Here is a 72,089-nt window from a genome sequence, read left to right on the forward strand (position 1 = left end):
TTGCTCCTCCGTTATAACTGTTCTCTCTTCTCAACACATGATGACACAAAGGAATCAGCAGTGACAAAGATGATGCTGAAGAGAAGCACACACTTCACACATATAACAGACCAGTGCAGTTACACACACCTCTGCTCGACATCAGGCCTCAAACAAAGACACAAAACACTAACTTGACTCTAAACAGAAGAAACGAGCAGCTGTTTCTGTTCTGTGCTTATTTATATTTGACACACATGCTTCTCTTTGTGCAAACACACATCGCACTATAAGGGTAACCTCGCACACAATGATTGGACAGCACAGTGATGATGCTGGGAGATCCTATACGCAGCAACACAGAAACACTGAGAACTTTAAACAATGATGGAAAGTGTTATAAATGACTTGTTGGCCTCTGATCTGTCACAAACAGCTGAAACGTGTCTCTCATGAGTCACATGAAGGTTTTTGACAGAAAGGACAAAAAGTAGCTGCAGTCAGTTTGTGTCATTTTTATATTTATTCATCTGGGAGAAAAATCTGAGGGACATTAAAATGTGTTTTCAACAGAGACAAGAACATGAATATAACAGAACAGGTAAATGAACATGTTTCAAGTAAACAGCTGGACTGATCAGGTCCAAACACAGAGTGATAAACTTGTCAAACAGCTGTCATATCTTTATATAGAAGCTCTTTATAAATGCTGCTCACTGCAGTCTGTTTACTAATAATGTCAAAGTGTTAGAAACACAGAAACATCAGAATGGTCTTTGTTCACAGAAACCTGTCTGGGATCCTTTGTTGTTCTTTTGATGCAGAGTTACATTATAAATATAAAGAGTTATTTCAGAGTCTCATCAGTTTTCCTGCATGTCTTTATTTAACACATCAGCAGGGCTGAAGCTCTCATGTTAAACACACACTGATCTATGGACACGTTCATGTGTTTCTAACAGAACCAGGCTGTTATCAGCCTGCACTAACATTATGTCACACACACTGAATGTAACAGTGACAGTTTACATCATCACACAATCAGCTGTGATTGTTTCACTGTCATCAAACGAGTCAACAGGAAGTAGAATCAATAGAAACCAATCATTTACTGACAGCATGTCTGATGGAAATAAGTGCAGATTATGTATGAAGTCTAACTGCACACAGTAACTGTGTTACAATAAGGACTTAACAGCGCCCTCTGCTGGAGTGTTTCAGTACTGCGTTAACTAGAATACACCACCTCCTCTTCACACCACCTGCTACAGCTCTACTCTTCTATGACTACAGTCATCCACAGCACTGATGTGAGGTCACATGGTTCATATGTAAGGAGCACAGCTGACCTCAGGTCAGTTTAATGACTGTGAGCAGCAGCTGTGTTATTGTCACTGTGACAGGGAGACACTCTCAGACACAGCGCTCATGTCAGCTTGTTCTCATGCAGGAGGATCAGGAGCTCCATGTTTGTCTTTCTGTTTGAATCATGATGTGTTTGTGCCATCAGAGTCTGTCATGAGTACTCAGGGTTTCACAGCAGCTCTTCTGGATGCTGACGAGGACTCCAACCTCATGTTTCACCTCTCTGAGCTTCTGATGTCTGTGAACACTCGTGTTTCTTCTCTGGGCTCATCTGGACAAAAACACCTTTCTGTGTTTGGCTGCAGCCTCATTCTGACTGACAGGAAGTGTGTTATCCATGAGCTGCACTTCTGTGAGGAAGTTTCCTGCTGTGTTTCCTGTCTGTGGACAAACACGAGTGTTCCAGCTGAGGACTTGGTTCCTTCCACCTGTCCATACAGGACATCACGCTGTCTGCAGCTCTGTAAATGCAGCTCCAGGTCCTTCCACGTGCTGCTCTGTATTTGTGCAGTTTGTAGTGTGTCCTGGGAAACGTAGCACACATGGTGTTCTTCTGCTGTTTCCTCCTTTCACTGAGTGTGAAACACTGACGCTGTGCTGTTGTTCACAGAGGGGAGCTGATTCTAGCTGCAGCTGGACTCTGTCATCTAACTGAATGTGTTGGTGCTGATCACGGGGCTCTGAGGGGGGAGCAGCAGGAGGACTCTGGATGCTGACGTCAGTGTATCTGTGGAAGCTCCCACAGCGTGTCTGTCATTCAATATTGTGCTGTATATTGTATCTATGCAAAGATGAACAGACTGTGTGTTCACTGGTCTCTGTGCTGCAGCTCTGATGTCATCATCACTCCCTCCTCCACCCTCAGCAGTCCCAGCATGCTGCTGTGGTGCACCCCACCCTCACTCTACACCTGAGCCACAGACCACACCCTCCACCTCAATATACACCACAGTTTTCTCTGCTGTGGAAATGAGATCAGGAGGAAATCATCATTATTATTATTTAATAAACGCTCACATTAATGTGGGCTTATTTGTTTCATATTAGAAACATTAGTTGAGTGTTTTTAGTATAAAATGGTCAAAGTTCCTCTTTTTGCTCCTCCCCTCACCTGTGGATGGGCGGTGCTGTTACCGTGGTGACAGCTTGGATGTGTTTCAGTCCTGCCTGGTTATCACTGCAGGAATCTTTCACATTTATTACAGGTAATAACTCTGATTTTTCTGTGTATTATGAACCAAATGTATCCTGATACTCACAGAGATGGATGAGCAGAGGTTTTTTTTGCAGTTTATGTAGTTACTATGGACTTAATGCACACATATTATTAAAATTAGGGCTATAACAGTTGTATTGATGTATAGCAACTTGAAATGCTCCCACAAATGGCTCCACAGCATGTAAAAATATAACAAAAGCTCTGGCGGACTTGGTTCTGTGGTCAGTCTTAAAGGGTGAAGTTAAACTCTGTAATCTTCACTGTGTCACAGAGTTCAGTGAGTCCCGTTATTCACAGTATCAATCAGATCATCAGAGAACAGCTGATCAGCAATCAGTGGTGCCAACAGCGCCTCCTGTGGTGAGAGGATGCAATAATGCAATGTAGCATTTTTCCACTCAACACTTGCAGTCATGGAAACTGTCTGTTGGATCTGTGTGACGTTGCTTTCTTGGTTAGAGTTCCTCACAAATGTCCAGATGATTCTTCTAATGAGGCGTCGACCATGTTTGCAGCTCTTTGGAAGAAAACGTCGCCCTTTGCCATCCTTACTTTTCTTTGACTTCTTCAAATGCAGCTGAACTCCAGCTGGTATTTTCTTGGACTTTGCAGCTGTTTCTGGTCATCAGTTCATTCCTGCAAACCTCTGAAGCTGAACAACAATGATGCTGCATTGCTGGCTGATCCCAAAAGGTTGATTCTGTTCATCTGGACGTTTTCAGAAACGTTTGCTCACTGATCAGGTGACTTCTTCAGTCTCAGCTGACTGCAGCTTTACAAGCTTACAAACAGCACATTTGCACAATGACTGAAAGCAGCAGCACCTGATATATATGATACTAATATAATACATATACATATATAATCCATACTAATGATGAAGGAACTGAGCTCACAGTCCATTGTTCATTCAGTGAACTACTCAGTTTATTTTGGGCCTCAGAAATGCTCACTCTGTTTGTACATCACTGTCAGCAATAGACTCATTCTGCTGTGTGGACAGGAACACATGTGACATCACTTCCTGTTTGTTTGTGACTGAAGAGGAAGAAGTTTACAAGGAATCATTTAGAAGAGTTTCAAACATCAACTGATTGAATCCATGAATCTGAAAACGTGTTTGTGAGTGAAAGAGACAGACATGTACAGACTGAACTATCTGTTCAACAGTCAGAGTGTTTCTGTAACAGGAGACACTCTTTACACTCCACTCAGCACAGGGACACTGAGGAACCAGACCAGACACTAAACCCAGGATAAAGAGTTTGAGTGAATGTGGTGTTGAAGGTGTGGAGGTGGATCAGAGTGTCAGAGGAGACTCTGTAGAAGGACAGAGTGCCAGCAGGACAGTCCACATACACTGCTGCTCTGTTAGAGACAGAGGAGGAGGAGGAGGAGGAGGAGGAGATGGATGTGCCTCTGTAATTGTGCCTGACAGACTGAGGACCATCATCAGAGCAGCACAGACTCCAGGACTGATCATTGTATCCAAACCAACAGTCATCACTGTATCCTTTCCTTCTGATGCTTCTGTAACTCACTGATATATCAACCAGTCCTCTCCACTCGACCTCCCAGTAACAGCGACCAGTCAGACCATTTCTACACAGCAGCTGATAAAAACCATCAAATCTGTCTGGATGATCAGGATATGACTGAACCTCCTCCACATGTGTCACCTTCCTGTTGTTGTCAGACAGTTGGAGCTTTGTGTTCACTGTGTTTGTGTCGATTGTGAGTTGACAGGAATCTGATGGAGAGAACAAACACAATCCAGCTGCAGTTATTGATCCATCATCTGTTCATTGATTGACACTTTGATGATGACTCCTGACATGATGAAGATGGTTGAATGTGTGCTGCTTTGTTTTCATGAATCCCATTAAAAACACACTTACACTTCCTCAGACCTGGTCTCAACCATCGGACTCCAGCAGGCTCCACCCTGAAAGGAGGAGGGGGGTCAGAGCAGCACAGTCAGCATGCACACATGGACATTACATGGCTCTCACACACACACTGTTACACACTGAGCTCAAAGCTCGGCTCCACTGTTTTATTCAAAGAAATCTACATTTATTTATCAGCACATTTAAAAACAGCTTGAGCCAAAGTGCTGCACAGAGTAGAGAGAAAATAGGAAACATACACAGTAATGACTATAAAGACTGGTCAGGATTGAAAGTGTGGAGCAGGGAAATTATTTTACTGCTATTGTTAAATAATTATCATCATTACCATTGCATTAAGAATAATATAATCTGCAGCATGGATATTGCATTCAGAGGTTTAAACAGTGTGTCTGTCAGAAAAGGCTAAAAGTCACAGGCTGACAGGAAATAGGCTTGCAGAGAGTTTGCAGAAGTGAAAGCAGTCTTAGGTTATTCTGAGCAGCGGGTTGGACGAGGCTATTTGAATTACTAGGTTATTCAAGTTGATCATTGCTCTAACAATGTAACAGATAGCTTTAAGAAGGCCTTAAGATGCTTATGCACACAGTTATTATGTTTAGTAGAGGTTCTTGATTAAAACATTTATTTAGTAGATGATATATCCATAGTTTCGGTTCGATTATTACATATACGAGAGTGGCTTCTGTCTCTCTGTCTGGTGAAAGGTCAGAAGTGCGAGAGGTGACATAGAGGCTGAGTGAGGTCAACACACACACACACACACACTTTTAGTTAGATTTATTTAGAGGAGAGAGGTTAGTCATGTCTGGCTGTAACTGCAAAATTGTCTCGGCAAGAAAGAGGAACTGAAAGGTAGAAAGGAAGTGCCGGCCATGAAAATAGAAGATGATGTTCTTTCGAACTGTGTTAAAAGTCATTGTGGTGTTGATCTGATCTATGTATAAAATGTATCTGTGACGCATGAAGGGGCGTCATTAATCAAACCCTGATGTTATAAAATAATTGTTTGTGCTTTTAGTAAGTCGAAGATCAATTGCTGTCTGCGTACAGAGTTGGCTTCCCACACGTGTGTATTCATTAAAATCATTGTTTGACCAAGATCTTCTGGACCATGGTTGTTTGTACTCTCCTTCCTCAATTTTTGAACCTTAACAAAAGCTACAGAGTACAAATGTGTTTCCAACCGGCTTTTAAAAATGTCCAGTGTTGGTGACGACCTGATGTGAAGGGCGACTGTTCCAGAGTTTGGCTGCAGCCATCGATAAAGCTCACCTCTGTTTTTACGTCTAGTTCTGGTCAGAAGCTGCTTATCTGCAGACCTGAGGGCTCCACTTGGATTCTTTTGTTAAAGAGAGATAAGATGGAGCCAATCCATTCACAGATTTAAAGACAACCAGATCTGGAAGTGGATTCTACCACGTACTGGTAACCAGTGGAAAAAGCTGGTGATGGGTCGTCTAGCACAGACCCACCGCTGGAACCAGACAATTGATGAAGGAGAGAACTGTGACAGCGCCGTTCCTTCACTTGACCTCAGTCGCTCTCGTCTGCTCCCTCGTAACACTGCTCTTTATTGAGCTTACATGAATATGCACAAGTTCATTATGACGTCTTACACAGGTATGAACAAAGAGTACCAGTCTGTGCATAGTGTGTGTGTGTGTGTGTGTGTGTGTGTGTGTGTGTGTGTGTGTCTGTGTGTGTGTCTGTGTGTGTGTCTGTGTGTGTGTGTCTGTGTCTGTGTGTGTGTGTGTGTGTTCCAGATGTGACCCTGTGACCCCAAAGCTGGTGCTAAGAGTCCAGCGGTCCCCCTAACAAAGGGCTCTTATACTTAACCAGACACAGAGCAGGTGTCCTCCTACACCAGGGGTCTCAAACTCGTGGCCCGCGGGCCAATTGCGGCCCGCAGGACGATAGTTTTTGGCCCCACCTTAATATGAAAATGTAATGTTAGTTTGATAATGTATGACACTTTACAGTGTTGTGGGCGGAGCTGAATTAACCCACCAATCAGGGTGGGATATGGATCTCAGGGGACACCAGCCGGGCTTGATGCAAGCAGGGAAACATTTCTCAATGAGTCAAAGTTCCAGCAGCGTTGCCCTGGAGTGTTTCTTTCTTTCTGTGCCTGGCTGGCTTCCTCCTTTCTATTGGGCAAACGCCGACATTCGCCCCAGCGCGCTGCGTTCACAACACTTCAAAAAAAGTTGTTTTTTTAAGTTGCTGCCCAGCGGGACATTATACGTATATAGATTTATACACACGTCAGTGGGATTTAAAGTTATTTTTCCACAGAGAGAGATCTCATATTAACTCTCACAGTGATGCGTAGGCGGCGGGATAAAAGAAAAGTCATGAACTCAATGCAGCCCAATTTAGTCTGCAGTCACATAGCGACACCTGTTCATCGGCAACAACAGTCCCCGGTAACCCGGACTAATTATAGGGTCGCACCGTAATTTGTGGCTCGATGTTTTTATTTGCATCACTGCGTTTGCATTGCAGCAAACATGAACATTACATATATTTCAATATAATGTAAAAGCAGTCAAAACAACTAACATCAGAAACAGCTGATGTTATTTGTTATATGTCACGGTGTCATTTCCGCTTCTTTCTCCTGTAACAACAGCCCGGCGCCGTGAGCAGTCGCCTTTTTTGCGCTCGCTATCCCTGCACTTTCTACCATCTGCAAACGCCACGGTGTTCGTGTCGTCATGAAAGACATGAACATCGAGCGTAAAAACAAAGGAGACTGCTACCGGCTTTTTATCTGCCGATCGCCGTGCTACGGTTGCAAGAAAAAGAAGCAGAAATGACGTTCTCTACGCGTTGAGACTCTCAGTAATTCCAATGCATGGCCAGACCACCGCTCAGCAGATATTTACAAGCTGTGTGATGCCATTGAGAATGTTGGTTTGCCATGGAAGAGGTTTGTTGGAATAACAACAGATGGAGCGCCATCAATGACAGGGAGGAAAAATGGACTGGTGGCACAAAACAAACTGGAAGAGGAAGGCGTGGAGGAGGCCATTGCTCTGCACTGCATCATCCATCAGCAGGTCCTTTTCAGCAAATGCCTGAAGTTTGACGATGTGATGTCTATTGTTGTGAAATGCATCAACCAAATCAGATCCAGGGGCTTAAAGCACCGAAGGTTCTGTGCTTTTTTAGAGGAAATGGAGTCAGAATATGGGGATGTGCTCGACTTCACTGAGGTACGTTGGCTCAGCAGGGGAAATGTATTAAAGAGACTTTTTGAGTTGAGAGCAGAAGTGAAGCCTTCATGTTCTTGTTGATATGACACATGAGCTTAATGTACTGAACAAGACGTTACAAGGCCAGGGGCAACTTGTCAGTGCTGCCTATGACAACGTGAGAGCATTCTCCACAAAACTGGCGCTCTGGAAAGCTCAGCTCTCTCAGACAAACCTTTGCCATTTCCCAGCATGCAAGGCACTCGTGGATGCAGGCACACCATTCAGTGCTGACGAGTATGTTGATGTCATTTTGAGGCTACAGGAGGAATTTGATCACAGATTTGCTGACTTCAAGACACACAGAGCCACCTTTCACATTTTTGCGGACCCCTTCTCCTTTGATGTGCAAGATGCCCCTTCTGTGCTTCAAATGGAGCTCATTGAGCTGCAGTGCAACTCTGAACTCAAAGCAAAGTTCAGGGAGGTGAGTGGAAAAGCAGACACGCTTGGACAATTTTTGAGAGAATTGAGCCCTAGTTTCCCTCGGCTTTCCCGAATGTTCAAGCGGACCATGTGCCTTTTTGGTAGCACATACTTGTGCCAAAAGCTCTTCTCCACTTTGAACTTCAATAAGTCCAAGTACAGGTCCAGACTTACGGATGATCATCTTCAAGACATACTGAGGGTCGCAACTGCTTCCTCCCTCCGGCCAAATCTGGCTCGGCTATGCGAGAGGAAACGCTGCCAGGTCTCTAGCAGCAAGGAGTAGGCAAGAGAAGCCATGTTCAGAAGAACAGTTCATTTTCTACAGTGTTCCATTCATGTTCAGAAGAAGGTTATAGAACTGTTAATACAGACATTTCAATCTAAATACAGCAGATATAGAAGCCTGAAAGATACACACAAGTTCACTGACTAAAAATATCTTATTATTATTTTATTTATGTTTTACAGATTGATTTATTTTCTTATTAATTCTTAATTTGTTTATTTATTTTTCATATTTTGTGTTAAAAAATAAAAATAAAGAGATTTGAGAAGATTGGAATTTTTTAACCATGCCTTTCTTGTGGAAAACCTAATGCGGCCCAGCCTCACCCAGACTCTGCCTGCAGCGGCCCCCAGCTAAATTGAGTTTGAGACCCCTGTCCTACACCATAAATCAGTAAGAGAGGGTACGACCTCTCTCATGGCCCCAAGTGGTGTGTGCATGCCAGAGCACTCTGGAAGTCACACAGAGTCTTTACAGACTACTCAGGATCAAACCTCTATCATTATGCAATCGATTATACAACTCTAAGCATATATGAGTAAATATTTCTAAGCATAAATGACAATCAACAATATAAACCTTACAGCTGGTTTTAATAACAGAATTCATTTGTTTCTCAAACGAGAAAGAGCTATCGAGAAACACTCCTAAATCTTTAGTTCTTAACTTTTCCAGTGGGCCAAGGTCAACATTATCTGCTAATGCTAATTCTTTTCCCTTACATTATAACAATGTGAGGAGTTAATGCTAAGTATACTGCCATTAGCGGCTAATTATTAACTAATGCTACTTTGACGTGAATTAGCATTATGTGCTAATACTAATACTGTTTTCCCTTACTTTTTAACAATGTGAGCGGCTAATTCTAAGTACGCTCTTGTAAATAGCTAATTCTAATTTAGTGTGAATTAGCATTATTCAATAATGCTAACACTGTTTTCTCTTACTTATTAAAAATGATAGTAGCTAATACTAATACTCTTTTCCATTGGGTAACAACGATGTGAGGAGTTAATGCTAAGTTGGCTGCTTTTAGAGGCTTATTCTAATTAGGGCTGAATAATTATTAGTAGCTAATGCTAATACCGTTTTCTCTTTCCTTATAACAATATGAGCAGCTAATGGTAATTTGATGTGAATTAGCATTATATTAGTGAGGAGTTAATGCTAAGTAGGCTACCATTAGCAGCTAAAGCTAATTTGAGGTGAATAAGCATTAGTAGCTTATGCTAATACCCTTTTCTCTTCTTTTATAATGATGTGAGACGTTAATGCTAAATAGGCTTCCATGAGTGACTCCTTTCCCTTGCATTATAAAAATGTGAAGAGTTTATGCTAAGTAAGCTGCCATTAGCAGCTAATGCTAATACTGTTTTCCCTTTCTTTATACAACTTGAGCAGCTATTGCTAAGTAGGCCACTTTTCTCTGCTAAGGATTTGTGTGACCATGATGGAAACTCTGATAAGCTAATGCTGCTAAGCTAATGCTGTTTATGGGCCTTGTTAGAATCAATATTTAATTCTCATTCTGTTGTTTGAGAACAATAACAAAAAATGTGCACTTGAGAACAAATTTATTGTGAATTCAGCTGTGAATGTAGAGTTTGTCATTATTTAAGCTTCCATTTCCAAATGTTAGCTGACACTTTATTAGGTACACTGGCATCTATCTCAGGTACACCTGTGACCTAGATGTTCCTGCAAACAGACTCCTTGGAGACCCCTACATAAATATCCATGAACTATCCAGCTAGACTAGTGTGTCTGTCCCTGAAAATATTCCTGCATGTGTGATTGTTCATGTCTCATCTGCAGGAAACAAACACGAAGTGAGTGAAAGACACAGGAAATGTTTCCAGCTCTTCCTCCTCTATCAGATTTTCTCTCCATACCTGAGAGTGTCCAGCCTCCAGCCTGGATCCTTCAGTCCAGCCGACAGCAGCTTCATTCCTGAGAGACCTGGATGATTGTAGCTCAGGTCCAGCTCTCTCACATGGGAGGGGTTGGAGCTCAGAGCTGAGGCCAGAGAAGTACAGCCTTCCTCTGTGATCAGACAGCCTGACAGACTGCAGACACACAAAACAACAATCTGTCAACAGTTGTTTTCTCTTTGTCACAATAACATCTATCCATCCATTGTAACTTTATTTATAAGTGACAATACCCAACAGACAACAACAGTCATCTGAAGCTGTTTAACAGTGTAAGGTGACCGCCTCCACTGTGAGCAGCACTTGGTGATGGTGGGAAGAAGAACTCCCTTTGACACAAAGATCCTCCCAGTGAAAACAGGCTCCAGGAGGAGCATCTACCATGACTGGTTGCAGGGTGAGGGGAAAGAGAAGAGATGAGCTCAGAGAGACAAGAACAAAACAGAGAGACAAAAGTTAAGGACACGCAGTAGTGACATATAAAAGCATCAGGAGTGAAAAGAGGGGAGAAGAAAGCAGAGCATCATGGGAAGTCCACCAACAGCCTGAGCCTATAGCAGCATAACTAAGGGATGGTTCAGGGTCACCTGATCAAACTCGAACTATAAGCTTTATCAAAAAGGAAAGTTTGAAGCTGATCTTCAAAGTAGAGAGGGCGTCTGTCTCCTGAACTCAAACTGGGATCTGCTGCCACACCCAGTCCAACATAGCCAGGCTTTCTTTGCTGCTTTGACAAAACCTCAAATCCCAGTCAGAGATGATGAGCATCATCACAGTGATGATCATTTCTCTGTAACCCAGGCTTTCTGCTTCAGGATCTGTGCACGCTCACAGAACAAGGAGACCTTTAAACATCATTTCACTAAATGGATGGACTGAGCTCAGCCTACAGATGAACTGGTGCCAGAGATCATAAAGAACATCAAACAGTCAAATTCAACACTTTTAATGGAAATATGAGATTAATGCTGCAGACAATCATGAAGCTGCTGAATTCATGAACATCAAGAATGCAGCGAGTGGTAAAATAAAGATTTGACCTCAGTGTGCTCAGTGTTCCTGTCTATTCCTAACATATTCCTAACATGATAGCTGCACTTTAGAGCTCTAAAACTGGAACTGACACATGTTTAAACTCTACATGTTACTCAGTACATTCAGTTCTGACACTCGCCCACAGTCCAACAAAGGAAACATGGAGATCACATCAGTTTGTCACCAAAGTCTAATTATTAGGGCAACTTAACCTGTTATAATCTCGTTAACTCATTAACTGATTAACGTCAGCAATTATTTTAATCACAGTTTTAAAAATCATGATTATTGTGAAAGTGCTCACTGGCTCTGAATATAAAAGCCATGGGTCACAGGAGGGATGTTGATCAGTGCTGGCTTGAAATGGGCATCATTATGCGTCTCAGCCAATGGGAGCATTGAGGGTGGGCCTAATACTACTGCAGCGCTCACATGACCCAGGACAGAAAGAAAGGGGCGGGGACAGAAACATGGAGACAGGTACAGATCTTTGACATGTTCATTTTAAACTGTTCCAGGAGGCAGTGTTGATACAACTAAAGTTATCTGTTGTTGAAGAAGTCGGTCTGAGGAACGTTCTTAGGATCAACAAATGACGGCATGTATGAGCCTCAAGACGCAGCATCACAAGAAGAACACATGAGCTGTAGAAAAAGGAGAGACTACGAAAGCCACGGCGTTACAACGTGAACCAGCTGTTGGTCTCTCTGGAGACTACTGGGCGTGGCTGGGTAACCATGGTTACCTGGGAGTTACAGAAACGTGCAGAACATGTGATTCATGTTGCACAGCAGTGGGACATTTGAAATACAGTCAGCACACTCAGTACAGATAGTGCATCAAATATGATGCTGCTGCCAGACGTCTGCCTTTGAACACGTCCCTGCATCGCGCACAACACCAAGGTTGCCATGGCAATCACAGCTGACAGGGACAAAGTGCACAGCTGGAAGTCTGCAGGTATATTTAACATGATGTATTTCTCAGTGTCCTGTCGGTGTGTGAGAGACAAACAGCCTCTGTATGTGTGTGTAAATACAGCATGAATATGTAGAGGACATGTTTGTGGATATACAGTGGGGCAAAAAAGTATTTAGTCAGCCACCGATTGTGCAAGTTCCCCCACTTAAAATGATGACAGAGGTCAGTAATTTGCACCAGAGGTACACTTCAACTGTGAGAGACAGAATGTGAAAAAAAAAATCCATGAATCCACATGGTAGGATTTGTAAAGAATTTATTCGTAAATCAGGGTGGAAAATAAGTATTTGGTCACCTCAAACATGGAAAATCTCTGGCTCTCACAGACCTGTAACGTCTTCTGTAAGAAGCTTTTCTGTCCCCCACTCGTTACCTGTATGAATGGCACCTGTTTGAACTCATCATCTGTATAAAAGACACCTGTCCACAGCCTCAAACAGTCAGACTCCAAACTCCGCCATGGCCAAGACGAAAGAGCTTTCGAAGGACACCAGGAAAAGTATTGTAGACCTGCACCAGACTGGGAAGAGTGAATCTACAATAGGCAAGCAGCTTGGTGTGAAAAAATCAACTGTGGGAGCAATCATCAGAAAATGGAAGACATACAAGACCACTGATAATCTCCCACGATCTGGGGCTCCACGCAAGATCTCATCCCGTGGGGTCAAAATGATCATGAGAACGGTGAGCAAAGATCCCAGAACCACACGGGGGGACCTGGTGAATGACCTGCAGAGAGCTGGGACCAAAGTAACAAAGGTCACCATCAGTAACACACTACAACGGCAGGGAATCAAATCCCGCAGTGCCAGACGTGTTCCGCTGCTGAAGCCAGTGCATGTCCAGGCCCGTCTGAAGTTTGCCAGAGAGCACATGGATGATACAGCAGAGGATCGGGAGAATGTCATGTGGTCAGATGAAACCAAAGTAGAACTTTTTGGTATAAACTCAACTCGTCGTGTTTGGAGGACGAAGAATACTGAGTTGCATCCCAAGAACACCATACCTACTGTGAAGCATGGGGGTGGAAACATCATGCTATGGGGCTGTTTTTCTGCCAAGGGGACAGGACGACTGATCCGTGTTAAGGACAGAATGAATGGGGCCATGTATCGTGAGATTTTGAGCCAAAACCTCCTTCCATCAGTGAGAACTTTGAAGATGAAACGAGGCTGGGTCTTCCAACATGACAATGATCCAAAACACACCGCCCGGGCAACAAAGGAGTGGCTCCGTAAGAAGCATTTGAAAGTCCTGGAGTGGCCTAGCCAGTCTCCAGACCTCAACCCCATAGAAAATCTGTGGCGGGAGTTGAAAGTCCGTGTTGCTCGGCGACAGCCCCAAAACATCACTGCTCTCGAGAAGATCTGCATGGAGGAATGGGCCAAAATACCAGCTACTGTGTGTGCAAACCTGGTAAAGACCTATAGTAAACGTTTGACCTCTGTTATTGCCAACAAAGGTTATGTTACAAAGTATTGAGTTGTATTTTTGTTATTGACCAAATACTTATTTTCCACCCTGATTTACGAATAAATTCTTTACAAATCCTACCATGTGGATTCATGGATTTTTTTTTTCACATTCTGTCTCTCACAGTTGAAGTGTACCTCCCCTGCCAGTGGCGGACCCCCTCAGACATCGGTGCGTTGGTGGTTCTTTGTGTCCGGGGATGGGCGTCCAGGTACACACCGGCTCACTCCTTGGCGGCCGCTTATCGGGGCCTGGAGCCTGGGGCTCGCTCGGGCCACTTCGGAGGTGGGGTGCCCCCGGCCTCTCGGCCTGGGGCTCGGTCACTCAGGCGCAGCTGGCTGCCGGCGGAGCTCACGGGCGCGTCACTGCAACTCCCCCTGGCTTCTGCTCCGCGGCTGCTGAGTGAGCCCTCATCTGGGACTCTCCTCAGCTCTTTCCGGGACAGTGGCGCAGCTGCCCCTCTGTTGGTCTTCCTTGGTCTCTTGTGTTCTGGGGGCCTCTGGATGTCTGGAGTTTTGATCTCCTCCACACCTGCTTCACGCCCTGGAGGACGGGGCTGTGGCCCCCCCACACCCTCTAGCAGATTATTACATGAAGGAACCTTTTAAAAAAACAAAAAACAAGCGCGTCCATGCTCACAGGTGTACACACGGGTGATCACACCCACAAACTACACCCTTTTTGGCTCCTACCTCAAAGCACACTGTGTTCTGTTGATCTTATGTGCTGCACAATAATGTTTAACATTTAGTATTTACTGTCATATTCCCATATATCATTGTGATGTTGTTTATTCTATTACTCTTGTTCTCTTCTGCTTGTTTTCTTTTTTCTTTCTCAGCAGGTGATCCAGGTGATTGATATATGCATTTTTTTTCTCTGCCCGTTCTGTTGGTTTTTGTCTTTTGCCCTTCTCCCCCGTCCCTCTTCTCAGCTGTTTCTCTTTCCCTCTTTCTTTCTCCCCTTCTTTCCCCCAGTCAAGTCTGTCCCGTATTCAGTAAGTGAAAATAAAATAAACAATAAAAGGTGAATCAAATGGACCATTACGGCAAGGCTGGGATGGTCAGTTTGGTAAAGTAAATCCGTTGGGCATCTTTCTTTGCCTTTAGACAACAATTCTGATGGCAAAAGAGCCAAACGGGACAGGCCCCAAAAAAAAAAAAAAAAGAAAAAGATGGGAAACAAATCCAGCACTCACGGATCAAATGTTCTATTTTTGAATCCTCTCAAGGAGCAGGTGTATGCTGGTTGAAATTCACTCTACTTGGTGAAGCACGCTGACAATAAACACAAAGAATGAGAGAAAGAACATGGGAGCTTGTATGATGGAAAGATGGAGGTGAATTGGTGAAAGAGAAGCTGGAGAAAGTGTTAAGAGCCACCACATCATCTACAAGCTTATGTCAGTATAGAGAAAAGGGTTCTTCAGGTATTGTCTTTAGGTTCAGTAATTGGCTAAAAGAGGAGAGCGTAACAAATGCGATCATTTCATAGCAGTTGTAACTGAAAACCAAGATTTGAATATGTGAATATTTTCTCCCTTCTTTAGACTTTAACCCAGGTTTAGCAGCAGACCATATGAAGTCGACAGGTGGTCACTTGGCTCAAGTCATGCTATGCACAATTATAACCATACATGCACAGTACACCCATAAAATAATGTAGCCACAATTTTAAACAGTCTAAAAATACCTGTCTTAGATTGCAGAGGCAACCCATATGGAAAAGAGATATATAAATCTTATAAAGTTTGTATCTGTCTTGTGTGAAACTTGTATGAAAAGCATACAAGCGTGAAAACAGATATAAGATCCCTTGAAAAATTATATAATGAAACTTGTATGTTTTGGATACTTACTAAAACAATATATGAAAGTAATGAGAAAGTGGCCACTTTCATGAGTCACATATAAGTTTTTACTATTTCTTTTCCATATGGGAAAGCAGGAAACAAAAAGGGGAAACATTTTTTCTGAAAGTGGATCAATGAACTCACCAGCTAATTGTGAACACAGAATCTCCTCAGCACATTTCTACTTGTTTCGCAGTTTTTCAGTACCTCCATGCTTTAAAAGTAGTTGCACAAACTGACGACTGAGGTATTTTTGGTTTCAAAGAGACATTAGAAGCAGTCTGACTGTTATTGGCCTATCCACTCTGTCTTCTTCTTTTACCAGGACTGCTACAGAAGCACTGAAAAACTTGCACAGCTATGACTTTTTACTAATATGGCTATTTAAGGTTTTCATTAACAAACTATATGAATTAATGCAACTTTTATTATTAATAGAATTCAGCTGGGTGGGCCTAACAACAACACTAATCATAACCTAATCATATTAAAGTATCCATAAAGAAATTCTGTACATTAATATTAACAGCTGTAGCAGAAAGCTAGCTCTCTTATTCATAAAACTGGCTCTGTGCCACAACTAGGCAAACTATAACCCTGGTAGCTCTGATGCTAGCGTTTAAAACCCAGCTAGCTGGAGCTACCATCACTGACATATCAAACATTTTGGACATTTACTGCAGTGCTGCTTCTTTTTTGTTTCAATTCAGTGGGCTACATACTGAACTTTAGAATTACAAACAAAGTATCAATCCTTATTGAAAATCGCTAACAATTTCTCCGTCATTGAGGAGGGAGTGCCACACAGTTAGTCATTTCTTTTTAATTCAGATTCATTCCTGACTGAATAAGTGGGAAAAAAATTAACAGGGTGAATTAACAAATTGTTAAAAGTGTTTAAAAAGCAAAAAAAGGCAATTGTGTTGCCAAGGCCGATTGACTTTGATGTTGACTTTAGCCTTGAGATGAAATTATGTCCCTGGCTGTCACAAAAGCAGTGATTTTGTAATTCCAGTTGGAACAAGGTAGGTGATGAGTATTTTATCAAGGTTGTAAATCCCACAAAGCCTCAGATCTTCTATTGCTTTCATTTGTATATACAGATTTCCCCCCCTAACTGGCAGTTTATTATAACATACTGGAACAACTGTAAGTTCATGACCTGCGATAAATTGAAAGCCTGTCGTGGGAGTACCAGGCTATCAATTTATCGCATGGATGGAAAATGTGATGTTAAAGTGGTCCAGAAAAAGAAAAATCTCACTGTTACCTTTCACTGGTGTTGCATTTCTTTGATGTTTACATGAGAAGTTGTTAAGCATTAAACAGAGATTTGTTAAATCAGATGGAAAAAAACAGCTGCAGCAGAGCGGGCTTACACATATGGACAGTGTATTAACATGGATGACATACCAGCTTTTGACCTACAACAGCTTACATTTCCCTGCTTTTCACTGCATATGTTCAGATTTCATTTTATTCAGAAATTACCCCAGTTGGTCAATAGAAAACGGTCAATAGAAAACATGTAGTCGCTTTCTTGTTTGACCTTTGTTGTCCTCTATTTTTTGAATTTGGATTTCCTTGTTGATTGTAGCCTCCTTTGTGTTTCTCCATGTTCAGTCATGTATTAGTTTTGCTTCTGTGTGTTGTTGCTTCCAGATTTATTTTGTAAGTCTTCTGTCTCTTGTGCTTTCCCTTTATTTTCACTTAAGCAGGCCTTTCATTTCAGCTCTGCATTGTTGCCCCATGTCTCAACTCTACCAAATTTACTTTCTGCATGTTCTCTAGATGAATACAGGACTACCTATATAAAAAAAAAAAAAAAAAGAAAAAAAAAAAAAAAGAAGAAGTGTACCTCTGGTGCAAATTACTGACCTCTGTCATCATTTTAAGTGGGGGAACTTGCACAATTGGTGGCTGACTAAATACTTTTTTGCCCCACTGTAAGTAAATGAAAGCTCTGCGTCATTTGAATCTTCTTGTTTCTGTTGCAGGTCTGTGACTGAACTTCTGGGAGGAGAAACGTTGGTTTCATGCTCTGTGATTCTGTGTTTTGTCATCTCTCTCAGGTGATGGACAGCTCAGATGATGACCCCGCCTACGTGGTCAAATTCAAGTCTACATTCAGAACAGACCTGGAGACACGCAAGCAAAATGCCAACATTGTATATGTGAAAACTGCTGCTGGAGCCAGATTCAAGGAGCTCAAGTGTTTACCCAGATCTTACTGAACTTACTGCAGGAACAGAGGGTTGTTGGAGGGAAACCTGTGGAAGCAACAACATCCGAGCCACCAGAGAAGAAGTTGGCCCTGTTGGTGCTTCATCAGAGTGTGAACAGGAGGAAGACTCAGCTGAGAACAGTGTGGTGGATACAGAGCAGAGCCCACCATCAGTACAGAGGCCTGTCCATTAGAGTGCTGCTCCAACATGCAGCACATGTACTTGGCCACAGCTGCAACATCTGTACCTGTGAAAGCTTCTTCTCTGTTGCTGCTCATATTGTGCAGAAGAAGAGAGTTTCTTTATCATCAGAAAATGTCAATGAGCTTGTGAGTCTTAGCAGCTGGCTCGGTGCAGAGGAGGAAGAACATGTCAGTCAGAGGAAGATAAATGCAGTTCATGTTGTCAACTCAACCTGGACTGTTGAAAGAGTTTTTCTTTGTCTGGTTTCTGACTGAGATTCTCCAAAGGAAATCCAGCACAAACACACACTTCACACACTCAAAGTCCTGCACAGTAAATGAGCTGATGAGCGTTTGTGCTGCTACCTGATTGTACAAAAGGCCAGCCAGTTCGCAGAACTCACGAACGGAGCCACATCTGCGGAGTAAGATATCAGCATACTGCTGCCGTTTAGCCAATGAGCGGTGAGGCAACCCATTCTCTTCACCAATCAGAAGACACAATTCTACCTCATCATTACGCACACGTCGACGCAGAGAGTTCGGTCGGAGCTGCAGGTGGGAAGAGTCAGCAGAGTTTTACTCACCGTGTGGATTTTCGTTCCTTCTAATGCCGTTAGCGGTGTGCGTCCATGAGACTGTAAGTTTCTGTGTTTTATCGTGTTTGTTCTTTGCTGCGGCCATTATCCTCCCTTGTTTAATCCTTGGCGCACACTTTGTTTACTGATTGTTACTGCCGTTTACTGGAGAAGGGTCTGGCTGCAGCCACTGTGGAGCTCCACAGTGGCTGCAGCCAGACAAACACGTGACCTCCACACTAGCCGTAAACACGCATGGATACCGTGGAAGTCTTGCAAGTTGATCGCAAAGGTTGGTTAAGTCTTTCTTAAATAAATTTGCCGTTAGTGATTTCATAATTCTAGGAATCGTCTAGTTTTCTTACAATGATCATGTTGCCACTTTTTTTGCGTTACAACAACATTTCTCCGTATTTTAATGTTTTTTCATCATGCTCCATGGCAGAGAAACACACAGATATGCTTTTTCCTGGGCCTGGTTTAAGTAGGAGCTGGATTAACGGCTTCTGTGGGCGAGAAGAAGCAAAAACCACATTTTGCATTAGAATATGATTTATTGTTGGCGTCAGAGATGCAAAATAACGAATACTTCAATACTGTACTTAAGTAGAATTTTCTGGTATCTTTACTTTACTGCTGTACTTTTTTGTGCCTACTGTATACTTCTTTATACTTCTACTTCTCACATTTTAGCACGCGTATCTGTACTTTTTAATCCGTACATTTGTAAATCAGCCCCCCGCACGCTGCTTTGGATGTAAGATTACTTCAAAATTTTGTACATAAATTATATTTTAGACCCTGTACTTCTTACTTCGACTTGACTAAAAAGTCGAGTCAGTGCTTTTTAAACAGAGGTATCTAAACTGTAGTAAGGAACGTGTGTACTTGTGACACCTTTGGTTAGCGTCAACACTGTAAATTTTGTCACAAACAGATTTATATATTTATCAATACTTCTATTCGTCATTCTTTTCTGTACAGCTTTTTTATTGCCCAGATTTTAGTTAGCCTCTGTTCAATTGACTGTTATATGTCAATAGAAACATGTCTCACAAATTAAAGTGTCTTGTAATATATTTGTGGGGGTTTTTTCAAGAATTTTTTCTGCAACTCCCCCTGGCTTCAGCTCCGCGGCTGCTGAGTGAGCCCTCATCTGGGACTCTCCTCAGCTCTTACTGGGACAGTGGCGCAGCTGCCCCTCTGTGGGTTTTCCTTGGTCTCTTGTGTTCTGGGGGCCTCTGGATGTCTGGAGTTTTGATCTCCTCCATACCCGCTTGATACCATAAAGGACAGGGCTGTGGCCCCCCCACACTCCCTAGCAGATCATTACATGGAGAAACCTTTGGAATGCAAGCATGCTGATCCACACAGGTATGCACACAGGTGTACACATGGATATTCACAGATGCGGACTACAGCTTTCTTGGCTGCTGCCTCAAAGCACACTGTGCGCTGTCTATCTTGCGTGCTGCACAATATCGTCTATTATTTAGTAACTATTGATATCTATGACTAGCTAGTTTATTGTGATGGTGCTTTTTTTTTCTATTATTATGTTGCTCTTTGTTGTTTGCTGTCTCCTCTGTTTGTTTTTTTTCTCCATACAGGTGACCCAGGAGTTTCTTTTGTTGTTTGTTTTTTTTTTTTTTTCCTCTCTTCCCCCCCCCTTCTCACCGTCTCTTCTCCCCTTTGGTTTTCTTTCTTTCTCTCCCCCTCTTTCTTTCATTCTTTCCCCCTGTCCTATTAAGAAAAAAAAAAAAAAAAAAAAAGATGACAAAGGATGAACTGAAGCTCCGCCATCACGTGATGTCGCATGCTGCTGTTTCTGATGTCACTTAAAAAAAAAAAAGGAAAAAAAAAAAAATTTTCTTCCCAAATCTATTACATGCCAACTGTAAATTGTTATTTCTGCTAAAACCTTAACTTAAATGTGTATATGGTGTTTATCTGTTTCTCTCTCTGTTTTAGATGCACACATCAATCTGGAATTCGGGCTTAAAGCCAGAATTGCAGGAATGCAACACGTGTTGCAGAGGACTCTTTCACTGCCCTCTGTGCCCCACTTTCAGCCCTACTGTCAGGGCAAAGTTTGAGGAGCATCTAAGTGTGCATATAAAAAATGCTTTGCCTTTCAAAGGTATGTTTGTATTAAATATACTTTATAGTTATAAATATGCACTTTTTTAAGCACTTCTGCAGTATCTTTGTTGACTTAAAAGTTGCTGTTGATATTGTACAGTTCAGTGCATTCATCTGCAACAAAAAGTGTTTTTATAAAATATATTTTTATTTACTTTTCACCACTTTTCTTGACATAACTTTTGTGATCCATACCATTTTGCTTTCATTATTGAGGTTGGCTTGGATGTTTTTGTTAACATGTACAATCTGATTGCTAGACAAATTGATTGCATTCTATACAACTACATTTAAATTACGTTTGTTTGTTTGTTTGTTTGTTTTTCTCTTACAGATAAAATGATATGCCGGTGCAGGCTGGCTTGTAGGACAACAGGACACTTTCACCGCCCTGTCTGTAAGATTACAATCATACGGCGTGGGGATATGGCAAGGCATTTATTGTCTTGTCAGCATTCTTCAATGCCAAGTCAGCCACCATTATCAGGACTGCTCCCCGCTGAACTCTCCGAGGAGCCCCGTCTCCCCCCCCCCAAGGTTTTGTCTTCGGTATCTGAACCATTTTCTGAGTCGTTGTTAGAACATTCATTGGCTCTACCCTCTGTGTTCAATAAAACTGCAGCTGACGGAAAGTCCATGAAAATGACATGCCCTCACTGTGGCCTTACTCTTCGTAGCTCTGGCAAGCTATTTGCACACTGGAGAGAGGAAGCCAAAGCTGTGCTTGAAGGACAACACGTGCCCATTTTCAGACTGAAAAAGCGCAAGTTCCAGGAAGTCAGTCAGGTCAGTAATCACTTTAAACAGTAGTGTAATTACATGGTTAGTGACATTTGAATAACTGTTAAAAAACTGTTCTGCAACAGAGAAATAACTATGTTTTCATCCCCATTTGCCTGACACAGGAGCCAGCAGTTGTTGAAGATCTGCGTCCTGCTGTGCAGTGGGTTGTCCAAAATAAGGCACTTTTCCGTGGACACGTAACAATGCCAAAATATCTGTCCTTAAATCAAGGGGACCAGCAGAGGGTCTTAAGAGACATGTCAGAGGAAGAAGACACTGGAGCAAGGGACTTGTTCCTCTTTGTTTTTCAGTTTGCAGAGGACATGGAGCTCTTTTTGAAAGCATGTGCTGATGAGCAGGGGCTAAGGTCAGTGCTATGTTTGACATGTAATGGACAAATGAAGGCACTGGCTGTGTTTGTTTGTTTGTTTAATATGTCGTTGTTGTTTTTTTGTTTTGTTTTTTGCGTAGTACAAAATTCAAATTAAACTTATTTCAAAATGTTGTTCACTTTATTCTGTGTCCATACTTATAATAAAGGATTACAATGTAACAGCATTTTTTTAAACTTGTAATTTCAAAATAAAAAGCTTATTGTTGATATTAACAGTAAAGAATTGCAATCAATAATATTTTTATACATTTTAAACATTAACACTCTGGGCTCTATCCTGGCCATTTGTGGACACTTCACTTATTCTTTTTTTTGACTACTGCACTGGAGTGGACCAAAACAATGACACGGGTTTGATCTTAAGGATCTAATAGTTGTGTGTGTTGTGCATGACATTGCCACACAAATATGTATTTGCAAGACTCAGTAGAATAAATTATGACGCATGAAATATTACATAGGCTGCAGTGAATTTCTGTTGATACAGCAAATTGAGCTTTGAGTTTCCCAGTCAAACTTAGCTTTGAAGCACCTGCTAACAACACTTTTACTCTTTTACATTTCATAACAAGACACCATAGCCAAAATATTAACAAAATATATATTATAAAAAAATTCAAAGCTGCAGCACATACAGCAACAAACACCGTTAGTAAATGTGTCCTGGAGTTTATGCAGGTGCAGAAAGTGCTGCTGCTGTAAGTCAGCCTAACAGCTTACAGATCACTTATTTTTCTGGAAAGATGGTAGGAAGGGCATCACTGCTCATTTCTACAGTCTCCCAGATCTTGGAATACAAGCCTTTGTACCATGAAACCACTTCGCAGTACTAGGAGTCCACTAAAACCTATAAAGAGAGTGATCCTGGAAGAAATGGGGCACACACTAGTGACCTCAACAATTGCAAGACAGCCTTTTCCCCGATGCTCAGATGGGGAAACAAAGGAAGTTTCATGAAAACATTAGGACTTTATCACTGTTTTATCTGAAAAGTTAATGGTAATATATAACCTAACTGGCTATAAAGAGTAAAAAATTTATATACAATTTTGATTTTGATGAAAAGGACTGGTGCTATTTTAAAGAGTCACGTCGGTAAAAGTAGATAAATGTTTTAAGAAATCTACATTTTATAGCATTTTGTGAACATACACAAAAAGTGGCCATTTTTGGCAACTAACAAGCTGAGAGAGTTTTATATTTTTGGCTCTCCTTGAACAAAAATAATAGTGCATAATAATCAATGTTGATGTTAATCAATTAGATGTCCCAGACTCTACTATTAATAATACAGCAGCCCCTCGTTTATCGCTGGTGTTACGTTCTAAAAATAACCCGCGGTAGGTAAAATCCATGAAGTAGCCAACTTTATTTCTTACAATTATTATAGGTGTTAAGACTGTAAAACCCCTCACTACATGCTTTATACACTTTTCTCAGACAGGCATGAACATTTTCACACTTTTCTCTTTTGTTTAAACACTCTTAGAGTTCAAACCTTCGTAGAAACATAAGTCCAGTATTATGGAATGAAACCTAAAGGTGCATTTGAGGGTGCAAAACGTTTCGTCGGCATTGTTGTGTTTGTTTGGGAGAAAACTTACAAACATACAGTACAGCACTTCAGAGTTACACTGCTATGTAAATTCGACAAGCTAAACGCATTCTGTACTGTACAGCAGGAGTCCCCAACCTTTTTGCACCACAGACCACTTTAATGTCAGACAATATTTTCAGGGAACGACCTTTAAGGTGTCGCGGATAAATACAACAAAAGAATAAAAAAAAGAAACTGTGGTATTTTGTAAATATAATAATAAATGTGACTTGAGCTGTGCGCCAAAAACAATGACAGTGACATCCTCCTCTCTGCTTTTTAATGCTCTCTGGTCGCTATGGTAACGCGTAAATAGTTCTTTCAAAATAAGACACACAACTACAACCATACATTTCACACCGGAGGATCAACTCTCGCGGAACGGTACCAAAAGACTGGTGAATTTTTTTGAACAAACCCAGAGTGTTAAAACCCCCTCACTTAAAACCATTTTTATTTCTCAGCAGCATCAATAGTAACAAAAACGCAATTTAGTTTTCGCTGTCAAAGTCGATTTAACCGAAGTTACGTGTTTACGGCTAGTGTGGAGGTCACGTGTTTACGGCTAGTGTGGAGGTCACGTGTTTCCGGTTAGTGTGGAGCTCCACAGTGGCTGCAGCCAGGTGCTCTTGGTTTACTGCGAAGCAGCCTCTGCCGTGCGGTCATTAAGGGACCGTCACTAATTTCTCATGTTAGCTCTAATGTAAAGTGCCTAGTTAGGATTTATGTAAATAGTAAAATTAGCATTTGTTGACACTCCCTTATTTTGGTTGAATGTTCCACTATCCAGTATTGTTTGTATTGTTGTATTACACATTTAATTCACTCTGTTCACATAATTATGGAAGACTTTTATGTTCTTTCCAACAGAAACCACACCATCACTCACCACACGGCATTGAGCATTTTACAGCCTGTTAAATCCCCTCACTCACATTATGGATGTGTGCTTCGGATTCTTGTTAATAAATGAGTGAACGGCAGATACCTGAGTGGCAGTGGATTTTGTGGATACGCCATCTGTTCTTATCGGACTGTTGAGATTGTGGATTCATAGAGTCAGCACCTTGTCATCTACATCATTCATAGTCAGGAGGTCAAGTGCATCCCTCTTAAAGTTACCTCCTCCATTACACTGATAACAGAACAATAGTTCTGCTGCTTCCTGTTCTGGAAACACACATTTATAAATGTTCACTTGCTGTTGATCAAAGGTATGTTGGTGGCTCTGGACGCTGAGGGAACTTTGTAAAAAACTAGATCAAATGTTAACGTCCTGGCAGAGGCAAAGAACTTTGATTTGATATTTGATTAGATTCATGTTTCAGCTCAGACTGACAGAAATATTTGAACTGCTGCTGTGTTAAAGGGAACACTGCTGTTAGAAAGCACCTGATCTGTTTCTGCACACTGAATGTTGCACTTCTCATACTGCAGTACTATTAAAATAAGTACACAATGCACTACTTTTGAACTCATGATTGAATGTTGCTGTAACAAAGCCATTAATGTGATTCAAAGTGTTCATGGTTTCCCAGCACAGCAAATGATTGCACAAGTGTGACTGATCCACTTTCTAATGTGTGTGTAGCCCACACTGTGTGTCACTGTGTCACAGGTGAGTCTGTGTGTCCAGGTTCTATGAGGACAACAGGATATAGTGACTGAGTCCAGCAGCTTAAAGTCTGACTCCATCCTCCATTTAAATAACTCACAGCAACAACTGAATAGCTTTGCCTTTGTGTAGCTGACACTTCATTTTAATGTCCTTCTATTCTGGTTCATCTGGTCTCAGTTTCTATAAGCACACAGGTTTCATCAGGACTCTATGACCTCAGTGATCTTTGCTGGGCCTTAATGCTCTGAACAAAGCTGCACAGCACAAGACTAAATAGAAATGAATCAGTCTTTCATTCTCACTGCTGTTTGACTTCAGCTCTCAATGTCCCACCATAACCCATGGAAAGAATTACTGTCCATCCAGGCTGCTAAACATGAAGCTGAAGAAGGTGGAGTATTGTGAGGGCTGATGGAGATGATGATGAGGAATCCAGGAGCAGTGGGTGGATGGCAGCATCAGCATGAAGGATCAGTGTGAGAACACATCATCATCCACAAAGGAAACCAGTCTGAGTGTCTGACGCTCTTGTTAGAAAGATGCAGTCCCAGCAGTTAGCTTGTCTGCTAGTTAGCTGAGAGCTAGCTCACTTGTACATTGAATACCAAACTGTGTAAACCAGGGGTGTCAAACATATGGCCCGTGGGCCAAATCCAGCCCTTGAGATAATTTCATATGTCAAATATTGATGAATTTTCAGGCTTGCTGATAATCAATGTGAGCACGGCTGAGGTTTTATTCTGATGAGCAAACCATGTGGCCAATCACTTTCAGAGACAGACTGGGATCATACCATTATGTGAAAGAGGACATGTCCCATAGACAGCAAGGGTAGTGGTAGAGACCAGTACACAGAGAAATGGGAGCTGTACTGAAATGCAAGCGTGTCAGGAAAGAGTGAAAAGGCAAAATGAGCAGCATCTGGCTGCATTTCAGTGATATTGGAGACCACAAAGCTGAGTGCAACATTTATACAGGAGATATACAGGAGACGCTGAGAGCAGAACTGATAAAATTAGGAGCTGGCTAAAGTGAGACCCATTTTTATTTCCACCCATTTTCCACTGTGGAGGACAAAAGGTTTCAAACTGGTCCAGGTCTTAAACCTCACGTGTTCTTCCTAATAGCAGTAAATGGATAAAAATAAGGCTTTTATGAAAACACTGAATAAAACTTGCTGCCTTTAAAAAGACTAAATGTACAGTTCAGTATTGAATACTACATAAAATAAACTATATATAAAGTGTGTCTGAATGGCAGAGATGCAGAAATATGTGCATGTAGCACAGAGCCACGGCTCAGTGTCTGAATGAGTCTCACAGACCTGAATGTGCTGTTGAAGCCATTTATAATTATAACGTAATTCTTTACTCGTTTGATCTGCTCCTTACCACAAGCCACCAGACGTAGAAGGTTTTGGACTTTTAACTATATTTTCTGAAGTTTTACAACTTTTCTTACTGTTAAAAACCTCGTTATGGCCATTCATGCTGTACAAAGTAATTAGACATGTGTGGTATCTACAGAAACGTCAGAATCTCAGCTAAAAGTTCACAAAACCATCTCAACAACCACCAAACAGCTGAAACAGCAGGTGAACAGATCACACAAAAAATATGTAAACACAAATCCCCCTGATCATCTGTTTTTTAAACATGAAGTTTAGTTTTGGACGTTCATTTACTGCTGGTTCAGTGAATTTTGGTTGGACAGTGATGAAACCTGCAGCCTCAGAATCTGTGAGAAGTCTGCTTTCAGCACGCAACAGCATTGTTGTGTTGTGTGGATCCACCTCTGCAAACTCATCACTGTTTCACCATCATGTTTCTACTTAGACAATAACAAAGGAAGCAGTTCCCAGGAACTACTTCCTGTCTTGTTAACATATGAGTACGTTGCCCTTCAAAACACCTCCACTTCTCCTCTTATTAGAGGACTGCCTTATTATTAATCTGCTAATTCTGTCAGTTGATGAAAGAAAAATGCTTGATCTCACCTGAGAGTTTCCAGTGTACAGTGTGGACTCTTCAGTCCTTCAGACAGAAGCTTCACGCCTGAATCCTTCAGGTTGATGTTACTCAGGTCCAGCTGTCTCAGATTAGAGGTCTGAGAGCTGAGACCTGAGGCCAGAGCTTCACAGCTTCTCTCTGACAGGTCACAGTGACTCAGTCTGAAGAATAACAGATAAACAATTACAAAAATAAAACACTTCTGTTGAAGCGTAATGAGATACTATTATATTTAGCAATATTTAATCTTGTTTTGTCAGGAAACTGAGCACTGATGCAGAGCAACATGTGGAGAGAATCAGAGGAGAAGAAGTGAAGAGAGAACAGCAGTAAAACAACAGTGAATTGTTCAGTGTGCTTTTGATATCAACAGAATGTGTCAAATTTCTTTATTTTGTATTTGTTTTAGTAGAATTGATGATTATCACTTAGATAACAACCACAGGCCAGGTCTAAATTGCACTTTGGTGACAGTTACACCCAGAAATATTTCAGAAACGTGGACAATTTGTGCTCCATTGTATTCAGTATTGAACAAACTGAGTACCGATGACCACTTAATATTTTTGATATTTTATTTGAGTTGTTCCACCTGATCTGTGTTAACTAGAATAAACATTTAAAAGCTAAAGCTATGATCACATATGTACTTACAGAGCTTTGTTGGAGGCTTTGACCACTGGCAGCAGCCTCAGTAGAGCCTTTTTAAAGGCTCATGTTCTTCACTTAGATCATTTATTTCTACTTACATTTCATTCTGGGAAAAATGGGGATTACTTTGAAAATGGGAACTATTTTCCCCAAAAATCAGCCCTGGATTAGTAAATCACTCCAACATGTTCTCAGGCAGAAGAAGCTGTCTTGTTAAGAGGGAGAGAAGAAAAGCAGCTAAAATCAGGTGTAAAAGTAAAGCAGAGGATGAGCTGAATAAAGGACACTCAAGGCTGGCTTGGAAAGGAATGAAGTCCATGGTGGGGATGCAGAACAAGGAGCAAAGATGAATGTGATGCTGAATCAGCAGAAGACTTGGACTCATTTGATTCCAGCTTTTTTTTTTTATTGACATTTTAGAATCACTATACAATACCATCAACTTCAGCTATCTTTCAGTACATATATTTTTATTATTTTTTTCTATATTTAAACAACTAAAATATCCATACAATAAGAATGAAAGAAGAAGAAAAGAAAAAGAAGCAAAAGAGGAAACAACAAACAACATAAATAAAAAATACATAAGGAAAAATAAATAAATAAATATAGGGAGTGTGTTTTTGTTTCCATTAATGTAACTAATTTTTCCTCTAGTCTTCTAGTAGTTAACAAAGTCAAAATCTAATGCAAAAGCAAAAACTGGCCTGCGTTTTCTAATGTAGTCCATCCATTTCTTCCATCGTGATACAAACAGGTCCCTCTTGTAGTTCACATCTGCTGTCATTTTCTCCATTCTGTAAATGTCCAGTGTGATGTTCATCCACGTGTTCATAGCTGGGCTCTCTGAAGAAAGCCATTTTTTTGTGATGGCTTTTTTGCCTGCTGCCAGTAAAATATTAAACAAGTATTTATCGTTCTTTGTCCATCCTTCTGGCATAAGTCCAAAACGTAGAGTTTTACTTTCCAAAGGTAAATATCTTCCAAATGTCTCTTGTATTGCTGCATGTATTCCCTTCCAATAAGTTTTAATAACATGACAGTCCCAGAAAATATGATAGTGATTTGCATTTGTATTTCCACAATTTCTCCAGCAAGCAGGAGGGTTACCTTCATAGTGAGATTTTTGGTGAGGTGTAATAAAATATCTTATCAGGCATTTCCACCCAAATTCCCACCAGCTCTGTGAGCTGCTACATTTCCATTGATATGCCCATATTGTTGTCCATTCTTCCTCCTTTATCTCTATTCCTCCCTCCATTTCCCATTTTGTTTTGATATACAAGGTTGAGTGTAATTTCATATTTGTTAATCCTTTATAGAGGTCACCTATAATACCTCTATTTTTATTTGAACTGCCCTTTTAAATACGTCTAGCAGCTGTTTACTCAATTCAGCCTTAGCTTTTATCGTTTTATTGACAAAATGCCTCATCTGTAGACATCTATAAAAATCCTGTGTTTCTAATGAATATTTATCTTTCATTTTATCAAAACTAATTAGTCTGCCTTCCTCCATTACCATACATAAAGCTGTTAATCCTTTATATGTCCAATCTTTGAATCTGGTGTCCAATTTATTTGGAGCAAAATGTGTGTCATATGCACACCACTTAAGAACTGCTATATCCTCTTCTAGTTGATATTCTTTTATTACTGTTTCCCAAATTTTAAAAGTCAACTTGATCCATGGATTTTCAATAGTTTTTATTAAATTTTGCAAGCTTCTGTCTGCTATAATAGCTTATATTGGGATGGAGGTCAGACCCTCCTCACTAACTTTCCATTGAGCGTCATATGAAGGATTACATCAGCATATCATAGGCCTTAATTGTGCTGCCCAATAATATTCCCTAAGAGAAGGTAAGCCCCACCCCTTTTTCCTTTGTTAAGTTGTAGGGTTTTAAATCTAATTTTTCCTTGCCATATGTATCTTGACAAAATTTTTATCCCATTCATTAAACTGTTTCTGATTAATTTCTATTGGTAATGTTTGAAATAAATATAATAATTTAGGAAGAATATTAATTTTAATTGAGTCTATTCTCGAATATAAACTTAAATATGGAATTAGATTCCATCTCGCTATATGTTCCTTAATTTTTTTCTGTATTGGTAAATAATTTCGTTCTAATAGTTCTGTAAGATCCTTAGGTATTATGACTGCTAGATATTTAAAGTACTCTGTTTGCCATGCTAATTGATACTTATTTTTAATTTCTTCTGATGGAATATAGTTGTACTTAAGCAATTGTGTTTTACTCATATTAACCCTATATCCAGATAGTCGACCAAAGTATTCAAATGATTGCATTAACTTAGGTAAAGAGTTTGATGGTTGACCCAAAAATATTAAAAAATTAGCCTGCTATGCAGATGATATATGCTCCTTTTCATGGATATTAATACCTTCTACTTCTTTATTTTGTCTTATATATTGAGCCAATAGTTCCAGATATAACGCAAATAATAATGGTGAGCACGCACAGCCCTGCCTTGTTCCTCTTTGCAGCTTAATACTATTTGATAGGTAGCCATTAATTTTAATCCTTGCCGTAGGGTTATCATAAAGTGCCTGTATTGTCTTAATTATATTTTCGTGAAAGCCAAATGTTTGCAAGACTCGGTAAAGAAAGTTCCAATTAACTGAATCGAATGATTTTTCTGCATCGATACTGATTACCATTGCTTCTATTTTATTCTTTTGAATATGATTAATAATTTGTAATGTCCGTCGTACATTATCTTGTATTTGGCGCTCTCGAATAAAACCTGTTTGATCATTATGAATTAGATTAGGTAAGAACTTTTCTAATCGTCGAGCCATGATAGATGTAAACAGCTTGTAATCTGTATTAAGAACAGATATTGGTCTATATGACGCACATTCTAATTTATCCTTGTTTTCTTTTGGGATGGCAGAGATAATTGCTTCTTTCCAGCTAGAAGGTACTTGAGCCTTCTTTAGGATCCAATTCATTGTTAGAAGCATCACTGGTATTAATTCTTCTTTTAGCTCCTTGTACCATTCTGCCGTATATCCATCTGATCCTGGAGATTTATTTATTTTAACCTTACTTATTGCTATTCTTAGTTCCTTTTCTGTTATATCTTCAATCAAAGTTTTATTCTGTTCTTCATTCAGTACTGGTAAATCAAGAGAATCTAAAAAACTGTTAATTTCAACTATACTACTCTCTGTGTTATTAGCATACAGAGTCTTATAAAATGTTTCAAATGCACTCTGAACTTCTATTGGTTTATTTTTTATTAGTTTTGTCACTGGATGTTTAATTTTGTGAACTGTATTATCTGCTATTTTCTTTTTTAGTTTCCAGGCTAATACATTCTTTGCTTTTGATCCTCCCTCATAATACCTTTGTTTAAGAAACATTAATTTTTTTTAAATTTCATATGTGGTCAAATCATTTATTTCATTTCTTGTTTTCCTAATTTCCTCCAATATATCCTGAGATGTTTTTCTTTCATGCCTTTTCTCTAATTCTTATTTCTCATCTTTTTCTTATAAGAGGATATTGCTATAATTTTCCCTCTCAGGACAGCTTTTAAGGCATCCCACAGTATAGGAGGAGACACCTCACCATTGTCATTAGTTTCCATATAGAAGTGAATCTCTTTCTTAATTTGTCCTTTAAAGTGAGGATCATTCAGTAAGCTTGAATTTAATTTCCAATTATTGAGTTTTGGTTGCACGTTTAAATCAACAGACACGTATACTGGTGCATGATCGCTTAACTCTATTACTCCAATTGCACAAGTGTTTATTTTATCTTTATTTTTCCCAAAAGTTATGAAATAATCTATTCTTGTGTATAACGAGTGTGGTGAGGAAAAATAAGTATAATCCCTTTGGTAGGGATGCAAGTCTCTCCATATATCAATTAGTCCCACCTCCTTCATCAGTGTATTTATATTCTTAATTAATGTTTTAGTATTCTGTGCTTTTCTATTGGAAATATCTAGCTTTGGTTATAGATGTCCTCCGCAAATTAGGAAACCTACTGTCTCTGTTACCATCACATCTATAATTTTCTTAAAGAAATAAATATCGCTTCCAGGGGGTGCATATATATTTAACAACGTGACTGGGTTCCCCTCAATGTTCCCCCTTACCAAAATATAACGTCCCTCTTTATCACTTATCTCAGATATTTTTTCAAAGAGTAATTTGCTTGATAACAGGATAGCCACTCCTCTCCTTCGTCCAGTTTTATAGGAAGAGGAGAAAACTGTTGTATAACCCATTCTTTTCAGTTTTTCATGCTCCTTACAGTCTAGATGGGTTTCCTGTGGATACACTATTTGTACTTGTTCTTTCTTCATTTTAGTTAAAATTTTATTACGTTTAATTGGATTCGACAGGCCATTTACATTATATGATATGATTTTTACCTTATCTTTAAGCATACCCTTACTATTTGAATATTATTAATGTGACAACGACATGTACCATCAGACCACTCCCTAAACATACATAAGCAAACATTAATATTAACATTAAAGCTGTATAAAACAACAGCTACAGAAATAAGCTTTATTTGGTCAAAGAAAAAAAAAAAAAAAAAAGACTTCCAAATGAGGGGTCCCTGATATGACCCTAAGTAAGCCCCGATAAAAGAGGGGGCTTCGAGGGGGGCCTCTCTCACCTCTATGTGAGACAGGGCCTTCCTTAGCCAGCAGGCCAATGTCCATTCTACTAATAGCATAGGTAGCACGTCCGCCTATTTTCAATTTCTGCATTGCCACTTCAGTATATTATTTCGAAATAAGAAGTCTTTACCAGTGTATATGGCTATAGCTTGATTCCAGCTTTGATATCATTGATTTCAATGAAGAGCTTTGTGATTGTAGCAAAGGGCTGGTAGCTCTGAGAGTCCCACTGATGAGGCGTTTGTGAAGGTTCGCAGTCATCTAAAGAGCTTAGAAAAAAAGGCATCTGGACTTCTTTAAGTTTTTTGAAGACGTTTCGCCTTTCACCTCTCATCCAAGAAGCTTCTTTATTTCTAGGGTCAAATGGTGGAGAGTCCCAGATTAGCCTGTGTACAAACAGACTTCAGCCATATGAGAGTGAGTGTGAGTGAATGAGAGCACACACAGGACACTCTGATCTCTGAATGTGTGTGACGCAGTGAAAAAGAGGATTGTACTGGATATACTGTGACTGACAAACAGAGTTTAAAGAGAAAGGTGTTTGGATTAAAATGGATTATGCTAAAGTGAACGTGCTAATGAAATCTGAACTGACTGAAATGTGAAGTGAAGATAATTCAGATGTAAAAGAGAGGAACTGATAATAAGGTGGGGCTGGAGATCAATGAAGGGCATGTAAACACCTGATTGGTTGAGTAGATATCAGATCGACAGTTTCACAGTTTTCCCTGTGGATTATAACTTTAAGAAGATGTAACATTCATCAAGGAATCCTGCTCTCCGGATTATTTCCATGAACACTGAGCTGGATCACATCTACAGTGCTGGAAGTGCCCGTCTCACCACCAACCTCTCTGTGCACATTCACTTTTCAACCCTTTGTGAGACACTAGAGGTGTAAATCTGAGTATTTATCTATGTTAGTGCGAACACCTCTAATAGGTTGGTTTAGTCTTTCCAAGTCATATCTTCCCTTAGATCTGCGGCCCAGGCTCCTAAAATCATCCTAGTTTTACAAACACTACAATCTAGAGGAGAGCTGCACTAACAGGTGTGACTGATGAGATCTGACCTGCAAGGATACTCATGTTTATGTATATCAGGACAAGCAGGGAAGACCTGGACATCAACTCTGTCAGGCTGCCTGAGTCCTCTCACCCACATCAGCTCAGAACTCTGCATTATCTACTGAGTCAGACTCCGAGGATCAGGGATCAGAAGTTCTACAAAGAGTATAACCAGACTTCCTGTTGTGAGGTGTGTGGGCCTACTGATCCACAGTGTCAGCACAACTTTCACATCATATTCATCTCAGCACAACTAAAACATGTGACTGACCTCAGAGTTTCAAATCGACATCGTGGATTCTCCAGAAGAACACACAGCTGCTTCACTCCTGAATCCTGCAGGTTGTTGTAGGTTCCACTCAGGTCCAGCACTCTGGGATACGAGGGGTTGGACTTCAGCGCTGCTGCCAGATAATCACAGCTGATCTCTGACAAATCACAGCCAAACAATCTGTATGAAGAATGAAAGATGTAAGTTTATTAGACAAAGTGTGAGCTTGAAATCATTCAGTGTTTCATCATCTGTTCAGAGCTGAATAAGGTTCAGAATGTAGAAGTTTAGAAAATGGAAACTCCAAACAGCTGAAGCCAACAGGAAGCAGCTTCAAACAAACAAGAGAAAAAAATGAATTTTTCACATTGAAGTCGTACATTTATCATAAAGTTGTCAAGTTTTGCCGTGTGAAATAAAAAAAACTGAACAGGAATTCTTAGAGTTGAACCCTCTGCACAGAGGTTCAGGTTCCTCTTCAGGTCCCAAAGTGCAGAACAACAAGGTTTCAAACAGCTTCGTTCCAGCAGCATCAGCCACAGAAATGCAGAGATAATTCTTTGGATCTCTTGGTTGTGTTGTATGATGCTGTGTTTGCATATCTGGTGTCTGTGTTGCTTTGTGAGGACGGATCATTTACTGCAGCTCCAGATAAACAGAGCTGGACCTGAACCTGGTAGCTTCACTTAGAAGACACTTGTGACAGGAACGTTAGGTCAAAAAAGTGCCCCTCTGACAGCCAAACCCATCTGTTCTCTGATTGGATAGTTACATTTGTGATTGACATGACATTGACCAATCAGATGAAAGGAAGAAAAATAGGGTCAAAATTCGTACTTGTAACTTGCAGGGATTTTTTTTTTGGCTAAGTCCACACACAAATCTTTTTTTACACACACACACACACACACACACACACACACACACACACACACACACACACACACAAATCTTTTTTACACACACACAAATTCTTTTTACACATACAAATCCTGATTTACAAGTACAAAATATTTATGACCACATTTTGAGCCCATACAAATGTTCTGCAGACGAGTCCATGCGCTCACAACAAAGCTCAGTGTGGACGACGCTGTGCACGCTCCAATGCTGATTGGTTAGAAAGTGGGCGGGAACAGGGAAGAGAGCGACAGCAGTGTTCAGCACAAACACGAAGGATCAAAGAAGAAGAACATGACAAGCTCAGATGGAGGCTGCAGTGGACACTTTTCATTGTTTTAACATTCGCTTTCACTTCAGCTTCACCAACAACAGCACAAGCAGAGCAGCCCACTGACTGCGTGGCTGTGACGGCGCCCCCTGGTGACTGTAAACCACTACAACATGTAGACGGCCGTCTGCTGCTCATTTCTTTGCCACCATCACAGGAGCTCTTTATCATGTTCTACACTCTTATTGGTTCTTTGTGTGCGTGTTTTTTAGAACAGTAGTCATTGTGATTGTTCAAAGAAGACAGTCAGCTGTGACTAAATGTAGCTCCTACAGCAGTGATGGGAATAACTACTGAAGCTAATCCAGTATCAAAGCTCAGGAATCAGTAGCTCCCACCTCGTTTTCTTTGAACAACTATTTTTAGCTGCTGTGTTTTTGTGTTTCTGCGGACCTCAGACATCCTGCTGCTCTGGAGAACTGAAGCTCTAAAGGCTTCAGCCTTTATCTCCAAGAAACAAAGCTGATCATGGAGACCCAGCAGGTCAGCTGATCTGTGGACAGCACCAGCATCTTTAAGTAAGTCTGAGAGGTGAGCAGTCTTTGGAAGCCTTTACTGTCTGATAGTCTCAGAGCAGGATTTGGATCATTATTTGGCTTTTCTTCTATTATTATGTTTAGTTTCTGCTTCACAGATATTCTCTGAGATGTTCTCTGAAATGTTTCCCACTGTTGGACAAACTTTCACAGTTTCTTCATAAAGGAGATCTCCTGTGCAGTCCATCTGTGATAATATGTTAAACACTGAATTATGATTCATATCTGAATGTACTGACTGTTAATTATTGATGAGAACATAATTAGTAAATATAAATATGTTTGAGTTTGGCTTTGATGAATCAGAATAAAAGTAATAAAATAATGATTTTAGAGACAGGCCTAACTCAGGCCAGCTGACAGCCTGTGTACAAACAGACTTCAGCCATATGAGAGTGAGTGTGAGTGAATGAGAGCACACACAGGACACTCTGATCTCTGAATGTGTGTGACGCAGTGAAAAAGAGGATTGTACTGGATATACTGTGACTGACAAACAGAGTTTAAAGAGAAAGGTGTTTGGATTAACTGAAAATAAACTGAAACTGATTTCATTTTTTCAGCTGGAACATTTTAGTTGTTCCTTTTTCAATACATACATAATTATATTTACAGTAAGTCTTATCATTCCCCTTTTCCCTGCCAGTCACCGCCAATGTTCCCTCTAATGTTTCATGTGTCTGAGCGAACACACAAACTCCCTGAACGTCCCTTGGACCACAGCAACAGCAGACGTGTGCACTGTGGTCACGCCAGCATCTTATCCATCCAAGTTACATGGTTTATTAAAGTAATCAAATTACAGCATTTACATTTATGTTAGACTACTTTTAATTAACTGCTTTAGCCCACTTACAATGAAAATTAAAAACAACCTTGTTCATGACCTGTAGCATGTTAACACTATTGGAAGTAAAAATAACTTGAACTCCAATTTTGAAAACACAACTTTATTTTTTCTATTTTTATAAAGCTCTGACTTGTATTATGAGTCTGTGGTCTGGGAGAGAGTCTGTAACTCTGTCTGAAAAATACAGTAAATAATGACCAATGTTGGGCAATTAATTATATAGTTACTTCTTCAAAAAAGTAACTGAGTTTTGCAAACAACAAAGTTTGTTGCAATAAATACTGAATACTATCGTTGTTATAAACAACGATAGTATTCAGGAAGAAAACCAAACCATTCTTCCACGGATTTTTTAGTGCACTCTCTGAACACCTCGATTGCGCACTCATTCTTGGCGGTGACCTCAACCTTGGACTAAATGAAGAAATGGATAGGCTCAACACAACAGGAACTCAGCGCAATTGGCAATCCACAAATATAGTCAAACAGTATATGAGCGACTTTGGCCTTCGCGATGCATGGCGCTCTCTTCACCCCAACAGTAAGGAATATACTTTTTTCTCGCATGTTCATCACTCTTACTCTCGTCTGGATAAGTTTCACCGCTGAGTGACATTTCAGACACTGAGATTCATCCTATAGCTGTCAGTGATCATGCTCCTGTATCTTTAAAACTAATGCACAAGAATAATACTACGCCAAGTAAAAACTGGAGATTTAATACATCACTGCTTAAAGATGAAGACTTTATTAAATATTTTGAAAAGGAATGGACTTCATATTTAGACTTTAATGACACTCCCGGAATATCTGCTTCTGTTCTATGGGAAGCAGGGAAAGCTGTGATGAGAGGTAAAATAATTTCTTTCTCATCACACAAAAAGAAAGAAGAAAACAAAAATATTCAGGAATTAGAAAAAACCATCAAATCACCAGAAGAAGCCTACGCGTGCAACCAAGATCAGGAAACATTGAACAAAATATGCAAGACAAAACTAGAATTAAATGAAACTATTAATAAAAAAACACAATTCCTTATACAAAGACTTCGCTTGCAGAATTTTGAACACCGTAACAAATCAGGTCGATTTCTAGCTAACCAGTTAAAAATAAATAAAGAAAAAACAACTATATGTGCTGCTAAAGATTTATCGGGGAACACAATATATGACCCTGGAAGAATAAACAACATTTTTAGGGATTTCTATGAAACTTTATACTCACCACAAATAAACCCATCTAAAAATGAAATTGATCGGTTTCTTGACAACGTAACTCTCCCAAAATTACTAGACAGTCAAGCAATGGAACTGGATTCGCCACTGACGCCAAGTGAATTCCAGGAAGCCCTGATAAGTATGCCCAATAATAAGGCTCCAGGTCCAGACGGCTTCCCTGCAGAATTCTACAAAGAATTCTGGACAATTCTGGCACCAGTATTCCACGGAATGTTGCAGGAAATCGAGGAAAATGGCAGACTACCACCAAATATGAATTCTGCCAACATTAGTCTCCTGCTAAAACCAGGCAAAGACCCTTTATTTCCCTCAAGCTATCGTCCAATTTCTCTTTTAAATGTAGACCTTAAAATAATCTGCAAAGCTCTCAAAGAGATTAGAGAAAATAACCCCCCTCTTAATTCATCCTGACCAAACTGGTTTCATAAAAGGTCGGCACTTCTCATCAAACACTCGTAGATTACTTAATTTAATAGAATACTCATACAATAAAAACGTTGAAACCATAATATTATCTCTAGATGCAGAAAAAGCATTTGACAGAGTTAACTGGAAATTTTTATTCGCAACTTTACACAAATTTGGTTTCGGAAACTCTTTTATAAACTGGATAAGAATATTATACAATTCCCCAACAGCTCGTATCAGAACAAATGACCAGACATCCTCCAGCTTCTGTCTCCTGAGGGGCACCAGGCAGGGATGCCCACTCTCCCCTTCACTTTTTGCAATTTTTATCGAACCTCTAGCAGCAGCATTTAGACAGGCTACAACAATTAAGGGCATAAAATGTAAGAACATAGAACATAAAATCAGTCTCTATGTGGATGATGTGTTGCTTTTTCTGCAAAACACACAAACCAACCTCTCTGAGGTAATTACTCTAATAAACTGGTTTTCAAGAGTTTCAGATTATTCAATTAACTGGCCAAAATCTACAGTTCTCCCCATTAACTGCTCCTTCCATAATTCTTCCTCTGCCCCACTGCAATCCGGAAATATTAAATATTTAGGTATTAATGTTTCTCCTAAGCTTTCAGACTTAACTAAATTAAACCACATCCCACTTCTAAAGAAAGTAGAAGGCGATCCGACTAGATGGAAATCTTTACCCATATCACTCATGGGAAGGGTCGCCACTATAAAAATGATGATCTTGCCAAAAATAAATTACTTATTTTTGATGATCCCTAACAAACCATCACAAGATTGGTTCAGATCTCTGGATTCATATATTTCCAAATTCCTTTGGAAAGATAAACCCCCGCGTATCAGCTTAAAAACGCTACAAAGAACCAAGGATAGAGGAGGATTAGATCTGCCTAATTTTCACCAATACTTCTTAGCCAACAGGCTTCAGTTCATCTCAGAATGGTCAAAACATACCTTCCTAGATGAGCCCTGGCTAGATGTTGAACAGGCACTATGCAAGGATCTAGAGATTTCAGACCTACCATTTATTAGCTCAAACATCAAAAGACATGAATGCTTTAAAAGTATCAACATCAGCTTCTCTCTGACAGCATGGTGGGAGTTTCTAAAAATAACGGAGTCTTCATTAATCCCATGCAAACGTACACCTATCTGGAATAACCCTGACATATTACAAAACAATAATATGATTAATTTCCCAGAATGGAGTTGTAAAGGAATTAAATACTTAGAACATATATTAGAGGGAACAGAATTTATCCCATTTGACAGACTAGTTGCACAATATGGGATCAACAAGAAAAATTTTTTAGAATATCAACAAATTAAATCCATAATAAAAAAGAAATTTAACCTCAGTCAAGTTGAATTACAAACACCACCAAGTGCGGCACATTTCCTTACTCTTAAATCCCCCAAATTATTATCTAAAATATACAGAACACTTTCTAAATTAGATATCCCTTCCTATTGCAAAGTGAGAAGCAGATTTATCAGTCAGTTTAGACCAAAACTTCTGGTCTCAGGTATGCTTAAAAACTTTTAAATTGATTAAAAATCCCAGTCTGCAATTAATACAATACAAAATACTACATAGAGTGCACTATACAGGTCATCGGATGTTCAAGATGGGCTTTACATCTTCCAACAACTGCTCACACTGTCAAAGCAATACACCAGACAATTACATTCACGCTCTTTGGTTCTGTCCACCAGTGCAGAAGTTTTGGCGCGAGATATGTGAAGACTTATCAAAGTGTCTGAAATGTAACATTCCAACTTCCCCCTTAGTGTGTTTGTTGGGCAGCTTAGATAATGTCACTTCAGAAAACAATATAGCCCATATGGTTTTCACTGCCCTATGCATAGCCAAGAAAACTGTCCTCATGAACTGGAAAAATAAAAACAATCTTAATTCTAACCAATATAGAAATTATCTATTAGATTACATTAGTTTTGATACAGCCTCTGCCACCACATCAGATCAATTGCGCTGGGCTCCTTTGATCGGCTCCATCACCTAGTGAGGGTGGGGGGTCATAGTTTGGTCCCGCCTTCAATGTTGTGATTGGTGTGGGGGCAGGGACAGGCTTAGGGCGTCGGGGGTTTCCCCGGAGGCATCTTCCTTGGGGGGCTCAACCCGGGGTAGCGGTCATGTCCGGTTGGGGGCTCTTTTCTGACTATTTCCTCGTGGCCGCGTGCAGCGGGGCTAGGGGAGGGTCTGTGATGATGGACGTGGGTTACTGACCTGGTAGCCTGTCTGCCCCTGGGTGGGTCCGGGATGGGCGTGGGGGTCTGGGGGCGCTCCATCTCTGGGCCGGGGCCCTGGCCGGGTCCTGGTTTGTGTGTTGCCGGGGTTGTGGGCGGGTGGGTGCATGGGGGCCCATCCCTGGTGCAGGGTGCCGCCGGTGTGTCGAGCCGCCCGTGGGGCTCTTCAACCGGTGGGGGAGATTGTCACACCTTGCAGGAGCTTTCCTCCCCTCAGGAACTCTCTGCAGGAGGGGGAGATACAGGAGAGGTGGAGGAAGATCTCAGCCTGGGCGTCTATTGTCTCATGTAGTCTGGAAGACGAGTGGATGGTGGGGTGGGTGCAGTTTTCTCTGTGGTGGGGTTGGGTGGACTGTCCCGGGCTCTGTGAGCCCGGGGGGCGCTGCTGCGCTGGGCCCCAGTCTGGATAGGCCTGGGCCCCCTTTTCCCTGGCGGGTCGCGGAGTATGGGAGTGCCTACTGGGGTCAGTGGGGGAGCTGGCCCCAGGGAGGGGTCACCTGCCCCTCCCTTCCTTCCCTCCCCATCTCCAGCTGCCTCCCTCCTCCCGCTCCACCACAACCACCCACACATGCAGGGCCTTGGAGTAGGGGTATGTCACCAGGGTGCAGAGGAGGCTACCCCACCTCTCAATTTTAAATACACGTAGACATTGAGGGCTAGCAGGAGGGACTATGCACTTACCTGCTGCTCTCTGGCAGGTAGCTCCATGCCCTCCTGGGTTTTAATTACACCTTAGAACACACATGCATCAACACTACAATGAGCGGGTGGAGGGAGGTTTGGAGTCTTCTCTCACCCCCGTTCTCTGCGGCCTGCTGGAGCGGGGGGGCTAGGAGGAGTTGGCCGTCCGGCTGCGGTCTGGGGTGTGGGGCCTCCCTGCTGCTGCGGAGTCGGGGCGGTCTGCCTCTCCCCACCGCAGGGAAAAGGGTAACACCACCTGGGTCTGGGTGCGGTTCCCCCCTCCAGGGGCAAGGGTACCTAGACCCGGTTTGTAGAGTACGCTTGGGGAGTGTGATCGTGTATACAGCGTCTCTTTATGTCTGTCTCCACGTCGGTTGAGTGTGAAGTGCACATGAGAGCATGAGGGTGGGAATGGATGTTTGTGTCTATATGTCAGGTTGGGTATCAGACGCCACCTCTCTGGGGACATCTCGGGCCCTCCAAGGTTCGGAGGCCTATCTCCACCCACCACCACTTCCCCTGCCGGTGGCGGACTCCCTCAGGTGTCGGTGCGTTGGTGGTTCTTTGTATCTGGGGCTGGGCGTCCGAGTACACACCGGCTCACTCCTTGGCGGCCGCTTATTGGGGCTCGCTCGGGCCATTTCGGAGGTGGGGTGACCCCGGCCTCTCGGCCTGGGGCTCGGTCACTCAGGCACAGCTGGCTGCCGGCGGAGCTCACGGGCGCGTCACTGCAACTCCCCCTGGCTTCTGCTCCGCGGCTGCTGAATGAGCCCTCATCTGGGACTCTCCTTAGCTCTTACTGGGACAGTGGCGCAGCTGCCCCTCTGTGGGTCTTCCTTGGTCTCTTGTGTTCTGGGGGCCTCTGGATGTCTGGAGTTTTGATCTCCTCCATACCTGCCTGATACCATAAAGGACAGGGCTGTGGCTCCCCACACTCCATAGCAGATCATTACATGGAGAAACCTTTGGAATGCAAGCATGCTGATGCACACAGGTATGCACACATGGGTATTCACAGACGCGGACTAAAGCTTTCTTGGCTGCTGCCTCAAAGCACACTGTGCGCTGTCTATCTTGCGTGCTGCACAATATCGTTTATTATTTAGTAACTATTGATATCTATGGCTAGCTAGTTTATTGTGATGGTGCTTTTTTTTTTTTCTCTTATTATGTTGCTCTTTGTTGTTTGCCGTCTTCTCTGTTTTTTTTTTCTCCATACAGGTGACCCAGGAGTTTTTTTTTGTTTGTTTGTTTGTTTTTTTTCTCTCTTCCCCCCCTTCTCACCGTCTCTTCTCCCCTTTGGTTTTCTTTCTTTCTCTCCCTCTCTTTCTTTCATTCTTTCCCCCTGTCCTATCCGGGGAAAAAAAAATTATTAGGCAATGATGATCTTCTGAGCCATATGTTAAAAAAAAAAAAAAAAAAAAAAGGTAGAAAACCAAACATTGCAGATATTTTATCATAACTCTGGTTTTACGTGGCCGATCAACACAATTTAAAAACTGGTATAAAGTCCACACTTTTTCCCTCAGTTGTTACGTCTGTCCTGCTCACATCTCCAATGGTTGTACACGTTGTCATTAACGTGGCTTCACCTCATCATCAGCCACTTTGCTCGCTATAACACCGGTGTTGGCACATAAGGACACTGTCATAGCCTGTCAGTGACGTTGATTAGCTGCGTATATACGAATGTGAATCGCGTGATTGGCTGGACTATGGGATAAGGTGGCATCGTTCTACTCTCATATGGGAGCAGCCAGTCACTAACACTGCAAAACAGAATTGTTGAAGATTTAATTTTAATTTCAATTGAGATTTGATTTTTTTTTTTTTTGTGTGCAACACAGATTTTCTGTGCGCAGAGACGTGCCAGCAGCTTAGAGGGAACATTGGGCACCACCACAGTTCACTTCAACAAAACTTTACTTCAGATTTGTTTTCATGTTTTGATCCAGTGATGAGAGCCGTTTCCCCCATGTCCAGTCCTTGTACTAAGCTAGGCTAAACATGTCCAGTGCCTGTCTCTGTCTAGCTTTTAATCTGATGTTAATAAGGTAGAAATGGAGGAAGAAGAAAATGACTTCATCAATCAACATGCAGCTACCAACCCAAATGGTGAGGTGGTGGTTAGTTATTACTGTTGTTTATGATCCCCTACATTATCCTACATTCAAATATATTCTCCAGCTACAATAGTGTTTGTGTTCCTAAAAGGATTTCATGAATGTGTTATTGTTCATGTCACATCTGTATGAAACAAAGAGGAAGTGAGGTTTATCCTTCATGATCACAAACTGTTCCAGCATGTAAACCTGAGATCTGTGTGGAGCAGCTGACCTGTACGATGTGTTCAACACAAACATTATTTACCATCAGTTACTGTGTGACTGAACCACGTGGGTGTATGAAACATCGCTTTTAGTTTTAATAGCACATGGCAACATTCAGACGTGAATCTATACAGTAACACTTTGATTTGTTACAGTGAGGAGACTGTTGAAGGGAACGATGAGGGGAAACTGTATCAGCAGCAACAGAAACCAGGAGACAAAGCTGAGGTCTGGGTTCCTCTATGCTACACACAGCCTCCTGCTCCTGGACTTTAGTAAACACATAAATATACCTCATTATTATGAATCTCACAGCTACCTGCTCATTGAACTGAACAATAATTCTGTTTGACCAATAAAACAAAATATGTGACTGTAAAAAATGTTCAGACAGTAATTAAGAATCTCCTAAGCAATCCAAAGATAAAGAAAAGTTCACCTGCCAATTCTATAAAGCTTGGTTGTTTATACAATAATATCATTTAATGATATGTTTGGATCCTGACCTGAGAGTTTCCAGTGTACAATGTGGACTCTGCAGTGCAGCAGACAGAAGCTTCACCCCTGAATCCCGCAGGTCATTGTTACTCAGGTCCAGCTCTTTCAGACTAGAGGACTGGGAGTTGAGAACTGAGGACAGAGCATCACAGCTTCTCTCTGAGAGGTTACAGCCACTCAGTCTGGAAGAAAACAAACAAACAATTAAATCAGTCAAATGAAACATTTTTAATGCCAGCATGCAATACAATTATTGGTTAACTAAATAGCTTCATTAAAACACAACTCTTCTTCTATAGCAGCACTTACTCCTTGCAAGCTCCACCTGCTCCACCTTCTGAGTCAGAAGACATGAAAACAAACTGTAAATCTAGTAGAAACATGATTGGAAAGCTTCTCAGATCCATTTGTACATTTAGAGCCTGATCCTGAAATATAGCAGCACGGACATTCACAGCAGCAAAGGGTTCTTGCTGATCTGAGCTGGCTTGGCCCTGGCTTACTGAAGATTAAAGAAAGCAGAATCAGCTGTTCAAACCCCCACAAGGCTGCCCGCTGTGACTGAAACAATGGGACGGGTCGTGACTTCTCAAAATGGGCTCATTGAACGCAGCACGGATAAGATCTTGAAGAAGCTCATGGCGGTCGTGAGTTCTCAGACTTTGCTCTTTGAGCACAAAACCGATAACCTCTCGGAGAAGCTCGTGGCTCTCCAACGGGAGATTGAGAGACGAGTGACGGACTGCTAGATCAGCTGTGAAATTCACATGCAGTTGTTCGCACCACAGAAAGCCACCATCATTTCATGCGGCTAACATACCGGCGCGAGCTGTGGTCTGAAGGCTGGAGCTGAACATAACAAATCTCACCCTGATAACAGACGGTGTTTAGACTGTTCCTTCCCATCCTAAGCATGCTTATCCCCTCCCGGTGCAGACGGTGGGTCGAGGGGACCAGCGCAAATGCTGCAGGCCCGGATGCGCTGTCTACACCGGCTGTCTCTCACCTTTTACCCATCCCTGTTGCTTGTCATGTGTTTCTATGGCGCATTAAGAGTTTTCATGTGCTCTGCGCTAAGGTCATTTTTTTTGTCTGTTCTCAAACTGATCTCCCTGTTGGAGCTCAGTCTGGGAGGAGTTCTTTTTTCTCCTCATCTTTCCTGATGTTGTGCATTTTCTGCTGTTTGGTTCCGGGTCGCTGCTCTAGCGGCTGACCGGCCAGCTACCTAGCCTGACCCGTCTCCCCAATGTGATGTTTGTGTATTGTATGTATGGTTGGAAAGCTCAGTATCCTAATTGCCCCTTGAAAATAAATACAGTGTTCTGAATCTGAATCTGAAAAGATTACAGAAGACGACTCTGTTCAGTAAATATTACGCTCATGCTGTCACGAAATACCAAAAGTAGGTAAAACTCTGGTTGTTGCAGCCATCCAGTATGACATGCTTTGTACTGTTCTGCTGCAGTTTGTGACACCTGGTTGATGAGTTGTGAAGGATGATGAAACAAACACTTCACTCAATGTTTGTCTTCTAAACTGGATGTAATTTTGGCAGCCGAGAGTTTTTCACAATCTATCCCAGCTGCAAATAGGAACACAACAAATAACTAACTTTACCCACTTGGATCCTTATCATTCAAGATTGTGAAAAGATTCTCTACTCAGAGAATACTGGAGATTTTAGATGAGAGAGATGATTTGGAAGATGATGAAGGGGAAGAGTTTTCAGAACTCGAGGCCTTTTGTCTTCACTGTATAGGGCAAAGAAGACAGGAATGGAGGGAGAAGTGAGGAGAATAACACACAGGAAATGGTCTTGGGCAGACTCAAACCAGGCCCTGGAGTCACGAATCTAACCTTCAGTACATGGGTCACCTGCTCAGCCAGGTAAGCTACAGCAGTCAGCAGTGTGTGAGTTAATTTGAAGACAATGATGACTATAAAAAATACTATCATCAACCAACAAGGGGAAAACAGTGAGCTTGAATGACCAAGCTTTGACCGAGTGTGGCTCACTCCTCGGTCTTCTTGCACAAGGAGTGAACCACCCTGCATGGCTATCAATGTGGTGCAACCAAGGCCATCATACAGTACAGGCCATCCAAGCTGATTTTAACTTTTCCTCCCAGATACCACCTTAGAAATCATCTAGATTAGGATATGTTGGCTGTTCTAGATCCAATCACAACAAACAGAGAGCTGCTGTGTGTCCAAGGTGAACAGGAAGAATATATACATGCATAAAGTCAATAAAGTCAGAAGGTTTGCTTTAGACTGTGCTGCAGTTTATCATCAAAGACAAACAGGCACCATGCTGCCAACAAATGGCATCAAGTCTGACTTGAGGTTTTTTTGTTCTTTTTTTTAAATCAAGATTAAATTTTATAGCAACCACAGCAGAGATGACCAGGGAAGGTGTGCTTGAGGGGATATAGCTACAACAGCTGGTTTCAGACTGAAGATGAACTGAGGTGCTGCACCCAAGTCTGCAGGTTCAGGGAGGGACAAACATCTGCTGCAACCAGATTGGAGTGGGAGGAGAGAGCAGGCCAACAACAACAAAGAAACAACAAACACACTGTGGAAGACCGAAGCAGAGTTTAGTTTGAAGTGGAACTAAGGATGTTTCTCTGGCTGCCAGGATTCACTGAGTAATTCAAATGCTTTCTTTAATGCAGGACCCACCATGCATGTAAAAGCAAGTGTTTCACCAACATTTGTGACTAAAATAGACCTGCAGTAGAAATGTATCTAGGAGCATGCATGTGAAGATAAAGTATCACAACATCAGGCACATGCAGCCTAAATGTTTAAACAAAGACTGATAACATAACAGCAGCAGTGATGATCAGAGTTTATGGTGAATCCAGCGTCTCGAGTTCACCGAGTTCTGGAGGCATCAAAGAGGTCACAGTTGTATTGGAGAAATCCCAAAACTTTACAAATTCATACAAAGACAGAAAACCTGGTGAAATAAATTACTGACACAGTTGGATGTTAAAAGTAAAGACATGAGTACAAATGTACTCACAGAGCTTTGTTGGAGGCTTTGACCACTGGCAGCAGCCTCAGAAGAGCCTCCTCTGAAGCAGAGTATTTCTTCAGGTCAAACACATCCAGATCTTCTTCTGATGACAGTAAGATGAAGACCAGAGCTGACCACTGAGCAGGAGACAGTTTATCTGTGGAGAGACTTCCTGATCTCAGGGACTGTTGGATCTCCTCCACTAGAGAACGATCATTCAGTTCATTCAGACAGTGGATCAGATTGATGCTTTTCTCTGCAGACAGATTCTTACTGAGCTTCTTCTTGATGTACTGAACTGTTTCCTGATTGGTCTGTGAGCTACTTCCTGTTTGTGTCAGCAGACCTCGTAGGAGAGTCTGATTGGTCTGCAGTGAAAGACCCAGGAGGAAGCGGAGGAACAAGTCCAGGTGTCCATTTGGACTCTGTAAGGCCTTGTTCACAGCACTCTGGTGGAGAGATTGAAGTTTTAGTTTGTTAAATAATTTAGATTTCTTGGAGGTTGTTTGTTGTTGTTCCAGCAGATTGAGTCCAGAGTTGATGAAGGTCAGATGGACATGAAGAGCACCCAGAAACTCCTGAACACTCAGATGGATGAAGCAGAACACCTTGTCCTGGTACAGTCCTCTCTCCTCTTTAAAGATCTGTGTGAACACTCCTGAGTACACTGAGGCTGCTCTGATATCGATGCCACACTCTGTCAGGTCTGATTCATAGAAGATCAGGTTTCCTTTCTGCAGCTGATCAAAAGCCAGTTTTCCCAGAGATTTAATCATCTTCCTGCTCTTTTTATTCCAGTGTGGATCTGTCTCAGCTCCTCCATCATACTTGACCTTCTTCACTTTGGCCTGAACCACCAGGAAGTGGATGTACATCTCAGTCACGGTCTTGGGCAGCTGTCCTCCCTCTCTGGTTTCCAGCACATCCTCCAGAACTGTAGCAGTGATCCAGCAGAAGACTGGGATGTGACACATGATGTGGAGGCTTCGAGCTTTCTTGATGTGGGAGATGATCCTGCTGGCCTGCTCCTCATCTCTGAATCTCTTCCTGAAGTACTCCTCCTTCTGTGGGTCAGTGAACCCTCTCACCTCTGTCACCATGCCAACACAGTCAGGAGGGATCTGATTGGCTGCTGCAGGTCGTGTGGTTATCCAGAGGCGAGCAGAGGGAAGCAGTTTCCCCCTGATGAGGTTTATCAGCAGCACATCCACTGAGGTGGACTTTCTAGGGTCAGTTAGGATTGTAGTTTTGTGGAAGTCCAGAGGAAGTCGACACTCATCCAGACCATCAAAGATGAACACAACCTGGAAGTCTTCAAAGCTGCAGATTCCTGCTTCTTTGGTTTCAGTAAAGAAGTGATGAACAAGTCCCACCAAGCTGAACTTTTCCTCTTTCAGCACATTCAGCTCTCTGAAAGTGAATGGAAATATGAACTGGATGTCCTGGTTGGCTTTGTCTTCAGCCCAGTCCAGGCTGTATTTCTGTGTTAAGACTGTTTTCCCAATGCCAGCCACTCCCTTTGTCAGCACTGTTCTGATTGGTTCATCTCTTCCAGGTGTGTCTTTAAAGATGTCTTCTTGTCTGATGGTTGTTTCTGGTCTGTCTGGTTTCCTGGATGCTGTTTCAATCTGTCTGACCTCATGTTCATCATTGACCTCTGCAGTCCCTCCCTCTGTGATGTAGAGCTCTGTGTAGATCTGATTCAGGAGGGTTGGGTTTCCTGCTTTAGCGATGCCCTCAAACACACACTGGAACTTCTTCTTCAGGGTGGATTTAAGTTTACGATGACAAACTGCGGCTGGAAGTTCTGAATAATAATAATAAAAATACAACTTTAACAATCATATTTTACAAAATGCTGATGACAATTTCTGACCCACTGAGAAATGACTGAACACAGTGGTGCCACAAGTCTCTCATTTATCCAGCAGCTTAAATCTTTAGATAAATCCTCTTACGTCTCTGCAGACGGTCAGCCAGCTCCTCCTGCTTCATTCTCCTCAGGAAGTCCACTGTGATCTTCACAAATGCGTCTCTGCTGCTGCTCCTCTGCTCATCATCCTCCCTCTGAAACTCCAAGCACTGGGGCTTATTTGGATTCAGAGCCTTCTGGATCTTCTTCAGCTCGTTCTTCACAAAAGTGATGATGTTGTCCTCCAGCAGCTGGAACAGAATATTTATGAATGACCCACCACTCTGAACTTTAGTCCACACAACATCCACTTCTTTACCATCAAGGGGCATATCATCCACGACCTCTTCACCAATTATAGGTTTGACTTTATCTGATTAACTGAGACTTTGTCCACAACTCCATGATCCCAAAACGTTGATGCTGTTCATATGAATGCAGCGATTTCAGTGGGAGAAACATTTCACTGGTGTTCAGAGCTGAACTACCAACAGGTTGATGATCAAATCCAGAAACTTGGAGATGTTTCAGGTGACTGAGTTGATCGTAGAGACAACTGGTCTTAAAGGTTCACTCTGTTTACACATACAGATCAGTATTTAAGGTTTGACTCTCATCATCCACTGGGGCACAAACTGGGCGTCATCAGGACACTACAACACAGAACAAACACCATCCCCACAGACACAGCAGCCAGCGAAGCAGAAGAACTTCACATCAAGAAGGTCCTGAGTAAATGTGAACGCTGGTTTGAGGGCGGAGTCAAGGAGGCCATTTATGTGAAAAGGAAAGACCATCTCTGAATGGAGGAGGGGCCTAAGGGTACATTTGTCACCATCTTACAATGCTGTGATTGCAGCCATTCCCCAGCTCTCTGTGAACTGGACTCATGACCATTGATCAACAACCATTGATCAATGGTCCTGACAATATGCGTACCAATGATCAATGAACTGACCTCCCAGCCCATTGTTCCTTCAGTGGGCTGGTTTCAGTCATACAAATGTCCTGTTTATGAGATTGAAACCTGCAGTCAGCTGAGACTGAAGAAGTCACCTGATGATGATGAAACGTTTCTCCCACTGAAAACATCCAGATGAACAGAATCAAGCTTTTTGGGATTTACGTACCTGGATGATTGAGCATCAAGACACAACTCTGTGACTTTTCTCAGATGAATCAATCCTCTCCTCCAGCTTTGTTTACATCTACCAGCCCTGTGGCGCTGCCCAGGGAAATAATCTATGTGAGAGGTGGAAAGTCATACAGGTGTCTGCTCCTGCCTTCAGTTATTTTATCTACTGTGTGTCAACTGGCTGAACCTCCTCCAACTGTCTACTGTCTCCCTAAACTCAACAATGACTTAGTGATCTATCCATTCTCTGACCAAAGACATCCTGCTGCAGGAGGTTAACATAGCAGCCAATGATGATCCCACTCACTGTGAACAACACATTTGGACCTGATTTGCTGCTCTGGTTTACACGTGAACTTCCACTGCTGCTGTCACCAACTTGAGAGGCTCTACAGAAAAACTGGACTTGTCCATAAAAATCATAAACTACATTACAAGGACAGCATTGCTCAATCAACTCTAATTACTACTGACATGTTATCTCTTCTAACTAAGGTACAGACACTCAAACTTGCTGCTTTCAGTGAGAAGTCAAATGTCTGAATATGAGCTGGAAGCTGCTGAGAGTCCTCCTCCTTCCCGTGGGGTTTACTTTCTCTACTACTTTCACTATAAACACGCCCCTTTCATGCACCTGCAGAGGGCCACCAGCAGATGGAGCTGTCTTAAACAAATCCACTTGGATAGTTAGCTGTAGATGACTTTCTCAGTATGACTGTAGGACTTTGAGTTATTCTTTAGATTTATTTAAACTCTTATATTGTGCACAAGTGTTGAGCGACCCATAATTTCTCTGTACTTTTCATAAGAGCAGCCAGACTTTCAGCTGGTTTTCCTTTGCTCTGCAGATTTTATGAAGGTGTGTCAAAGTTGTTCTTTGGACATTGGCTGCTTTTTAAATCATTTTCAGTCCTCGTACAGGAACATTCTTCAAGCTAAATCCAAGTGTGTTAGACCAGAGTTAACCTGATAGATATGTGTGGGTGTGTAACTCTTAGAAGCTGATTGGCTGCTTTTTATGGGGGCTGGGTCTTTGGAAAGTGTTTTAGTAACACACCCTGAACTGCACACTTTAACAAACAACATGAGATTTTAACTGTAATGTAAAAATCCTGTGATTCACTGTTATTAAGCACAAACACATCTATGGCCCTGTTTCCATTAGTAGCTGCTCAGATCGACTCACCACAGGTCGCCACGACTGGACTGGATCCACTGGTTTCCATTACAGTTGAGGACCACCTAATGTGGTCGTCTCAATACAGCCGAGTGTCAGCTCACATCATTAGTAAGTGCTAATGCTGCTAATTTCCATCATATTTGTCATTTATTGCTCAAAGTTTTTGAAGAAACAGTTATTCAGCTTCATTCCCACTGATCTCGACTACAAACTGTTTCACTTTGGTTTCTGTTTAAAGCCTCGATGTTTAAAACGTTTCCCTGTGATCACATTTGCACCGTCTGATTTCAAAGTTTGTTTCTTTTGGTCATTTAGTCCACAGAGTCCTTGGTGTTCTGAAAGGGACCTATAAATAAATGCATTATTATTAATAATAAAGTAGTTGTTGTACATGTACAGACCATAAATATGGAGTCCAGCTGTGTTTGATGCTGCTGGGCAGACTGACCACTGGGAACCTCTGAGCTCTGCTGGTCCACTCTGTGGAGGAACCATGGACACACACACGAAGCCACTTTCATTATTAAAATGTGAATTTAGCCTCTAAAAGCTGTGCTCAGTCAGTGTTGCTGCTTCCCTGTGTCTGACCTCACGTATGTGCTTCTGAAAGAACCGTTAAAAATTCCCGTAAACACTTTTAACCCTTTAAAACCGATCCACAGCCTGGTTCTGACCAAAGCTTCCCTCGTTAGCGAGTTGAAGACCGGTTGAAGATGTTCTGTCGTGTTTTTCGTTCTTCATGAGGAATAAATCTCTAAACTAGCGGGGCCTGTGGAAACACAGACTCAACAAAATGACTGTTACAGGGTCAAAGGTCAGGGTTCAAACACAGGACTGTGTTTCACTGTTTCAGCATCAACACTGTGGAACAAACTTGCTGTCACTGTGAGATCAGCACAGTCAGTAAGGTGTAGTAACTCCTCTGGATGAATCCTGCACTCCTCCTGATCTGTCACAGTGATCCAGCTGTCTGCAGATTCATCACTGAGGTCGGCCTGCCGCCACCAGCAGCTGGATCGCCGCTGCCGCCACCAGCAGCTGGATCGCCGCTGCCGCCACCAGCAGCTGGGATCGCCGCTGCCGCCACCAGCAGCTGGGATCGCCGCTGCCGCCACCAGCAGCTGGATCGCAGCTTCATGTTTGAAAGGAGCTTTCTTTATCAGTCACTTCATTATAGGAACAAGAAGCTCATCAGATCCTGTCTGTGTGACACTGAAGGTGAGATTAATGAAAGTGTGTGAGCCACTAACAGTGTGATATCATTGATATATAAACTCACAGGAAAAGAGGAAACACACTCGTATAAATGTGTGAATGAGGCGAGTATCAAACTGCTCAGAGGAGAAAAGCTCCATATAAGAACCATTACTCCCAGTATTATTCCAAACTGGTCCAGCCTATAAAGATGAACTCTGTGTGAACAGCTGACCTGTGTCATGTGACCAAGAACACAAACATGATCTACTGTCAGATCAGGACACGTCACAGTTGCTGTTTAACAGCACACTGCAACATTCACACGTTCATCTAACAAACTGGATCATTAGCAGCTGCATGTTCACACGTTTCACTTTGATTCACTACAGATTCAGCAGACAGAAAGAAGCTGATGAGGAAACAACAGTTCAGTTCATTTCTGTCCTGGGTGATGAAAACAGCAGCACTGCTGAGGAGCAGGAAGTGGGGATCAGACTGAGTGAAGAGTTTCAGGACAGAGAGTTTGAGAACATCTCCTCTTCCTAAAAATCATCTCTGAGTATCTGCTGTGTTTGTGGAAACGCTCCAACACACAGCGCTGCACATATGAACATGTGTGTGAAACAGAGCTGACATTAAACATGATGGAGGATTTATTCACACACACACAACAACATTTACACACACATTACCTCTCTGCAGGACGACACACGCCTGATTTAAACTCAATACCAGCATGTTTAGACCAGTCACTCTGTAAGGACACAGAGCTGGGTGGAGGTCCAGGCTGGTTCCTGTGAATAATGATGCAGCAGTGATGTGAGTGCTGAGCTGTGACATGGAGAAGAGTCATGGACAGTTAGAGATGGTCATCTCACCTCTGAGCTTTGGTCTGGCTCTCATGTTCCCCACACAGAGTGCTTTTAGAGGGAGGGACTCCCTCCTCTCTGTCCTCACACTGATCCATGCTGCTCAATTCAGCTCACACACACTTTCTACCTGCAGAGGAAACACAAATCATTCATGTGCACATCAGCTGAAATCCTCCTTTCATCATGTGTGCTGTCCAAATATCAGCTGCTTCTTTCCTGCTTCATCTCAGTGTCAGCTGGATGCAGTCAGACAGCAGTGTGAGGCAGAGGAAGCTGCCATCAGCTGCTCTGCTATCAGTCCACTAGATGGAGCCTGAAGCACACACGATGCATTCACTGACACACACTGATTCACTGTGACTGGAAGCTTCAGTCAGTCCAACACGTGTGAACAACATTTTAAACCTTTCAGCTGATCCAGGATTCAAAGAGGATCAGCAGAGTTAAAGCTTCACACTAATTCTTCCTGCTGAGTTTGCAGAGAACTGCACACACACTGATTCACTGCTAATGAGAAGCTTCTTCCATCCAGTAATTCATCATCCATCAGCTCTGCTGCTGCTCTCAGTCCTGGACTCTGATCACACACTAAAAGCAGCTTTTTAACTCGTGTCTGTAAGAACTCTTAGCGTTAGCTTAGCTTTAGCTTAGTGTTAGCTTAGTGTTAGCATGCTGTGTGCTAGCTCAGCGTCAGAGCTCTGCAGGTGTCTCGTGTGTAAATATTAATCACAGTGACAGTAAAGGAGGCAAAGGGCTGTGACGTCATCACGTACGCTGTGTCCTCTGTGGGCTCTGAGTGAACTCAAAGTACAAACTACAAGTACACAAACACGAACGTAGCTCAGAGTGGCGGACACACTCGGCCTCGTTGGTCCAGCTGTGAGTCCGTTACCGTGAACTATGGAGCGGCAGATTTGTGCTGAACTAAGCTGCACACAGCTGATGTTAGCCAGGAAACATTACACACTGACTTTAATGGAGAGACCGGAAATACAAACACACACAGTTTGTTGTGTGAAGAAATCAAACACGAGCTGAACAAACAGTAAAGTTCCTAAAGACAAACTGTTAAAGGAGGAAACAAAGCAAACTTACAGTTTCTTCACACACCAACAACAAGCTCCACTCCACACCTGGACACTAAACACGGACACACAGGTGAGCTGCTTCCTGGAAGGAGGCGGGGCTCCACCTGAAACTCAGCACAGGTGGGAGGGGCTCAGCTCTGTGTGTGCTGATGTGTTAACTTTAAAAATATGCCGTCTGACTGCTCAGACTGAGTCAGAGTAAAGTTCACATGCTGACGTGTGGAGACATGAAACCTTGTTGTAGCTGCAGGTGTGAACACACTGATCCCAGATCAGCTCTGCTGTGTTTGTAACATGAACATTTCTGCTGCAAAGCTTCAAATGTTCAGCATGTTTCTCTGTTTCCAGTCTATAGATCCAGTCACACTTTCTACCTTCACCTGTGCAGTAAAGACTGAGAGCAGAGCTGAAAGCAAGCGTCCAATCAGTGAGCAGCATCAACACCTGAGCTTCATTCAGACTCTGTTATTGAAGATGTTGTTGGTACAAAGTAGTGATGGCCAAATGAAGCTTTCCGAAGCTTGTATTGAAAAACGGTTCATTACTCGAAGCTTTTCAACACAGTCCTCTCCGGTGACATCTGGTGGTGAAAACTTTGAAGAGCAGCTTGAATCTACAAAATAAAACGGACTGCTCAATCATCGCTGCTCACTCAAGAGTGGAGTTCTCTCTGATATTGGGCCACCGTTCCGTTGCTTTGAACATGTAATTGGTTTTGTTTTCTCGATTGGGGGGCTGAAAAAAATGTAATGCGTATCTGCGTAATACATTTTGATCAATAAAGTTTCCCTATTTAAACATGCACTATGGTGTGGCCTTTCTTTGCTCATAACTCCTTGATGTTGGTAAATACAATAAGTGAGCAATATATATAATATACATATGAGAATGCACAGCACATTATGGAGTATGCCCCTGCTGTGGAGTCCTGCCTCCATCTACTTGTCGTTTAATCACTGGACAGCTGGACAGGTTCATACAAAATATTAGATGAGGCCAATTGTCCTATTCATATTTTTGACCTAGGGGTGGGATTGATTGTGAACTGGAAAGGGAAAATGCTTAGGAAGCTGAGTACGGCTGCATCGTCACTGATTTGTAGAATCATTTTGATTCGATACAGGATCCGATTCAATTTGATTGGAATCTGGAAAGTTTTGCCTCAGTCAGAAATATTACAATTCTGGTCATTTAACAGTATATATCCATAATTTCGTATCTATTAAAAGAAAGCTGACACACGTGAGACTTAATTAGAGATGTAAACAGAGAGTTATGAAACCTGCAGCTGCAGAAGCCAGCGAAAAAAAAAAGAGGCAAACACAGCGCGGACCCGACGACGCACCAAAATCTGACTCTGACGCGTCGGGTCCGCGCTCTGTGTTCACGTTTGTATGCAGAATCCGTAAACCTGCTCCCAGTTACTGTTTTAGCTGTATGGTGTTTGACGACATGTTGTGAGGTTTAACCTGAGATGCTGGCGTTTCAGGCATAATAACGTTAATTTACAAATCGACACGGGATTGTAATGAATCAATATCACTTTATTCAATTTAGCATGGATTGTAATCAGAAAAGCGATAGTCAAAACCCACCCCTAATCAAGAACTTGCAAAGTAAAAACATGATCAATGTAAGGTAGCCCTTTTGTTATTTACATTTAAAAAGAGGATTAGTGTTACTGTGTGCTGGCTGAGTCTGTTTCTTTTCTTAGAAATAGTTTCTCCTGCCCTGGAGAAAATCCACTTGCATGGAACAGAAGAGGCTGTGGAGTGCAGGAACTACACTGCAAGTTGGTAGATATGCAGGTATTCCTGGGTCCTGCAGACTATCACCTAACAACAATAAACAAAATGATTTTCTAAACTGTAGCAATGTAATGTACGTATAGTGTCAAATACATTTTTGTAGTCTTCATTAGCTTTAATTCACATGGAAGTGTTCCTGAAGTCATATGCTGTAATGATATTTACATTATGAAAACATGATTTTGGACATTTCAAGTTTTTCACTTCGGCAGATAAAATGAATTGAGCAAAATCAACTCAAAATATTCCCACACACCAGAACGTCCTCTCTTCCTCGCTGGCTCCATATCTGTCAGTGGAATGATCACCTCTTCGCTCTCTGTCACCATCAACACACTCCACGAATCCCGTGGATGATTCACTTCCTTATATCCGTTTGAATCAGGTACCAAAGCAGTTACGTGCGTAATGAAGCTTCGGACGTCACTGGTCACGTGACTTTTGCCAAACGAAGCAAGCCTCGACACAGTGCTTCTGAACCAGTGTGTTGTTTTTTTCGACACACGCTCCGGAGCGTCAGCTTCAAGCGGGCCATCACTATCCCCCACCCTCATTCAGATCTGGCCTTTGGAACTATTTTGGTCTTCATGTGACGTATGACCCTGAAGGTAAGCGCGTCATGGACTAAAGTAAAACAGTATGTTGGATGTGCCACGCAATGCTCAATTACATGGGTGGGAACTAGTGTGTTAGCGCAGTTAGCTCGTTAACGTGTTGGCCGTCCAGCCCCACGCACGGGGCGATCCGCGGTCGCTCGTTAACGGAGATTTGCCGTGTTGTGGCGTTAAGGTCATTTCAGATTAACGCTGACAGCACTAGTGGGAACACAACGAATATGACTGCACATTTACTCCGACATCATCCTAGTGCAAAGACAAGTGGAAGCAGACAAAAACAACAAGCACCATGCTACAAACTTTACCCGAGTCATTTAGACAGCCGTTAGCACAGGATTCTCCTTATGGGGACCTGATATGTTTAATATGCTGCTGAGAATATAGCCCAGAAGAAGCGTATAGTAGAGCTTTTATTTTGAAAGAGCCATTTCTCTGTAATAAACTCTCTTTTCCAAAGATGAGTGATTCCTCCATCAGATATTTATTTTTTTATTACTTTGTTGTTTCAGCAACATTAAATTTAAAAACTGTACTTTTGAGTTAAAATATATATTTATAATTTTAATAAATGACAAATTAAAAAGGCATGAACATTTTTTTTGTATCGAACCGTGAATTTTGTTTGTCGTTGCACCCCTAATATATGTGTGTGTGTGTATTTATACATCAATCCATTTTCTTGCTTATGGAGTTCAGGGCCTGGGACCTACTCCATGTCAGCTTTCAGTGTTTATGAACATGAACATTATGAACTCATGACTCCCTTGGGAAGCCTATGGTTTTTCATAGGCAGGGGATATTTGTTTTATCACAGTTCATTACCAAACAGAGCAGGGTTCTAATTGATTTGTGGCTTTTAGGATATTATGTATAGGTGTGTAAAAGTGGAGTGAATATAATTACAAACAGCAATGCTAGTGGAGTGATGACAGACAGGGCGGTTGGGGGGTGGTGAACAGTTTGCCAACAGTTCTCCCCTGTAGAGAAGGACATCTGCCATTTCTTTTTCCTTTTAGTCAAACAATTCAGGTAGTGATGAAAGAAAATCAGACTGTGGCAGTGCTTGCAGCAGGTAACGGAGTGATAATGCAGAGTTTTTACTGCAGTGGACAGTCCCTAGTGTGACCATCGCTGGAACCAACCAGCTGATTTACACCATGGCAGCAGTCATCAGTGAAGTTCTTGGCTGCAACATGAACAATCTCAAGTAGCAATGCTACTAAACTTGCTGGAGAACTTTTAGTTCAGGCCACTTGATGAGTTTCACACAGTACTGCATATTATTTTATTAGGTTGGCACAAATGTAGGATTGTGTTTGTGATATCACGATGTGTCTGTTTCCTTTTCATATTACACTAAAGAGATCATCGCCTACAAGCCTCCGTAAACGAACAGCATGTCTATAAAAGCCCATTCATCATCCGGCCCTCCTGCTCAAACACAACCATGTAGCGCTCATCCCTCCACCCGTCTCATTCAGCATCCACACACATGTTGCAGGGAACGGGAAATAGAGTAGAGCAGCAAAGCTTGATTTCCTTTAGGATTGGTTAAACTAAAAGACGTTGACAAGGAATTTTAAGGGTTTTAGGAAGCATAAAACCGAAATCAGTTGTATTGGATACGAGTATAAATGAGTATTTAGTATTTAGTATTTATTTATTTATTGTCATTGTCAAGAACAATGAAATTGCGTTTGGGGCTTCCATACAACCCAAAAAAAAGAAGAAAATAATAAATACCCCTTAAAACCCAAGTGTACATATTTAACCCAGTGTGACTCCAATGCAATAAGACAATCCTTAGCAATAATGTTCGTAGAAATTCAGACAAAGACCCGAGAAACATGACAAAATACAACAATGCAACCCATTCAATATTATTGTACTGTGAGATATGATATCAGATATGATAGTTATCTATTTAAGAAAGAGGGGGGGGGGGCAGGAGGGGGAAGAGAACAAAGATATGATGCACCAATGCAGACCAGTTCATTGCTATTAAGAAGTTGGATATGGTTATTGTCCGTGAGAGGGGGGCAGAGAGTTCAGGAGCCTCACAGCCTGTGGATACAGGCTGTTGGCCAGTCTGGATGTTCTGGCCTGTATAGACCTGTACCTTCTCCCTGAGGGCAGCAGATGGAAAAGGTGGCGCGCAGGGTGATGAGTGCTTAGGCTCATGCAAGAAAAAACATCTTAGACAGGATATGACAAAACGTACTGTGATACAATTCTTCATTACTACAGCTCATTGAGTGCTTTTGTAAAAAGTCAAATCTGTGTGCTCCATTAAACCCTGTAGAAGTTGTTTCGAATGCTGACAGTGGACAAACAAAGTTGTCATATAGCTTAAACATTAACAGTAGAAAAGGCCCGATAGGAATCTAACATCCTTGGAATCAAGCTGTGGGAGTGAGTTTTGAAACCTTTCTGTAGGACTGCTTTAAACTTGCCTTCTTGGTGATGTGTGTCTGATGTCTTGTTTGACTTGAGCAGATTCTTTACGTGCTTTAAGTTTCTAACACATTTGCTTTAACCAGTAATTGAAACTGCTGAGTAGGAAGTACTAAAGTGGGTGTTGAGCATGTTGGCTGTGTTCTTATTACCTGTTTCGATGTTTTCTTTTAATTGAAAGCGTTTCATGAATATGAAATGCTTCTGCGTAATGTTAAACGTTATAAAATAATCTTATGATTAAACTCTGTATTCATGGCTTATTCTTTCCTGTAAGCACTTTTATGCTCGGTGGTAAAATATCACAGAACTAGCAGTTTGGCGAGTGTCATACCGCCTGGATTAGTGGCTCAGCTGGTAATTCAGAGATTTATGTAGCTTAGTTTGCTGTGTCATGCTGATTTGGGGAGACTGGACACAGACCTGAGTCATTCTCTTCTGGGTGATCACAGTGGTTACTCTCCTCCCTTCCTCATCTCACCCTGCAAAGAAATCTGCCTTGACCTCTTCCTCTGTGTTAGTTTGCTGTCCTTTCATTAGCTAGCATTAGGTCTGTCTCATTCTCCTCTCCTCCATGAATTTATCCCCACTGATCCCATTACATGCTTGTCCTGCAGACACACCAGCAGATGACAAACCATCCATTATCTTGGACGGAGGTACACGTAGCGATGAATTAGGCAGCAATAAAGCTTTTATTCAGCTGCAGTTATGTGTCTTTCACAGAGATACGTTGGGTTGAACACTGTTGCACTGCTGTAATAGAAACATGTACACACTAGTGATGGGTCGGTCGCGAACGAAATGGCTCTTAGAGCCGGATCTCTGACATGAACGACGCGAGTCGGCTCCTAATCTATTTAATTGTGTTGTGGTTTGCAGTGTTTTGTGTTGTTTTCACTTTAAATTTGTAAAAGGAAAAAGCTGAAAATTTAAATAGTTAAAAGTTGAAATGTGAATAGTTGATTTTTGTATTATATGATTTATTTATTACATTTTATGTGGAGTGAATAAATAAAAGTATATTTACGGTGGCCCCTAGAGACAAAACACATAAAAACTCCAAAACATGTAAAAAACACAACAGACGTGCTCCAGGATGCTGGGCGCAGTGTTGAGCTTTTGTTACCTCGTGGCTACACAAGCCAGCAAGTACCAACGACCGGATTTGGTGTGTGGTAATAACAGGTAAATGAACTTTTTTTTAAATTATTTGACTATATATGAGTGCTTGTGTATAAATACACAAACAATACACACATGCTTTCAATTGTGTAATTTAAGTGATCTAGTAGCTCTGCTTTGGAAGTTCAGTTCATGCTAGAAATGTGTTTTGGAGTTTGTACGTGTTTTGTCTCTAGGGGCCACCGCATATATTTATATATAAACATATATAAATAAAACCACTTTTTTTTTTACATTAGTAATTCCTTTTGTGCATAATTTTATATTATTGTTAATAATAATGTAAATTATAGCAACAAAACAACCTGAAGAGCCGGTTCTCTAACAAGAGCCGGAAATCCCATCACTAGTACACACTGACTATAACATCAAATGTGAAGTCGTGCAGGCCGTGGTCATTTTTTAACATGTCTCTTCCAGATTGGACGTGACCTCACATTTATCAAACATACTTTATAAAATCAAACAGTTAGAAATGACATTCATTACTTCATTATGTAACATGTCCCTGTGATCTAAACAGCCTGTTAGCCCTCGGAGCACATTTAAGTAAATTGAAATAATTGTGCCGATAAATTGGATTTGAAAGCTCTTATTCTAATTTTCTGTTTTGATGATATTTGGGATATGCTGTTTATGTAGAACAGCTAAAACTAGTTCTTTATATTCCCATATAAATGATAAACACACATTATTTACAAAACACTGCCCGGTGGACGCCAAAGGACGGCCTGTTTTGATTACGCTGGGATCTTTTTGGAGCGCACATTTTTGGTCTACGATCAAAGCTGCCACACCACGCTGGATTAATCTCCCAGTAGCTGAGTTTATGAAGTCATAAGAAAGGAATGTCCCACACGTTCCTGCTGTTACACCATATTTGGACTGGGACACCTTTGCTAACCTCTGTTGCTCAATGACACACTGATTTGAATCTGAAGGCGCTGGCGACATATTTGCAGCAGTGTGGGTTCACAGAGGCTGTTTAGACTCTGAGCATGTGACACACCAGTAGCGTGCCACGCTGGGCCTCTCGGGGTGGCGTACAGTGTCACTGTGTGTGTCTATTTAAGTGTTTGTCGTGTAAATGAGGACAACCAAGATATGTGAAGTATAGAGTGGTGTACCACAGTGACAGGTTAATGTCAGTGTGAGTGTGTGTAGCAGTTTGTGTGGCCAGAGAAGGTCAGCAGCCTCCAGAGGACAAAGCGCTTGTGTTCTTCCACAATCGCCCGTTTGATCAGACAGATCATTTGGCATCTGTCAGGCTAAAAACAACAACACAACATGAAACCAAGCATACGCTCTGCAGTCCTGCAGCTAACTCCTGACAGTCTGTCTGCTGTAGGCTGAAGAAATCAGGGGCTCATTCATCTGCACCTGTCAGCGTCTTTATGCTAACAATAGATCAAACAGTATGTGTCCACAGGATGTGTAATGTTGAAGGTTACCGTACATCCTTATCTCCAGCACTGAGAATCAGTTATCACTGATCGCTGTCTCTGCTTTGTTTTGACATATTTCATATTTATATATTTCATATTTATAAGGTAAATACCCTACAACATTACAGAGAAGAAGAAGTAACCCCAGGCTCGGTGAGGGGCAGCCATCTGCCGTCACCAGCTGGAGGTGATGAGTGGAAGACTCGATAGGCCACTCTTATTTTCATCCACTGCTTCGTTACCTCGACACGATGTTTTGGATCATCGTCATGCTTGAACATCCATCTTCATGGGACGAAGGTTCCTCGTCACAGTACGATACGCGGTCCTGTCTATTGGCCCTCCATGCAGGGAGGTCATGTTGTGCTCTTAGCAGAAAAGTGACCCATGTTTCCACCGCTTTACTGTGGGGGTGGTGTTCTTTGGTTTTTAGTGATTGTGAGGACGTTTTCACAGACAAACCGTCACAAAAAAACCCCATTAAGTGCCAAAATAACATAAACCTGTAGTTTTAAAATTTTTAAAAAACTTCTCAACAGAAAATCTGTTTAAACAAAAAGGTTTTGAAGTGCTTTTTAAAAGAATTGACAGAGTCAGCTGTAGACTGGTGCAGAGCCTTGGTGGTTTCTCTAATCCAGCACAGAGGCCAGTACATTAATCTAAATGCAATGATGGAAACGCATTGATAATTTCTTCCAGTTCAGCAGAGGAGACCATGTTTCACAATTTAGAAATGTTAGGAGTGAGATAAAGATTTTACACAGTTGAAACTCAGAGAAGACTCAAACATTACACCAAGATTTTGAATGCTGAACTTAGCATGTGAACAAAAACAGAATAGAATAGAATGCGTTTTATTGTCACTAAACACATGCACAATAAGCTTCAGAGCATCTCCTGTTCAGTGCAGACGTGGGAAAGAAAGGGGGGTGAGTTGCACAGTTCTGCAGCACTATCTACAAATATAGAAACAAAACATAGTGCGATATATTACAGTGTGGGTTACTGCACGTAAATTAAGTGTTGCACAGTGGTGATGATAGTTGTGTAGTCTGTGTATAGAGGTCCTACATTGGGGGGTGGAACTGTGTTTATCATGTGTGAGTTCAGGTTACGGGTGGAAAAAACTGTTGTGAGTCTGTGGGTCTCCTTGCTGATGCACCTGTAGCGCCTCCCTGAGGGAAGCAGGTTGAACAGGTTAGAACCGGACTGGGAGCTGTCATGGATAATGCTTGCTGCTCTGCTGAGGCAGCGGGAGGAATAAATGTCCATCAGGGAGGGGAGAGGGCAGCCGATGATCTTCTGTGCTGTCTTGACCACACTCTGAAGCCTCTATCCGCCTTAGTGCAGCTGCCGTACCATACCGTGATGTCAGCAGCAGGTTGGAGTTCAGCTTGTACTTCCTGAAGACTCTCAGGAAGTGCAGCCGCTGTTGGGCCTTCTTGACGACCGCTGAGATGTTGTCTGTCCAGGAGGTGTCAGCAGAGATGAGGACACCAAGGAACCGGGAGGTGTGGACCCTCTCCACACACTCCCCGTTGATGTAGAGGGGGGCCAAGTCAGTGCCTCCTGACGTTGACAATGACCTCCCAGTCCCAGGCTGTTTTCTGAACACCATGCTGCCAACTTCAGGACTCTTTATGCTGATTCTTTCATCCGGGCTGGACTTCTTATTCTTGACTGAAACTTGGCTTTGCCCTGGTGAGTTCTTTTCTTTCTCAGAACCAACCCGATTCACCTTTCTAAGCTCACCCCAGTCTACTGACAGAGGTGGAGGGCCAGCTTCAGTTTTTAAAAACAAATTCACTGTGGTGTGCCTCAAGGATCTGTGCTCGGCCCAGTTCTTTTTCCTTGTACATGCTGCCTTTGGGAGTAATACTTGAAAAATATAACATTTCCTTTCACTGCTACGCCGACGACATAAAAATTTATTTCCCTTTGACATCAGATGTCTCTACGTCTCTGGAACCCCTATTTGACTGTCTAAATGAGGTACAAACGTGGTCACGTCTCTCACACTGAACGAGGATAAGACAGAAGTTATAGTTTTTGATAGTCACACCCCGCTGGAACAACTTACTGATGCCTTAGGGCCCCTTGGTAGCCATCTCTCACTCACTGTTAGAAACCTTGGTGTTTTCCTGGACAGCTCAAGAAATCGACCTCCTCTGTGGTAAAAAACAGTTTCTACCAGCTGCGTCAGATATCTAAAGCAAAGCCATACCTCCCTTTGAAGGACCTTAAAAAACTCATTCATGGTCTTATCACTTCCAGATTAGACTACTGTAATTCTCTCTACTCGGGCCTCCCACCTTCCTCTATTCACCGGCTCCAGTTAGTTTGAAATGCAGCTGCGCGTCTCTTAACTGGAACTAGAAATTATGCCCACATCACACCAGTTTTAGCCAACCTACGTTGGCTCCCTGTTGAATATCGTACCAATATTCAAAATTCTTTTGCTTACCTTTAAAATTTTAAACAATTTAGCTCCCAGCTATCTATGCGAGCGCCTCCATTTGTGCATCCCTAATAAGGCACTTAGATCTTCAAATCAAATGCTCCTGACGCAACCGAGGTCTCGTCTGAAGTCCAGAGGGGATCGGGCCTTTGCTGTCGTACCTCCCAGACTCTGGAGTACCCTCCCTCTTTATATTCGTTTCTCCGAGTCCATGCAGTCTTTTAAATTGTGTCTTAAAACTTATTATTTTAGTCTGGCTTTTGATCCAAACTAGTATGTTATTTCTATTTTATTTATTTATTTATTTTGATAGCACTTCTGAAGCGTCAGAGCTGTCCTTGCCTGTGATGGAGCTGACCTGCCATAGGACACTGGGAAGAGTGTAAATCCAGGCTGAATTCCTTGTGTTGGACAGTATTTGTGTGCAGCAGCAGAGCGCACAAATCAAACGGTATGTTTTGGTAAGCCTGGCCTTCTTGTACTGGATGTCAGTGAGCCAGTAGCTGGTGAGTTTATCACATTAACATTTTTACTAGCTGGGACCACATGCTCAGTTACGATGATGGATGAGGGACCGTGTACTGGTGCTGCAATGTGGGGAAGGCCTCAAAGAGGACCGGCAGCGGCTCCTGGGCTCCAGGGGGGCGTGAAAATGAGAACAGAGGGTATTGGTGAAGGGGGCATATATAAACTGAGGCGGCGAGAATGAGGTGTGGTCCCACTCCTGAAATTCAGATAATATCTCCACTTAGAATAAACTGGGTCAAAGAAAAAGTGCCTCTGATTGGGCTGCTTTCTACAGTTGGCTGTGAGTCCATTGCAGGGCATCAAACATGGATAAGGGGTTGTTTCAACAGTAATTCTATGATGAAAAATTAACGAGGCATTTATCAGGATCTATATTTAATTTAATATCTATTTAACATATTTAATCATTATAAAGCTCAGTGTCTATTTCTTAGCTTGTAAAGTTGTGAAATTCATGGCAGATTCACTTCTTGGCTGTTTTGCGTTTTATTAGATAGTTGATAATAAAGAGTGTCTTTGCCTGTGGCTTTGTTAAGACTGCAGGTTTTTGTCCGCCTGACCTTTGGTGACCTTGGCGAGCTCAGGATGAACAGGCTGTCTGCTCTGTTTGGGTGTGATGCTGCCTGCAGAGACAGTCTACTCTCATGCAGACACAACATCTTTACTGATATAACGTGGTCATGGACTCTTCTCTGTTCTTCCTTATGAAATAATAGTAAAATGACTCTGCAGTTTTGATTCAAAATGCACCAGGTCTGCTCAGTCTGAATCACACCGTTAGAGCCAGACCAAATGATTGGAGCACCAATGTTAGCACTCAAAGAGTCTAAGCAGTACCACTACCAGCTTTGGCCAGTGCAGGAGTGAACATGTAGATCCATGTTCTACTGAGCAGAGGCAACATGCAGCAAATGAATTAGTGGTCTCCACATGTTTGCACCCAAAGTTTCCCTGCTTTTGTGAGCTGAGCTGTTTTAATATTTTCCATGTATTAGATGATACTGTCCAATGCTTCCAGGGCTGTGAAGATGGAAAAAATGATGTTGCAGTCGTTGCTGAAGTGTTGGTACCATTTGAAGGAAGTCATTAAAGCACCAGAGCGAGCAGACAAGGCAAGCACTCAAAGAATGTGGAAGGCAGTCGGGGAAAGTTGCCATGGACGGACTTAATTCCTCCCAGCCCCAAACAGCTTTTATACTGTGGACAAAAATACATGAAAGTGTGTGTGTGTACCTGTTTAGATGTCTCTGTGGGGACCAAGAATTGGAATGTTACTATACTTGTGGGGACCAACAGTCATTTATGAGGACAAAAGTGCCTCACGAGTTTGACACTCACAATGTGGTTCTAGTGTCAGGGTTACAGTTAGGTTATGGTTAGGTTTAGGTTGAGCGTTAACCATCCATTATTGATGGTTACAGTGAGCGGCTAGGAAAAGGATCATGTCAACTAGGTGTCCTCACTAAGATATCAAAACTAGAATGTGTGTGTGTGTGTGTGTGTGTGTGTGTGTGTGTGTGTGTGTGTGTGTGTGTGTGTGTGTGTGTGTGTGTGTGTGTGTGTGTTAGTGAAAGGAACTGTAACTGGTCCCAGTAGCAGCAGGATACAAACGCCATAATGACACAGCTGCCTCTCGTCTGCCTTCCTCCCCTGAGTGAAATAAGATATTTGGGGCCTTTGAATAGTTTTTTGAAAATATTTTTTTGTTTAAAGAAAGGAAAGAGAAGTTTAATCCTTTAACTATTTAACTGTTAGGTGTCAATCCCTGGGAGGGTTTCCCCCTTTTATTTGGCGTGGAGTCAGAATTATGGCTTCTCCACACTGTGGAAGTAGCTCTTTGACACAGTCGAGCAGTCATTGGTCATAACAGGATCATTTAAGACTCGATGATGAATAAGACTGTTGAAGTGCATGAGAAGGATTTTATATAAAACAGTCTGTGTCTGCTCCTCAATTCAATTTAATTCAGAAGACCCCTATGAGTGCAAGATCAAGGAAACAGTTCACCCTGCCTGGGATAGTGTTACCAGGGACAAATGTTTGCTGCTGTTAGCATGAATGCATCCCTCCCTGATGGCTAATATAAGCCCCCATGGTGGTATTGTCAATCCTCACAAGAACAGTAGGAAGCGCCTGAAGAAACCACCCAGCGCTGAAACCCTCTTAAACAGCCAAGCCAGACTACCAGGATGGCCGAGGCCATCATACCCAGTAGCCAAAGGCATAATCTAAAGGGGACTGTTTTGTGCAGGCGAAAAAGAGTCAGGAATGCTGTGAGCATGGCGGGACTGGGACAAAAAATTGGCATTTTGACTAGAGACCGGCCCACCAGGTATTATAGGAAGAGCCATAAAGTGTCAGGTCCGACGGTGCCCCGACCGGCGACCTGTGTGTGTGTGTGTGTGTGTTTGTTCTCCCGCTCTGTTTTTGTCTCCGTTGTAGTTGTTACGCGGTTGCGTAGCAACGGGAGATGTCCGACCCGGAAGTTCCGCCACTCTGAGTGGTCCCACCTGCAACTGATTCCTCGCCAGCTGCTGCCAGTCATCCACCATTGTGACAGAACTATTTAATGATGTGGCTGAGTGACAGACAGCGCTGGAGTATTCCACCAAGCCGGGTAGTGACTCGAATTCAGCGAGTGTTAGACAAACGTTTGATAGCGGAGGGAGGCTAACCGCATCTGTTTGCCTTTTTTCCAGGCTACGAGTGAGACGGAGATACGAGAGGAGAGACGTCACTGTTTACGAAAGTTGTATGGACACACGAGGGGAGCACGGAAGGGACTTAGCACTATGGATTACTTTGGATTTGCTTCACTGTAAATAAAGACACTGTTCAATCTTAACGAGCGATCCGCGTCTGGGTTCTCTTACTCATCACTCCCGTAACAGAATACTCCAGCCACTTACATGGACCCAGCGGACGCCGCTCCGATTCTGCGAGAACTCTCGATTCAAGGTGAGATGTTGGAACGCCATGAAAGAATGATGAAACATGTTGTTGAAGAACAAACTGTGTTACGGCAGCTGGTTGCTGAATTAAAAGGGATTTTGCTAACTCCCCCTGGGGCTGCAGCTAATGCTCCGTCGCCCGGGCCGTCTCTCAGCACAGCCGCGGCTACTCCTCTGCCTCCTTCCCCTCCCACACCGCAGCGCGAGCACCCGCTGCCGGCCCCGGAGAAGTTTAGTGGGGATCTGGATAAGAGCCGCGGGTTCTTAACACAATGTTCGTTCATTTTTAGAGAACAGCCTCGGTCTTATTTCTCAGATGGAGCCAAGGTGGGGTTAATGGTGGAATCAATGACTGGACGCGCTTTACAATGGGCCCAGGCCGTGGTAAGCATGCAACCTGCTATCTCTTATGAAGATTTTTTGTGCAAATTTCGTTGTGTTTTTGACAAAGGCTCCAGCGCCGACAGCGCAGCACATCGCATGTTTTCCCTGAAACAAGGATGGAGGAGTGTAGCGGACTTCTCGATTGACTTCTGGATTTTGGCCGAAGAGACCGGCTGGCAAGAAAATGCACTACGAGGGGCTTTCATAAACGGCCTGAACGAAAATCTAAAACGTGAGTTGGCCTCAAGAGAACTGCCTAAGTCGCTCAGTGCTTTGGTGAATGTGTGCATTCAGTTGGATGAGCATAGGCGTGAGTTTGGACGGCGACCAGCGGGCGGCAGCAAAACCTCGGCAGGGCCCTCTCTCGAGTGGAGACGGGAGTGGGAGGAACAGCCGTTGGAGGAGGAGCAGCCCATGCAGATCGGTCGAGCCAGCTTTAGGTCTGTGGCCCGACGGAGAAGACCTCAGGGGGGTGAGTGTTTCACTTGCGGAAAGAGAGGACACTTTTCTGATAAATGCCCAGAGTCGGGAAAAGACGCTGCTCGTCAGTAGCCGTGGGCATACTGACGGGCGTTACCGCAAACATCTTGCCCCACCTCAGCTGTCCTGCCAAATTGATTTTCCAGTCCTGTATTCACCCATGTAGTGCTTTAATCGATTCGGGGGCCGAACAAAGTTTTATTGACGAAGCCCTGGCCCAGACGTTGGGCATACCTGTTGAACCCTTACCTGAGGTCCTCCAGGTGGCGGCGCTGAATGGTGCCCCCTTGGCCAGTATAACACATCGCACTACTGATTTGACTCTTTCTCTTTCCGGAAACCATGTTGAACGAATCAGCCTGTTTCTGTTCAAGGCTCCTCACACTCCGCTAGTTTTGGGCTACCCCTGGCTCGAACGCCATAACCCGCAGATCGATTGGGAGAACAGCAGGATAACTGGGTGGAGTCCTAAGTGTCATGAACAGTGTTTACGTTCTGCTACAGTTAGCCAGACGTCCACTAGCCCATCTTCACCTGACGCTCCTCCCGATTTGACTGCAGTTCCAGCTGAATATCATGACCTAGCCCAGGTGTTCAGTAAAGAAAAGGCCCAGTCTCTTCCCCCCCATCGTCCGTACGATTGTGGGATAGACTTGCTACCCGGCGCTCCCTTGCCCACAAGCCGTCTATACAGTATTTCGAAATCAGAGCGAGAGGTAATGGAGGGCTACATCACCGACTCGCTGGCGGCCGGGATAATTCGGCAGTCCACCTCTCCTCTCGCGGCAGGTTTCTTCTTCGTTGAGAAGAAAGACAAAACGCTCCGCCCCTGCATTGACTTTCGAGGTCTTAACAAGATAACCATTAAGAACAAATACCCGCTTCCTTTACTCACCTCTGCTTTTGAACTCCTTCAGGGGGCTGCCATCTTTTCTAAACTGGACCTCCGCAGTGCTTATCATCTGGTGAGAATCCGCCCGGGGGATGAGTGGAAGACGGCGTTCAACACGCATCGTGGGCATTTTGAATATTTGGTGATGCCTTTCGGGCTCACGAATGCTCCGGCGGTCTTCCAAGCCATGATAAATGATGTTTTACGGGACTTCATTAATCATTGTGTTTTCGTTTATCTAGACGACATCCTTGTGTTTTCTCGGAACCCAGCTGACCATGTCAAGCACGTGAGAATGGTGTTGCAGCGCCTGTTGGAGAACCGGCTGTTTGTAAAGGCAGAGAAGTGTGAGTTTCACGTGCAGACAGTCTCCTTTTTGGGGTTCGTCATCGAGGAGGGACGGCTGCGGGCAGATCCGGCCAAAGTGAGGGCAGTGGTGGAATGGCCTGAACCCAAGAACCGTAAGCAGCTGCAGAAGTTTCTGGGATTTGCCAACTTCTATCGACGGTTTATCCGCAATTTCAGTCAGGTCGCCTTGCCTCTCACCAACCTAACCTCTCCTAAGCAGCCATTCCAGTGGTCTCCCGGCGCTGAACGGGCTTTTGTGAGACTCAAGCACCTCTTTTCCTCAGCTCCGGTGTTGGTACAGGCAGACATCAGTCAACCTTTTTTTGTGGAGGTGGATGCTTCAGACGCAGGTGTGGGGGCGATACTATCCCAACGAGTGAATGCAAAATTACACCCATGTGCCTTTTTCTCCCGTCGCTTATCTCCTGCAGAGTGCAATTACGACGTTGGTGACCGGGAGCTCCTCGCCATTAAGTTGGCGCTTGAAGAGTGGCGACATTGGCTCGAAGGCAGCGAGCATCCGGTGGTTATCTGGACAGACCACAAGAACTTGACCTACCTCCAAGCGGCCAAAAGACTGAATGCCCGGCAGGCCAGGTGGGCTCTGTTTTTCACTCGGTTTAACTTGACCATCTCTTACAGACCTGGCTCCCGCAATCTTAAAGCAGATGCTTTATCGCGCCAATTTTCCCCGGATCTCGACCCGGACGAGAAGGAGAGACCCATTCTGCCATCCTCGTGCTTCATGGGGGCTCTGACCTGGGACATTGAGCGGGTTATTAAGGCTGCCCAGCGGTCGGAACCTGATCCGGGCACTGGGCCCGATGGGAGGATGTTTGTTCCCACGGCGGTCCGAAGTAAGGTCCTTCACTGGGTCCATACGGCCAAGTTTGCCTGCCACCCGGGTAAAAACCGCACCATCGCCTTTCTGCAACGTTTGTTTTGGTGGCCGACTCTAGGGAAGGACGCTCAGGAGTATGTGGCCGCTTGCCCCGTTTGTGCCCGGAACAAGGTCTCCTGTTCACCCCCTGCTGGCCTCCTTCGTCCATTGCCTGTGCCCAGCCGCCCGTGGTCTCATATTGCACTGGACTTTGTTACCGGTCTTCCCCCCTCCTCGGGTCACACAGTCATCTTGACCGTGATCGATCGCTTCTCGAAGGCTGTTCATTTCGTTGCTCTGCCGAAACTCCCTTCGGCCCTGGATACTGCCAAGATTCTCACGCAGCAGGTGTTCCGTCTCCATGGGGTTCCCCAAGATATCGTGTCCGATCGGGGTCCCCAATTCACGTCGCGAGTGTGGAAGGAGTTTTGTAAGGAACTGGGGGCCCAGGCCAGCTTGTCGTCCGGCTTCCACCCTCAAACCAACGGGCAAGCGGAACGGGCTAATCAAGAGCTCGAAGCGATGCTGCGTTGTGTGGTCTCTTCGAACCAGTCATCATGGAGCGATCAACTGGCGTGGGTCGAATATGCCCATAATGCTAGCACGTCGGCGGCTACTGGGGTTTCCCCGTTTGAGGCCTCCCTGGGGTATCAGCCCCCGCTTCTCTCTGTGTCGGAGGGGGAATTGTCAGTTCCTTCAGTCCAGCACCACCTGCGGCGCTGCCGGCGGGCATGGCGCGCCACCCGGGCCGCCCTCTTGAGGACCGCTGAGCAGAACAAGAGACTTGCAGATCGCCGCCGTGCTCCGGCCCCTGCATACCAGGTCGGGCAACAGGTATGGCTGTCTGCGAAATATGTTCCTCTGAGGGTCGAGTCTAGGAAGCTGGCTCCACGCTTTATCGGGCCCTTCCCCATCCTGGCCGTGTTGAATCCTGTGACTGTACGTTTGTCTCTTCCCCGTTCCATGAGAATTCACAATGTCTTTCATGTGTCCCAGGTGAGGCCTGTCCGGACCAGCCCTTTGTGCCCGCCCTCCGGGCCCCCGCCACCCGCCCGGATTATCGACGGCTCGCCGGCGTATTCCGTATCGCGGATATTGGATGCCCGGCGCCGCGGTAGGGGCTTTCAGTTTTTGGTGGACTGGGAGGGGTACGGTCCGGAAGAGCGTTCTTGGGTGCCGCGGTCCGCGGTTCTCGATGCTGCCATGGTGAGAGACTTCCGCCGCAGGCACCCTGATAAGTTTGCTGGGTCGCCGGGAGGCTCCCATTAGAGGGGGGGTA

The 72,089-nt window shown here is 42.8% G+C and overlaps 1 protein-coding gene and 1 long non-coding RNA gene across 2 annotated transcripts; one reads left to right on the forward strand and one right to left on the reverse strand.

Moving 5' to 3' along the window:
- Positions 1-3,507: 3,507 nt before the first annotated feature.
- LOC146577151 (NACHT, LRR and PYD domains-containing protein 12-like) lies at positions 3,508-54,463 on the reverse strand. Its single transcript, XM_085268208.1, has 12 exons — positions 54,388-54,463; positions 53,299-53,419; positions 53,113-53,214; positions 51,625-51,703; positions 48,955-49,159; positions 47,003-48,803; positions 43,980-44,153; positions 33,908-34,087; positions 27,236-27,409; positions 10,341-10,514; positions 4,462-4,508; positions 3,508-4,313 (listed from the first exon to the last, which is right to left on the reverse strand). Exons 2-12 carry the CDS (start codon positions 53,385-53,387, stop codon positions 3,775-3,777), a joined length of 3,564 nt encoding a protein of 1,187 aa, XP_085124334.1. The 5' UTR covers positions 53,388-53,419; positions 54,388-54,463; the 3' UTR covers positions 3,508-3,774.
- LOC146577152 (uncharacterized) lies at positions 18,556-24,604 on the forward strand. Its single transcript, XR_014891402.1, has 2 exons — positions 18,556-18,767; positions 24,492-24,604. It is a non-coding gene; the product is annotated as an uncharacterized LOC146577152 (long non-coding RNA).
- Positions 54,464-72,089: the final 17,626 nt, after the last annotated feature.

The sequence above is a fragment of the Mchenga conophoros genome, linkage group LG3 (assembly GCF_057382185.1).
Source record: "Mchenga conophoros isolate Kocher_MC1m ecotype Shallow Benthic linkage group LG3, M_conophoros_male_GT1.1, whole genome shotgun sequence".
NCBI classification, from domain to species: Eukaryota; Metazoa; Chordata; class Actinopteri; order Cichliformes; family Cichlidae; genus Mchenga; species Mchenga conophoros.

Excerpts from the sequence above, each read along its gene's own strand:
- LOC146577151 (XM_085268208.1), bottom strand. The coding sequence starts at position 53,387 with ATGGATCAGTGTGAGGACAGAGAGGAGGGAGTCCCTCCCTCTAAAAGC. Across the intron at positions 49,160-51,624 it reads AGCTGGACTCCATATTTATG|CTGCTGGAGGACAACATCAT; the intron begins GTCTGTACATGT and ends ATTCTGTTCCAG. Across the intron at positions 44,154-47,002 it reads AAAGCCTCCAACAAAGCTCT|ACTGAGTGGCTGTAACCTCT; the intron begins GTGAGTACATTT and ends GTTTTCTTCCAG.